Source organism: Pavona decussata, unplaced genomic scaffold (genome assembly GCF_977016875.1).
Source record: "Pavona decussata unplaced genomic scaffold, jaPavDecu1.1 SCAFFOLD_331, whole genome shotgun sequence".
In the NCBI taxonomy this organism is placed as follows: Eukaryota; Metazoa; Cnidaria; class Anthozoa; order Scleractinia; family Agariciidae; genus Pavona; species Pavona decussata.
Genome location: NW_028145719.1, coordinates 1 through 53,598, shown reverse-complemented (window position 1 = coordinate 53,598; position 53,598 = coordinate 1). Strand labels below are relative to the sequence as shown.

The following is a 53,598-nucleotide window of genomic DNA, read 5'->3' as shown; positions in this document are numbered from 1 at the left end:
GAAGATGTTCACTGACAATGCTGTTTTGTGTTGCTGTCCCGGGAATTTTTGGCCAGGATTGTCTGAAAAAGTGGTTTTGCAAAAAACTCGTTATATCTTTAGAAAAGATAAATATTTCATGCGTTTTATTGCTTGTACATGAAGTTAATATTGTTTCAAGTCTCAAGGGTTACATATGGTCGCATTTTTTAGTCGTCATGGAAAAGAGGACTTAGACCGCGCGTTCTTGTTGTAAGGCTTACCGTGCGTATTTGCTAAGTGGAAACATTGGAATGTAAGTTACTGGCGGTCAACCACGTCATATGGCGCGTATTTTTGCTTTGGCCAGTAATCAAGTCAAGGAAGTTACTCTTTTTACCCGTTGGGTAAGCTTTGCGCAAATAGCTTTAGCGTGATCTCACCAAAATGCCAAACTGTGTCCTTATGGCCTTAGCAGGGGATCTCCACAAGCTCATCGGATGTACATTATGTAGACTGCATGGAAAGCAGACTTATCCTCATAAACCGATATTTTGAGGAAGAAATTACAGCTAGAACATTACTAGTGTGGCAAATTGTTGGTATAGAAATTTACGCGGGCGTTTTGAAGTACTTTGGATGATAGTCCTACTGCAGTGATAGATAACATCGCACAGCAGAATAGTAGAATAGAGGGGGAAATGGCTCTAGTTCCATTTTCGTGCTTTCCCTTCAGGACGATAGACCCAACTAGTAGCGTAAGAACCTCAATCAGCACCGTCACATTATTTCTTTAACGTGGTTGTAGCTTTTCATTCAAACGTAAGGGAAAATAACTGCACTTCATTCAAAGACCGCTCCGTTCAAAGCCAGTTAAGCTGTAAGTCACGCACTGCGTGACATTGAACTTGCTATGTTTCAATACGTAACAGTTCTCGTGGTCATTTCTCGCTCATTCAAGTCGTGTTGCAGCGAAGAAAACGGCTTGTTTCCAGGTAAACTTTTCTCCCAATGAAAGAAAGATTGTTTCCTCTTCTATTCTACCCCTTTTGACCACAGCACAAGTTCGTCTTAGTACTTTGGCAACATTTCTCACCCGTGTCGCAATAAAAAATCTAAGCTGATTTTGAATTATTTTTACGTAATGGGGTGAGAAATGTTCGAAAATAGATTTACTTTGTGAAATGCATTTAGGAAAGCATTTCAGCATGGCGATCAAATGATAGAGAAAGCCTTTACACGCTGAAAAAGGTAATAAAGTGTCAACAAACATTGCAAAATGACTTTATAGTGGTGAGAAATGTAGCCGAGAAATGTTCGGACAAATGTTTTGATGACGTATTGTATCTGTTTTGAGTGGTCACGCAATACGCGCGATTTGGCAAAACAGCCACCGCTAGGAATTAAACGTTTCTGTTCTTAAAGTGATATTCGTCTCCAATAGTGGGAAAAGCGCCATCTCGTATTCTTTTAAAAGTTGTGTTCGTGTTGTCAATGGCAGCTGCCTAACACAAAACTAAGTGGGCGTCCGAGGTCGCAAAAAAGATGTTCGTCTTTACATCCAACATCTCGGCTCCTAACCTCTCTCGGAACAGGCAAGTAGACTGCATCTAACTACGGACCATCGCTGATAAGATATACCCTCTCCATTTGGCTACAGTTTTCGAAAGATTTTTATCTCTGTCAGTGCTTCTATGTACATACTTTGCAAAATAACTACGCGCACGCATATCGACGTCTGAAAACAAATATCCGTTCCTCATCTCTTATTCCAATATTCGCGACTGTAACTAACTTTCACTTTTTACGGCGAGGTGATGATAAGGATGGCCATAACACTCTTGACTTTAACAAAAGGAACCTCCAAATTGTCTTCAAAATGATATAATTTGCCAATTTAAAAGCAACGCTAAAATCAGACAATCCTGGCCAAAAATAATGGAACGATTTGCAAAATTAATCACGAACTATTCTCCCGCCCCCCCCGCCCCCAAGCAATGTTGTTACGATGCTGAGTTTATCTACAGTCCGAATGATTCCAGTTGCGCTCAACATTGTTTGAGGGGAGGGGGCTTTCCAAAAATTGCAAAGACAGCTTAATAAAAATGTTGAAGACCGGCTTAAGATATGGAGAATGAAGATGTTCACTGACAATGCTGTTTTGTGTTGCTGTCCCGGGAATTTTTGGCCAGGATTGTCTGAAAAAGTGGTTTTGCAAAAAACTCGTTATATCTTTAGAAAAGATAAATATTTCATGCGTTTTATTGCTTGTACATGAAGTTAATATTGTTTCAAGTCTCAAGGGTTACATATGGTCGCATTTTTTAGTCGTCATGGAAAAGAGGACTTAGACCGCGCGTTCTTGTTGTAAGGCTTACCGTGCGTATTTGCTAAGTGGAAACATTGGAATGTAAGTTACTGGCGGTCAACCACGTCATATGGCGCGTATTTTTGCTTTGGCCAGTAATCAAGTCAAGGAAGTTACTCTTTTTACCCGTTGGGTAAGCTTTGCGCAAATAGCTTTAGCGTGATCTCACCAAAATGCCAAACTGTGTCCTTATGGCCTTAGCAGGGGATCTCCACAAGCTCATCGGATGTACATTATGTAGACTGCATGGAAAGCAGACTTATCCTCATAAACCGATATTTTGAGGAAGAAATTACAGCTAGAACATTACTAGTGTGGCAAATTGTTGGTATAGAAATTTACGCGGGCGTTTTGAAGTACTTTGGATGATAGTCCTACTGCAGTGATAGATAACATCGCACAGCAGAATAGTAGAATAGAGGGGGAAATGGCTCTAGTTCCATTTTCGTGCTTTCCCTTCAGGACGATAGACCCAACTAGTAGCGTAAGAACCTCAATCAGCACCGTCACATTATTTCTTTAACGTGGTTGTAGCTTTTCATTCAAACGTAAGGGAAAATAACTGCACTTCATTCAAAGACCGCTCCGTTCAAAGCCAGTTAAGCTGTAAGTCACGCACTGCGTGACATTGAACTTGCTATGTTTCAATACGTAACAGTTCTCGTGGTCATTTCTCGCTCATTCAAGTCGTGTTGCAGCGAAGAAAACGGCTTGTTTCCAGGTAAACTTTTCTCCCAATGAAAGAAAGATTGTTTCCTCTTCTATTCTACCCCTTTTGACCACAGCACAAGTTCGTCTTAGTACTTTGGCAACATTTCTCACCCGTGTCGCAATAAAAAATCTAAGCTGATTTTGAATTATTTTTACGTAATGGGGTGAGAAATGTTCGAAAATAGATTTACTTTGTGAAATGCATTTAGGAAAGCATTTCAGCATGGCGATCAAATGATAGAGAAAGCCTTTACACGCTGAAAAAGGTAATAAAGTGTCAACAAACATTGCAAAATGACTTTATAGTGGTGAGAAATGTAGCCGAGAAATGTTCGGACAAATGTTTTGATGACGTATTGTATCTGTTTTGAGTGGTCACGCAATACGCGCGATTTGGCAAAACAGCCACCGCTAGGAATTAAACGTTTCTGTTCTTAAAGTGATATTCGTCTCCAATAGTGGGAAAAGCGCCATCTCGTATTCTTTTAAAAGTTGTGTTCGTGTTGTCAATGGCAGCTGCCTAACACAAAACTAAGTGGGCGTCCGAGGTCGCAAAAAAGATGTTCGTCTTTACATCCAACATCTCGGCTCCTAACCTCTCTCGGAACAGGCAAGTAGACTGCATCTAACTACGGACCATCGCTGATAAGATATACCCTCTCCATTTGGCTACAGTTTTCGAAAGATTTTTATCTCTGTCAGTGCTTCTATGTACATACTTTGCAAAATAACTACGCGCACGCATATCGACGTCTGAAAACAAATATCCGTTCCTCATCTCTTATTCCAATATTCGCGACTGTAACTAACTTTCACTTTTTACGGCGAGGTGATGATAAGGATGGCCATAACACTCTTGACTTTAACAAAAGGAACCTCCAAATTGTCTTCAAAATGATATAATTTGCCAATTTAAAAGCAACGCTAAAATCAGACAATCCTGGCCAAAAATAATGGAACGATTTGCAAAATTAATCACGAACTATTCTCCCGCCCCCCCCCCCCCCGCCCCCAAGCAATGTTGTTACGATGCTGAGTTTATCTACAGTCCGAATGATTCCAGTTGCGCTCAACATTGTTTGAGGGGAGGGGGCTTTCCAAAAATTGCAAAGACAGCTTAATAAAAATGTTGAAGACCGGCTTAAGATATGGAGAATGAAGATGTTCACTGACAATGCTGTTTTGTGTTGCTGTCCCGGGAATTTTTGGCCAGGATTGTCTGAAAAAGTGGTTTTGCAAAAAACTCGTTATATCTTTAGAAAAGATAAATATTTCATGCGTTTTATTGCTTGTACATGAAGTTAATATTGTTTCAAGTCTCAAGGGTTACATATGGTCGCATTTTTTAGTCGTCATGGAAAAGAGGACTTAGACCGCGCGTTCTTGTTGTAAGGCTTACCGTGCGTATTTGCTAAGTGGAAACATTGGAATGTAAGTTACTGGCGGTCAACCACGTCATATGGCGCGTATTTTTACTTTGGCCAGTAATCAAGTCAAGGAAGTTACTCTTTTTACCCGTTGGGTAAGCTTTGCGCAAATAGCTTTAGCGTGATCTCACCAAAATGCCAAACTGTGTCCTTATGGCCTTAGCAGGGGATCTCCACAAGCTCATCGGATGTACATTATGTAGACTGCATGGAAAGCAGACTTATCCTCATAAACCGATATTTTGAGGAAGAAATTACAGCTAGAACATTACTAGTGTGGCAAATTGTTGGTATAGAAATTTACGCGGGCGTTTTGAAGTACTTTGGATGATAGTCCTACTGCAGTGATAGATAACATCGCACAGCAGAATAGTAGAATAGAGGGGGAAATGGCTCTAGTTCCATTTTCGTGCTTTCCCTTCAGGACGATAGACCCAACTAGTAGCGTAAGAACCTCAATCAGCACCGTCACATTATTTCTTTAACGTGGTTGTAGCTTTTCATTCAAACGTAAGGGAAAATAACTGCACTTCATTCAAAGACCGCTCCGTTCAAAGCCAGTTAAGCTGTAAGTCACGCACTGCGTGACATTGAACTTGCTATGTTTCAATACGTAACAGTTCTCGTGGTCATTTCTCGCTCATTCAAGTCGTGTTGCAGCGAAGAAAACGGCTTGTTTCCAGGTAAACTTTTCTCCCAATGAAAGAAAGATTGTTTCCTCTTCTATTCTACCCCTTTTGACCACAGCACAAGTTCGTCTTAGTACTTTGGCAACATTTCTCACCCGTGTCGCAATAAAAAATCTAAGCTGATTTTGAATTATTTTTACGTAATGGGGTGAGAAATGTTCGAAAATAGATTTACTTTGTGAAATGCATTTAGGAAAGCATTTCAGCATGGCGATCAAATGATAGAGAAAGCCTTTACACGCTGAAAAAGGTAATAAAGTGTCAACAAACATTGCAAAATGACTTTATAGTGGTGAGAAATGTAGCCGAGAAATGTTCGGACAAATGTTTTGATGACGTATTGTATCTGTTTTGAGTGGTCACGCAATACGCGCGATTTGGCAAAACAGCCACCGCTAGGAATTAAACGTTTCTGTTCTTAAAGTGATATTCGTCTCCAATAGTGGGAAAAGCGCCATCTCGTATTCTTTTAAAAGTTGTGTTCGTGTTGTCAATGGCAGCTGCCTAACACAAAACTAAGTGGGCGTCCGAGGTCGCAAAAAAGATGTTCGTCTTTACATCCAACATCTCGGCTCCTAACCTCTCTCGGAACAGGCAAGTAGACTGCATCTAACTACGGACCATCGCTGATAAGATATACCCTCTCCATTTGGCTACAGTTTTCGAAAGATTTTTATCTCTGTCAGTGCTTCTATGTACATACTTTGCAAAATAACTACGCGCACGCATATCGACGTCTGAAAACAAATATCCGTTCCTCATCTCTTATTCCAATATTCGCGACTGTAACTAACTTTCACTTTTTACGGCGAGGTGATGATAAGGATGGCCATAACACTCTTGACTTTAACAAAAGGAACCTCCAAATTGTCTTCAAAATGATATAATTTGCCAATTTAAAAGCAACGCTAAAATCAGACAATCCTGGCCAAAAATAATGGAACGATTTGCAAAATTAATCACGAACTATTCTCCCGCCCCCCCCGCCCCCAAGCAATGTTGTTACGATGCTGAGTTTATCTACAGTCCGAATGATTCCAGTTGCGCTCAACATTGTGTGGGGGGAGGGGGCTTTCCAAAAATTGCAAAGACAGCTTAATAAAAATGTTGAAGACCGGCTTAAGATATGGAGAATGAAGATGTTCACTGACAATGCTGTTTTGTGTTGCTGTCCCGGGAATTTTTGGCCAGGATTGTCTGAAAAAGTGGTTTTGCAAAAAACTCGTTATATCTTTAGAAAAGATAAATATTTCATGCGTTTTATTGCTTGTACATGAAGTTAATATTGTTTCAAGTCTCAAGGGTTACATATGGTCGCATTTTTTAGTCGTCATGGAAAAGAGGACTTAGACCGCGCGTTCTTGTTGTAAGGCTTACCGTGCGTATTTGCTAAGTGGAAACATTGGAATGTAAGTTACTGGCGGTCAACCACGTCATATGGCGCGTATTTTTGCTTTGGCCAGTAATCAAGTCAAGGAAGTTACTCTTTTTACCCGTTGGGTAAGCTTTGCGCAAATAGCTTTAGCGTGATCTCACCAAAATGCCAAACTGTGTCCTTATGGCCTTAGCAGGGGATCTCCACAAGCTCATCGGATGTACATTATGTAGACTGCATGGAAAGCAGACTTATCCTCATAAACCGATATTTTGAGGAAGAAATTACAGCTAGAACATTACTAGTGTGGCAAATTGTTGGTATAGAAATTTACGCGGGCGTTTTGAAGTACTTTGGATGATAGTCCTACTGCAGTGATAGATAACATCGCACAGCAGAATAGTAGAATAGAGGGGGAAATGGCTCTAGTTCCATTTTCGTGCTTTCCCTTCAGGACGATAGACCCAACTAGTAGCGTAAGAACCTCAATCAGCACCGTCACATTATTTCTTTAACGTGGTTGTAGCTTTTCATTCAAACGTAAGGGAAAATAACTGCACTTCATTCAAAGACCGCTCCGTTCAAAGCCAGTTAAGCTGTAAGTCACGCACTGCGTGACATTGAACTTGCTATGTTTCAATACGTAACAGTTCTCGTGGTCATTTCTCGCTCATTCAAGTCGTGTTGCAGCGAAGAAAACGGCTTGTTTCCAGGTAAACTTTTCTCCCAATGAAAGAAAGATTGTTTCCTCTTCTATTCTACCCCTTTTGACCACAGCACAAGTTCGTCTTAGTACTTTGGCAACATTTCTCACCCGTGTCGCAATAAAAAATCTAAGCTGATTTTGAATTATTTTTACGTAATGGGGTGAGAAATGTTCGAAAATAGATTTACTTTGTGAAATGCATTTAGGAAAGCATTTCAGCATGGCGATCAAATGATAGAGAAAGCCTTTACACGCTGAAAAAGGTAATAAAGTGTCAACAAACATTGCAAAATGACTTTATAGTGGTGAGAAATGTAGCCGAGAAATGTTCGGACAAATGTTTTGATGACGTATTGTATCTGTTTTGAGTGGTCACGCAATACGCGCGATTTGGCAAAACAGCCACCGCTAGGAATTAAACGTTTCTGTTCTTAAAGTGATATTCGTCTCCAATAGTGGGAAAAGCGCCATCTCGTATTCTTTTAAAAGTTGTGTTCGTGTTGTCAATGGCAGCTGCCTAACACAAAACTAAGTGGGCGTCCGAGGTCGCAAAAAAGATGTTCGTCTTTACATCCAACATCTCGGCTCCTAACCTCTCTCGGAACAGGCAAGTAGACTGCATCTAACTACGGACCATCGCTGATAAGATATACCCTCTCCATTTGGCTACAGTTTTCGAAAGATTTTTATCTCTGTCAGTGCTTCTATGTACATACTTTGCAAAATAACTACGCGCACGCATATCGACGTCTGAAAACAAATATCCGTTCCTCATCTCTTATTCCAATATTCGCGACTGTAACTAACTTTCACTTTTTACGGCGAGGTGATGATAAGGATGGCCATAACACTCTTGACTTTAACAAAAGGAACCTCCAAATTGTCTTCAAAATGATATAATTTGCCAATTTAAAAGCAACGCTAAAATCAGACAATCCTGGCCAAAAATAATGGAACGATTTGCAAAATTAATCACGAACTATTCTCCCGCCCCCCCCGCCCCCAAGCAATGTTGTTACGATGCTGAGTTTATCTACAGTCCGAATGATTCCAGTTGCGCTCAACATTGTGTGGGGGGAGGGGGCTTTCCAAAAATTGCAAAGACAGCTTAATAAAAATGTTGAAGACCGGCTTAAGATATGGAGAATGAAGATGTTCACTGACAATGCTGTTTTGTGTTGCTGTCCCGGGAATTTTTGGCCAGGATTGTCTGAAAAAGTGGTTTTGCAAAAAACTCGTTATATCTTTAGAAAAGATAAATATTTCATGCGTTTTATTGCTTGTACATGAAGTTAATATTGTTTCAAGTCTCAAGGGTTACATATGGTCGCATTTTTTAGTCGTCATGGAAAAGAGGACTTAGACCGCGCGTTCTTGTTGTAAGGCTTACCGTGCGTATTTGCTAAGTGGAAACATTGGAATGTAAGTTACTGGCGGTCAACCACGTCATATGGCGCGTATTTTTGCTTTGGCCAGTAATCAAGTCAAGGAAGTTACTCTTTTTACCCGTTGGGTAAGCTTTGCGCAAATAGCTTTAGCGTGATCTCACCAAAATGCCAAACTGTGTCCTTATGGCCTTAGCAGGGGATCTCCACAAGCTCATCGGATGTACATTATGTAGACTGCATGGAAAGCAGACTTATCCTCATAAACCGATATTTTGAGGAAGAAATTACAGCTAGAACATTACTAGTGTGGCAAATTGTTGGTATAGAAATTTACGCGGGCGTTTTGAAGTACTTTGGATGATAGTCCTACTGCAGTGATAGATAACATCGCACAGCAGAATAGTAGAATAGAGGGGGAAATGGCTCTAGTTCCATTTTCGTGCTTTCCCTTCAGGACGATAGACCCAACTAGTAGCGTAAGAACCTCAATCAGCACCGTCACATTATTTCTTTAACGTGGTTGTAGCTTTTCATTCAAACGTAAGGGAAAATAACTGCACTTCATTCAAAGACCGCTCCGTTCAAAGCCAGTTAAGCTGTAAGTCACGCACTGCGTGACATTGAACTTGCTATGTTTCAATACGTAACAGTTCTCGTGGTCATTTCTCGCTCATTCAAGTCGTGTTGCAGCGAAGAAAACGGCTTGTTTCCAGGTAAACTTTTCTCCCAATGAAAGAAAGATTGTTTCCTCTTCTATTCTACCCCTTTTGACCACAGCACAAGTTCGTCTTAGTACTTTGGCAACATTTCTCACCCGTGTCGCAATAAAAAATCTAAGCTGATTTTGAATTATTTTTACGTAATGGGGTGAGAAATGTTCGAAAATAGATTTACTTTGTGAAATGCATTTAGGAAAGCATTTCAGCATGGCGATCAAATGATAGAGAAAGCCTTTACACGCTGAAAAAGGTAATAAAGTGTCAACAAACATTGCAAAATGACTTTATAGTGGTGAGAAATGTAGCCGAGAAATGTTCGGACAAATGTTTTGATGACGTATTGTATCTGTTTTGAGTGGTCACGCAATACGCGCGATTTGGCAAAACAGCCACCGCTAGGAATTAAACGTTTCTGTTCTTAAAGTGATATTCGTCTCCAATAGTGGGAAAAGCGCCATCTCGTATTCTTTTAAAAGTTGTGTTCGTGTTGTCAATGGCAGCTGCCTAACACAAAACTAAGTGGGCGTCCGAGGTCGCAAAAAAGATGTTCGTCTTTACATCCAACATCTCGGCTCCTAACCTCTCTCGGAACAGGCAAGTAGACTGCATCTAACTACGGACCATCGCTGATAAGATATACCCTCTCCATTTGGCTACAGTTTTCGAAAGATTTTTATCTCTGTCAGTGCTTCTATGTACATACTTTGCAAAATAACTACGCGCACGCATATCGACGTCTGAAAACAAATATCCGTTCCTCATCTCTTATTCCAATATTCGCGACTGTAACTAACTTTCACTTTTTACGGCGAGGTGATGATAAGGATGGCCATAACACTCTTGACTTTAACAAAAGGAACCTCCAAATTGTCTTCAAAATGATATAATTTGCCAATTTAAAAGCAACGCTAAAATCAGACAATCCTGGCCAAAAATAATGGAACGATTTGCAAAATTAATCACGAACTATTCTCCCGCCCCCCCCGCCCCCAAGCAATGTTGTTACGATGCTGAGTTTATCTACAGTCCGAATGATTCCAGTTGCGCTCAACATTGTGTGGGGGGAGGGGGCTTTCCAAAAATTGCAAAGACAGCTTAATAAAAATGTTGAAGACCGGCTTAAGATATGGAGAATGAAGATGTTCACTGACAATGCTGTTTTGTGTTGCTGTCCCGGGAATTTTTGGCCAGGATTGTCTGAAAAAGTGGTTTTGCAAAAAACTCGTTATATCTTTAGAAAAGATAAATATTTCATGCGTTTTATTGCTTGTACATGAAGTTAATATTGTTTCAAGTCTCAAGGGTTACATATGGTCGCATTTTTTAGTCGTCATGGAAAAGAGGACTTAGACCGCGCGTTCTTGTTGTAAGGCTTACCGTGCGTATTTGCTAAGTGGAAACATTGGAATGTAAGTTACTGGCGGTCAACCACGTCATATGGCGCGTATTTTTGCTTTGGCCAGTAATCAAGTCAAGGAAGTTACTCTTTTTACCCGTTGGGTAAGCTTTGCGCAAATAGCTTTAGCGTGATCTCACCAAAATGCCAAACTGTGTCCTTATGGCCTTAGCAGGGGATCTCCACAAGCTCATCGGATGTACATTATGTAGACTGCATGGAAAGCAGACTTATCCTCATAAACCGATATTTTGAGGAAGAAATTACAGCTAGAACATTACTAGTGTGGCAAATTGTTGGTATAGAAATTTACGCGGGCGTTTTGAAGTACTTTGGATGATAGTCCTACTGCAGTGATAGATAACATCGCACAGCAGAATAGTAGAATAGAGGGGGAAATGGCTCTAGTTCCATTTTCGTGCTTTCCCTTCAGGACGATAGACCCAACTAGTAGCGTAAGAACCTCAATCAGCACCGTCACATTATTTCTTTAACGTGGTTGTAGCTTTTCATTCAAACGTAAGGGAAAATAACTGCACTTCATTCAAAGACCGCTCCGTTCAAAGCCAGTTAAGCTGTAAGTCACGCACTGCGTGACATTGAACTTGCTATGTTTCAATACGTAACAGTTCTCGTGGTCATTTCTCGCTCATTCAAGTCGTGTTGCAGCGAAGAAAACGGCTTGTTTCCAGGTAAACTTTTCTCCCAATGAAAGAAAGATTGTTTCCTCTTCTATTCTACCCCTTTTGACCACAGCACAAGTTCGTCTTAGTACTTTGGCAACATTTCTCACCCGTGTCGCAATAAAAAATCTAAGCTGATTTTGAATTATTTTTACGTAATGGGGTGAGAAATGTTCGAAAATAGATTTACTTTGTGAAATGCATTTAGGAAAGCATTTCAGCATGGCGATCAAATGATAGAGAAAGCCTTTACACGCTGAAAAAGGTAATAAAGTGTCAACAAACATTGCAAAATGACTTTATAGTGGTGAGAAATGTAGCCGAGAAATGTTCGGACAAATGTTTTGATGACGTATTGTATCTGTTTTGAGTGGTCACGCAATACGCGCGATTTGGCAAAACAGCCACCGCTAGGAATTAAACGTTTCTGTTCTTAAAGTGATATTCGTCTCCAATAGTGGGAAAAGCGCCATCTCGTATTCTTTTAAAAGTTGTGTTCGTGTTGTCAATGGCAGCTGCCTAACACAAAACTAAGTGGGCGTCCGAGGTCGCAAAAAAGATGTTCGTCTTTACATCCAACATCTCGGCTCCTAACCTCTCTCGGAACAGGCAAGTAGACTGCATCTAACTACGGACCATCGCTGATAAGATATACCCTCTCCATTTGGCTACAGTTTTCGAAAGATTTTTATCTCTGTCAGTGCTTCTATGTACATACTTTGCAAAATAACTACGCGCACGCATATCGACGTCTGAAAACAAATATCCGTTCCTCATCTCTTATTCCAATATTCGCGACTGTAACTAACTTTCACTTTTTACGGCGAGGTGATGATAAGGATGGCCATAACACTCTTGACTTTAACAAAAGGAACCTCCAAATTGTCTTCAAAATGATATAATTTGCCAATTTAAAAGCAACGCTAAAATCAGACAATCCTGGCCAAAAATAATGGAACGATTTGCAAAATTAATCACGAACTATTCTCCCGCCCCCCCCGCCCCCAAGCAATGTTGTTACGATGCTGAGTTTATCTACAGTCCGAATGATTCCAGTTGCGCTCAACATTGTGTGGGGGGAGGGGGCTTTCCAAAAATTGCAAAGACAGCTTAATAAAAATGTTGAAGACCGGCTTAAGATATGGAGAATGAAGATGTTCACTGACAATGCTGTTTTGTGTTGCTGTCCCGGGAATTTTTGGCCAGGATTGTCTGAAAAAGTGGTTTTGCAAAAAACTCGTTATATCTTTAGAAAAGATAAATATTTCATGCGTTTTATTGCTTGTACATGAAGTTAATATTGTTTCAAGTCTCAAGGGTTACATATGGTCGCATTTTTTAGTCGTCATGGAAAAGAGGACTTAGACCGCGCGTTCTTGTTGTAAGGCTTACCGTGCGTATTTGCTAAGTGGAAACATTGGAATGTAAGTTACTGGCGGTCAACCACGTCATATGGCGCGTATTTTTGCTTTGGCCAGTAATCAAGTCAAGGAAGTTACTCTTTTTACCCGTTGGGTAAGCTTTGCGCAAATAGCTTTAGCGTGATCTCACCAAAATGCCAAACTGTGTCCTTATGGCCTTAGCAGGGGATCTCCACAAGCTCATCGGATGTACATTATGTAGACTGCATGGAAAGCAGACTTATCCTCATAAACCGATATTTTGAGGAAGAAATTACAGCTAGAACATTACTAGTGTGGCAAATTGTTGGTATAGAAATTTACGCGGGCGTTTTGAAGTACTTTGGATGATAGTCCTACTGCAGTGATAGATAACATCGCACAGCAGAATAGTAGAATAGAGGGGGAAATGGCTCTAGTTCCATTTTCGTGCTTTCCCTTCAGGACGATAGACCCAACTAGTAGCGTAAGAACCTCAATCAGCACCGTCACATTATTTCTTTAACGTGGTTGTAGCTTTTCATTCAAACGTAAGGGAAAATAACTGCACTTCATTCAAAGACCGCTCCGTTCAAAGCCAGTTAAGCTGTAAGTCACGCACTGCGTGACATTGAACTTGCTATGTTTCAATACGTAACAGTTCTCGTGGTCATTTCTCGCTCATTCAAGTCGTGTTGCAGCGAAGAAAACGGCTTGTTTCCAGGTAAACTTTTCTCCCAATGAAAGAAAGATTGTTTCCTCTTCTATTCTACCCCTTTTGACCACAGCACAAGTTCGTCTTAGTACTTTGGCAACATTTCTCACCCGTGTCGCAATAAAAAATCTAAGCTGATTTTGAATTATTTTTACGTAATGGGGTGAGAAATGTTCGAAAATAGATTTACTTTGTGAAATGCATTTAGGAAAGCATTTCAGCATGGCGATCAAATGATAGAGAAAGCCTTTACACGCTGAAAAAGGTAATAAAGTGTCAACAAACATTGCAAAATGACTTTATAGTGGTGAGAAATGTAGCCGAGAAATGTTCGGACAAATGTTTTGATGACGTATTGTATCTGTTTTGAGTGGTCACGCAATACGCGCGATTTGGCAAAACAGCCACCGCTAGGAATTAAACGTTTCTGTTCTTAAAGTGATATTCGTCTCCAATAGTGGGAAAAGCGCCATCTCGTATTCTTTTAAAAGTTGTGTTCGTGTTGTCAATGGCAGCTGCCTAACACAAAACTAAGTGGGCGTCCGAGGTCGCAAAAAAGATGTTCGTCTTTACATCCAACATCTCGGCTCCTAACCTCTCTCGGAACAGGCAAGTAGACTGCATCTAACTACGGACCATCGCTGATAAGATATACCCTCTCCATTTGGCTACAGTTTTCGAAAGATTTTTATCTCTGTCAGTGCTTCTATGTACATACTTTGCAAAATAACTACGCGCACGCATATCGACGTCTGAAAACAAATATCCGTTCCTCATCTCTTATTCCAATATTCGCGACTGTAACTAACTTTCACTTTTTACGGCGAGGTGATGATAAGGATGGCCATAACACTCTTGACTTTAACAAAAGGAACCTCCAAATTGTCTTCAAAATGATATAATTTGCCAATTTAAAAGCAACGCTAAAATCAGACAATCCTGGCCAAAAATAATGGAACGATTTGCAAAATTAATCACGAACTATTCTCCCGCCCCCCCCGCCCCCAAGCAATGTTGTTACGATGCTGAGTTTATCTACAGTCCGAATGATTCCAGTTGCGCTCAACATTGTGTGGGGGGAGGGGGCTTTCCAAAAATTGCAAAGACAGCTTAATAAAAATGTTGAAGACCGGCTTAAGATATGGAGAATGAAGATGTTCACTGACAATGCTGTTTTGTGTTGCTGTCCCGGGAATTTTTGGCCAGGATTGTCTGAAAAAGTGGTTTTGCAAAAAACTCGTTATATCTTTAGAAAAGATAAATATTTCATGCGTTTTATTGCTTGTACATGAAGTTAATATTGTTTCAAGTCTCAAGGGTTACATATGGTCGCATTTTTTAGTCGTCATGGAAAAGAGGACTTAGACCGCGCGTTCTTGTTGTAAGGCTTACCGTGCGTATTTGCTAAGTGGAAACATTGGAATGTAAGTTACTGGCGGTCAACCACGTCATATGGCGCGTATTTTTGCTTTGGCCAGTAATCAAGTCAAGGAAGTTACTCTTTTTACCCGTTGGGTAAGCTTTGCGCAAATAGCTTTAGCGTGATCTCACCAAAATGCCAAACTGTGTCCTTATGGCCTTAGCAGGGGATCTCCACAAGCTCATCGGATGTACATTATGTAGACTGCATGGAAAGCAGACTTATCCTCATAAACCGATATTTTGAGGAAGAAATTACAGCTAGAACATTACTAGTGTGGCAAATTGTTGGTATAGAAATTTACGCGGGCGTTTTGAAGTACTTTGGATGATAGTCCTACTGCAGTGATAGATAACATCGCACAGCAGAATAGTAGAATAGAGGGGGAAATGGCTCTAGTTCCATTTTCGTGCTTTCCCTTCAGGACGATAGACCCAACTAGTAGCGTAAGAACCTCAATCAGCACCGTCACATTATTTCTTTAACGTGGTTGTAGCTTTTCATTCAAACGTAAGGGAAAATAACTGCACTTCATTCAAAGACCGCTCCGTTCAAAGCCAGTTAAGCTGTAAGTCACGCACTGCGTGACATTGAACTTGCTATGTTTCAATACGTAACAGTTCTCGTGGTCATTTCTCGCTCATTCAAGTCGTGTTGCAGCGAAGAAAACGGCTTGTTTCCAGGTAAACTTTTCTCCCAATGAAAGAAAGATTGTTTCCTCTTCTATTCTACCCCTTTTGACCACAGCACAAGTTCGTCTTAGTACTTTGGCAACATTTCTCACCCGTGTCGCAATAAAAAATCTAAGCTGATTTTGAATTATTTTTACGTAATGGGGTGAGAAATGTTCGAAAATAGATTTACTTTGTGAAATGCATTTAGGAAAGCATTTCAGCATGGCGATCAAATGATAGAGAAAGCCTTTACACGCTGAAAAAGGTAATAAAGTGTCAACAAACATTGCAAAATGACTTTATAGTGGTGAGAAATGTAGCCGAGAAATGTTCGGACAAATGTTTTGATGACGTATTGTATCTGTTTTGAGTGGTCACGCAATACGCGCGATTTGGCAAAACAGCCACCGCTAGGAATTAAACGTTTCTGTTCTTAAAGTGATATTCGTCTCCAATAGTGGGAAAAGCGCCATCTCGTATTCTTTTAAAAGTTGTGTTCGTGTTGTCAATGGCAGCTGCCTAACACAAAACTAAGTGGGCGTCCGAGGTCGCAAAAAAGATGTTCGTCTTTACATCCAACATCTCGGCTCCTAACCTCTCTCGGAACAGGCAAGTAGACTGCATCTAACTACGGACCATCGCTGATAAGATATACCCTCTCCATTTGGCTACAGTTTTCGAAAGATTTTTATCTCTGTCAGTGCTTCTATGTACATACTTTGCAAAATAACTACGCGCACGCATATCGACGTCTGAAAACAAATATCCGTTCCTCATCTCTTATTCCAATATTCGCGACTGTAACTAACTTTCACTTTTTACGGCGAGGTGATGATAAGGATGGCCATAACACTCTTGACTTTAACAAAAGGAACCTCCAAATTGTCTTCAAAATGATATAATTTGCCAATTTAAAAGCAACGCTAAAATCAGACAATCCTGGCCAAAAATAATGGAACGATTTGCAAAATTAATCACGAACTATTCTCCCGCCCCCCCCGCCCCCAAGCAATGTTGTTACGATGCTGAGTTTATCTACAGTCCGAATGATTCCAGTTGCGCTCAACATTGTTTGGGGGGAGGGGGCTTTCCAAAAATTGCAAAGACAGCTTAATAAAAATGTTGAAGACCGGCTTAAGATATGGAGAATGAAGATGTTCACTGACAATGCTGTTTTGTGTTGCTGTCCCGGGAATTTTTGGCCAGGATTGTAGCCTGGTCGCAACAACTTGTAATCATATTTCTTAATTTCAACAATGGAATGGATTAATCTTAGAATAGTTACAAAGTTAATTTTCAATGTTGCATATGCAGTAGAAAAATTCCGTTTCCCAGTCTTAATTGCACGAGTGATTTTATTTAATTTTTTTTACGAGGGCTGACGGGAGAAAACGTTAGACGTGCTGCCGTGTCAGTACACTTGAGCAAGGGAATATTTTTGTTTAATAAAGTGTAATAACGATAGAGTTTGCTGTTGAGAACCAATTACTTTTAGAAGTAGTTTAAAGATAACTGGCACCCTTACGGACGAAGAAATTTCACGACTCTGCAATGAACGAAATTCAAACCGATGATCGTGCCAATGGATCTTTCTCATTTTGCTTCCGAGTCTCAAATTTACTTTCTCTAACCAAAAATTTAACCCTCCAAGACTTCTTAACAGAAGTTACCACGTCTATTAAAGAAAAATTCTTATTCAACCTTGTAACAAGACAAAAAAACAAACAAAAAACAAAACAACAACAACAACTCTCCGACGTGAACGTGGTAGACTTTTCTTATTTGTACAAAATTCAAATCCGACTTTATCTGACCTTCTTCCTTTAAGCTTGGCAACACCAGGGTCTTTTAGATTTGAGTGAAGGTCAGACGAGATTGAATACGAGAAGAACTTTTAAATTTCAGACCAGTTAGGTTCCCAAAACTCTTACTTATTCCTGTTGCCTGTTGCTTATTACCAAGAACAGTGATGACGGAATTTAAGGGACCACGGACTAGACATTTGCTTGTCGACAACTATTTGTTATCGACAAATTAAAAACGTAGTGCATGAGATGAGTTTTCGACACACTAAACTCTAAATTTTTAGTTGGTCGATGACTAGGCATCCTCGGCTACCCAGGGGTAGCTAGTTGGGTGGAAGGTATTTTCGTGGGCGAAAGTTTACTGTAAGAAATTGTAGTAAACTTTCGCCCACGAAAAATCCCTTCCACTCGACTAACTGCCCTTGGGTCTCCGAGGATGATAACTAGACAGTTTCCCTTCGTGATAAAGGGAAACTGCTTTAGTGAACTATCACTGAGGACATCAGTCGTGTTACTGAGATGTCTATAAAAGACAAGCCAAGTTTTTCAACTAACTCGTATTCAGCATGTGACAACGAAGCAGGGGGCTTCAAGAAGCAGAATGATGATGCCATGGAGGGGGTCACACCCAAGTCCTACCGTCCACCGTCGGACGCTCCATGCACTGAACTTACCGGGGGACTGGTACAAAGCTAGGTGATTTTTATATTGGGGAGGATCAGTAATGCTGAATGTGCAGTTCCAGAAAATATCCATACTCCCCCACGGAAGGTGTTCGTTTTGCACCCCCTCCCCCAGGAAATTCCAGTTCAGCTTCATACTTTGCTTCTAAAACTTTGGCTTTTAAGACCCCCATCCCCCTAGGAATTTCCAATGATCTTCCTTGGGATGGGTATGGGTTTTTTTCTGGAACTGCACAATCTCAGAAAATGTGCAGCAGGGTTTGGTTTAGTTCCAGCTAAGCTAAAAATATCGCGCACCAACAAGTCAACCAGACTGTATGGTCAAGGTAAATCCATGCCATATTTTTTGTTTATTTTTCGTTTATTTCCTAGTAAGTGCATTCTAACCATCCTGTCCTTCTAAATAGTACGGATTTAATCATTTAAAATCCTTATTTCGTTTGTTTTTTGTAATCTGTTTTCTTGATAGGCTATTGCTGCTAAAAACGTTTTCTTCAAGTCACTCTATCTGTGGTCTTTGTCTCGTGTCGTTTCTTCTAGCTTTTCTTTCATTTTCTATTTCAGTGATACCTAAGGAGAAATTTGAAAAACACAATCTCAAAATTTGTGTTTGACTATTGCTAAAGAATGAAATGGAACTATGTTGGGTCTTACTCTACCAAAACACTATGTATTGCTGTACATAAACAATATGCAGAAACAGCACATTTCCATTATAAAACCTCCTTTAGGAAAGAATTGCTTCACAACTACTTGAATGCTATTTCAAACAAACATTGCCAAGACTTTGTCGATTCCAAGAGCCTGATAAAAAAAAAAAGAGTGATAATCTCTTTTAAAAAACCTAAACCTTAAGTTTAAGGTGTTCTTGGGATATCCCAATCTCGTACCCAGAGTCCTCAGGCTTTTTGGTCAGCGGGTAGGCGCCAGTAGAGACTCTGGGGTACTGAAATTCTATTACCGCAGGTTTTCTGCGTGAAACAATGGAAGCCGTTACGAGCCGTTACGGGACAGCCAATCAAAAAATTTAAATAAAATTCCAATTCTCTAGAGTCTCTTCTGGCGACCACCCGCTGACCAAAAAGCCAGAGAACTATGGGTATAAGATTTGGGATATCCAGGTTGTTGTGTTTTTTTTAATAAATTAATTATTTTTTGAGGGGGGGGGGGGCAGTTGGGGGTGGAGGGGTGGGGAATCTAAAACCTCTTACTAAAGCCATACGATAAAGCCAATTTTTTACATACCTACAACAGTTTAAGAAGATTGTTGGCCAGACTGCAGCTCAGGCCTGTACCATCGGGCTCAACCTGAAGCTGCTTCACTTCTCCATCCTCAATCAGCATAGAGTAACGCTTGGAACGGACGTTCCCCAAGAATGGAGTGGCATCAAGCTCCATGCCGATTGCCTGACAATGGGAAAGACAGGAAAATTCACAATATTAAGCTTTTCTTTCCCATGGTCAAATCTTTAATAAGTTAATGCTGCTCTCAAGTCTGTATGCAGATGAAATCGTCATAAATGCCAATTCAAATGAAAGCTGTTCTGCAGTACTTTCCCGGTTATTGTGCTGTGCTAATACATGTATATGAGGAGGTTGTAACTTCTGAGTATGTGGTACTGTTTATTGTGTCACATAAGGTGGTTCTAACTTTTGAACCTTCCCTGGTGAAAATCTTTGGAGGATCTTTAAAGATCTTCAAAGATCCTCCAAGATCTGCAAAGATCTGCAAAGGTCTTCTAAAGATCCTTGAAGACAAGGATCTTTTAAAGATCCTCACAGATCTTAGAGGATTTCTTGAGGATCCTGTAAAGATCTCTTGAAGATCCTGATGAGGATTCTTTCAAAGATATTCTAAAAGATCCTGCAGGATCCTCAGAGATTTCATTAGGATCCTACAGGATCTTGAAAAAGATCCTTTAAAGGATCCTTTCAAAGATCTTTGTCAGGATCCTTAAGGATCTTCAAGGATATGATGAGGATCTTACAAGGTTCTTGTAAAGAACTGTTCAAGGATCTTCCAAAGATCTTTATCAGGATCCTTAAGGATCCTCAAGGGTCTTACAAGGTTCTTAAAAAGATCTTAGAAGGATCCTATAAAAGATCTTTGTCAGGATCCTTAAGGATCCTCAAGGATATGATGAGGATCTTACAAGGTTCTTGGTAAGAACTGTTCAAGGATCTTTCAAAGATCTTTATCAGGATCCTTAAGGATCCTCAAGGGTCTTACAAGGTTCTTAAAAAGATCTTAGAAGGATCCTATAAAAGATCTTTGTCAGGATCCTTAAGGATCCTCAAGGATATGATGAGGATCTTACAAGGTTCTTGTAAAGAACTGTTCAAGGATCTTCCAAAGATCTTTATCAGGATCCTTAAGGATCCTCAAGGGTCTTACAAGGTTCTTAAAAAGATCTTAGAAGGATCCTATAAAAGATCTTTGTCAGGATCCTCAAGGATATGATGAGGATCTTACAAGGTTCTTGTTAAGAACTGTTCAACGATCTTTCAAAGATCTTTTTCAGGATCCTCAAGGGTCTTAAGAGGATCTTTAGAGGATCCTATAAAAAATTTCTGTCAGGATCCTCAAGGATCTGATGAGGATCTTACAATGATCTTCAAAGGATCCTATCAGGGATCCTTGAAAGATCTTTGTCAGGATCCTTAGGAATCTTCGAAGGTTTGATGAGGATCTTACAAGGATCTTTAAGGGATCTTATTTCATCTCTTTCAAAGAACTTTCCCAAAATTCTTAACAGTCATCATGGATCTGATGTAAATCTTAGAAGGATTTAAAGAAGATCCTTTCAAGGAGACAGAGAGGATCTGAGAAAGATTTTTGAGGATCGTTTCAATTATTTTTGTCAGGATCCTTGAGGCTATAATTATTATAATGATCTTACAAGGATCTTTACACAAACTTGTAATGAGAATCTTATCAGGTTGTTAGAGAACTTTGCAAATCATGGTCTTGTGATTAACCAAAATATAGAATAATAAACAATTCACTAAAAAATAATTGGGGTTGCTTTGAAACCAAACAGGCTAATTGTACCAATTTTGCAGTCGTGGATGAAATCACCTTTCAATCATGCATAAACCATACACAGTCACATGGCAATGCAGTTATAAACCTCACCTCAAAGGCAACAGAACTAAATATTTTTTTTTCTTGCAAAGAAAGTGATCAGCCACATAAAATCTCAACAAAACAAGATTTCCTGGGTCTACAAATATTTTCACAAAATGTGAAGACAAGCAATGACTGAAAATCTCTTTCTTCGACTTTGACAACACAAGAAGCTAAAGGACAAAACTTTACAACATTAGATTGTGATCAGTCGATTAAATATTTTTGTGATTTTTGGAGCTGCAATGGGCCAATACTGTGGAATTTTCAGGTAACAACTGATGGTAGCCATATCAATGCATGAGTTATATTTTATTCCTATTTTACCTGATAGGGAAAAAAAGAGGGAATCTATTTTATTTGTGTTTTATTTTTATTTTAAGCCTATTTTAAAGCAAGATAGAACAAGGTGTTGTATTTTATTACTATTTTCTCATAACAAACTGAAAAATAGCCTGTAAAACAGCCTGTAATCCTATATTACTAGTGCTCAATAACATAGTAATACACTGTTTTATTTATATTTTTTCTACAAATAGGATAGGCAATGGCCAGTTAGATTGTCTGTATCACATGTTGTATGTATATATTTTGTATACACCAAGGGAAACTTCATCTTCCTAATCTGAGGTGAAGTTACTATTTGTATTTATCATTGTTGATGTATACACCGTCAATGTTCAGCCATATAAAAAAGACAAATGCATGATGTATACTTATTGCATGTACACTTTTTTGCTCAATCTAACACTTACATATACCAGGTACTTCTTTGCAATAAACTTATAAACTTTAAGCTTATGTATGCAATAATAACAAATGGTTTGGAAGAAAGAGCAAGGATGTACTTATTTTCTATACCACAAGATTGAGCTGTATTTTTGTTATTTTAATTGGGCAAATAAACACATAAAACCAAGATGAGCAACTGATATTTATTTAGTATTTGTAACTTGCCTGCTTTCCTGGAAAAGCTTTAAGACTTTACATGTAGTACACGTCACTGAAATGCATTTGTGAAAACAATACTACATTCAGACCTTCTTCAATGGATTTCGACTCCATTTGATGCCAAAAAGAACAGCAATGCTTTCAATCATAATTCCTACAACTTTCATGCACAGTGCTTGCTTTTAAAATGAGCAAGAAAACGTGGGGTCACAGCAACACCGGCAGCCATCTTGGATTTCATTCAGACTGGGTAGACTGGGCACGAACAATGCCATTTTGGTCAGCAGATATGGCACTGCAGGCTCGCGGAAAAGACCGTTTCATTTTCGATTTAGGCGGAATATTCAAGAAAACAGGAGACATTTCCTGTGGATTTTTACCTCTATTAAGCTTCAAAATGTTGGGTTCAAGCAAAAAAATGTGGATAACTACTTTTAGTAAGAGGTAAGCTTTGAAATCAATAATTTTGATTAAAAAGACTGCATGAAAATGTATGATTTTATAGATCTTCTATGGGAATTTCGAATGCATGTGCTTCTTAAATCTTATTTGAGCTTAACTGCAAATTCGAGATTGCTAAGGTAAACATCCCCTATTTATTTTTCTCATGCATGTAAAGCCTTTGCAAAATTTTTGACAGAGTAATTTGTAGCCAGGTTGTTATCATGTCTTGGTATAAGCTGAAGACTTAGTGATCTTGGTTTGATTGACGTCGCATGAAGACCTGGAGTTCATGATCAACTTCATGGAGTGTATAAGCTTATATTTTCTTTAGCACCATGAGTTAAAGGTTAGTTTTGCTCAGAAATCAACAAGATTGTTATAGATGAGAAGCTCAGTGAAGCATGTGTCTAAAAGCGTATATTTGGCACTGCCCAGATCCTGCCAGATCACTGTCACAGTGATCACTGAGTGACCACTGATCACTTAGAAGAACTGACTTAAAATGCACTTTTTTCTGTTGTACTGCAGATTTCAGTCCAATAATCTGGTCAAGGCTGATACTCAATCGTGCAGCTTCAGAGTCAAGTCAGCAAATCCTGCTCAATAAGCTAAGTCACTTATGACCGTTGGATCCTATTTTAACTGATTTGATTTTGTTGCAAATCATGACTTCTGCTACTCCTACTGAGAAAGAATAATTATTACCAAATAAACTTTTGTAACTTGCATAATGGAGTATTGGTCATTACTTGATATCATATCAATGTAGTTGAAAACAGCAAGGGTACAATCAATATTTTTTTGTATGAAATATCGAATCATTTTCTTTTTTATTTAGCACTTCCCCTGGACCTTTACATAATTCAAGACAAAGCCATTTTCTGAATGTTTCTTTCCTGAGAAGTTTATTGTGAAATTGTTTTTTGCTGTTACTTGTTTTTAGCTCTGGCTGTGGAATACGGTCTGTGAATGACAAATTTATATAATTTTGTGTGTAATGTATGTAATTAACCATCCAGATATAGTTACAGTGTAGGTGCAGGAATATATCAAGTATTGACCATGAAATCATTTGCAGTGGCAAATGTTACAACTAATTAAAACACACGAACTATGATAATTCTAGGCTTAGAACAAGGATTTAAACCATCATCTATTTTCAACCTACATGTATTTTATAGCTACAGTATTTTATTTCTGGATCTATAAACCAGCAGAGTGCTATTTTAACCCTACTTTAACTTGCATGACATACATTTAATGCCCTATTTTAAATCTGTTTTAAAGGTATTTTTGCACCATTTTCCATTTTTTCCCCATTAAATTATCCCTGTTTTATGTTTATTTTAAGCCTATTTCATTTTCTCATCAAATTATATTCACAAGCTTTTCAATTTCATGATATAAAATCCCATGAGAACCTCTTGAAAATTTGACCTTGAAAATCTCCTGAAAAGCTAAATGGGAATTCCATGTTGTGCCTACTAAAACCAAAGTATTTTTGCAAGCTTTATGACTGTTAGAAAAGCAGATCTTAGCAAGGGCTATTGGAATCCAAAAAGAAAATTGGGGGTAACCACGCATTTTTTTTAGAGATAATTCAGCAACAATTACTCTTTCTTATTCTAAGGCAGCAGTAAAATACAAAGCAATGTATGGTGTTGTACTCTAAATTGAAGCTTTATTATCTCTGAAAAATGCATGGTTACCCCAAATTTTCTTTTTGGATGCAAAGAGCACTTGCTAATTTCTGCTTTCTCCGCACAGTTTTAAACTACGCAAAAATACCCCTGTATTAGTAGGCACCACCCAAAGCAATCTCGAGATGCGCAGAACGTATGTGCAGTAACAAAAGTAGGCACCGTCCTAAAGGGACTTTTCATGAGTTTTTCATAGTCTGATACATGATGCAGGAAATTTCATGGGCCATGCTGTTTTTCACATTATTTTCATGGATTTTTTATGCTCTTTCCATGGCAACATCATGGTTAAAAAATGGTTAGAAAATGATTTTACTCATGACCTTGAAAATCCGTTCAAAAAGTGTTGGAAAAGCTATGGATTTACTATGAAAAAATACTGAAATTTTCATGGGTGTTGGTTTTATAGTGTGCAATGAGAATGCCAATTTTCTGTGCTTTAAAATGGAACTTCACAGAGTGTTACTTTAAAGGAGAATGTGCATGTAAACTTGACATATTTTCAATTTTGTCAAAATTCATATTTATTAGAGTGAATGTCATTTCTTTTAATTTTCAATGTAACAGTTCAAAACCAGATAAGTCTTGATTATGCCTTTGCCTGAGAGTGAGACTTGTAGCTAAAAGACGAGTTTACAAATTTATTGAAGGGTATTATTTTGAGAGCTGACATTGTACTAGGCACTGTAGGCAACATTTTATTTTACCTTTCAACCATGTAATAGTGTTGTTGTGGATGTTACCACCCTGTTGCAAGTTGTGATAACATTGCACATTGAAGTAGACATTAGTTCAACTTTGTACAGCACATTTCTGCAACTTGCAACACCGGTTGCAATACAATAACATGTAGGTATAACAATGTCTTTCAACTTTCAAGTCATAACAACGTTGCGCTACAGCTTGAAAGAAAAAAGAATTAATGCTGTCTGTATTTCTCATCCTTTATTTGTAGTATTTTTTTTCATGTCTTTCTGTATGTAAGTGGCCTCATTTTCATGAAAACAAAGGGCTCACACAAAAGGAAGAAATAAGAAGAAAAAAACAAGTTAGCTTTATGAGACATTTTTACCCTTTTTTTGGATTTTTACATTTTGCATTAACTGTTGTGTTTCGTGGTAAGGGATTGATGATTTTAAACCATGAGATTTCTACAAGTGTAAAACATCAAAGATCTATTTGTAAAAAGATGAGAATAATCTGAGAAATAAAATACATTTGGCATAAAATTTACTGCTTGTTAAATAGGATACTTATTTTGTGCATGAAAATTAAGAGTATTGTGAGAGATGCACAAAAGGATCTTTCTACCATTTTTCCGGAAAATCCCTGAGTAGTTACGATCCTTGAGAATTTGTGCAGAAACCTTGAGAACATCCTTCACGTCCCTTCCTTGCAAAAAGCCTTAAACATCCTTCAGGATCTTTCCAATTTTTTTACTATCCTTGCAAGAACCTGAAGGATCTTAGCAGAACCCTATCACGATCCATCAGGTCCCAGCAAGGCTCCTACAAGGACCATGAAGAATCCTGCAAAGCCCCTGTCAAGATCCTTAAGGTCCCTGCAAAGAGACTTTAAGATCCTTCAGGATCTTTTTAGGTTTTTTCATGATCCTAAGAGAACCTGAACCTAAAGGATCTTAGCAGGACCCTGTAAGGATCCATCAGGTCCCTTTAAGGATCCTACAGCACAAGGACCATGAAGAATCCTGCTAATGCCCTGTTAAGATCCTAAGATCCTTCAGTTCCCAGAAAGATCCTTCAGGTCCCTGCAAAGATCCATTAAGATTCCTGAGGATCTTTAAAGATCCACATAAGGATCTTTTGTGGATCTTTTTGAGGATCTTTAAGGATCTTGATTCATATCCTCAAAGATCTTGCAGGATCTTCTAAGAACCTTGAAGTCCCTGCAAAGATCCGTTAAGATCCTTCAGGATCTTTGTAGATTTTTATAAAGATCCTTACAAGAACCTTAAGGATCTTGGCAGGGCCCTCTGAGGATCCTTAAGGTTCCTGCTACAGGATCCTGCAAGATCTTTGAGGATATGAATCAAGATCCTTAAAGATCCTCAAAAAGATCCTCATGTGGATCTTTAAAGATCCTTTAAGATCCTCAAGGATCTTAAAAAGATTTTCACCAGGGTTAGTAAAAAAAAATTAATTGTGACCATTCATTCTAAATATAAAAGTTATAAATTATATTGAGTGCCAGAGGGGAACTCAGGCTCATAATTCGAACAAAACATCAATTACTTTACCTTCGTAAATTCTCCCTGTGTGTCAGCCAACATACGGATCTGGATAAAAAAATCAGAAATCAAATTCACTTGGGTCTTAACTCCTCTGACAAATGTTTACGGCTGTATGAGAAGCCTGCACTTACTGCACCCCATCCCCCACCCCTGAGAATCCTCCTGCTAACTAAATTAGCAGAAGAAATTTTGTTTTCTTCAGATACTGTACCCACCACTGCTACCAAGCTTCTCGCTTTATGCTAATTTTCTTTCATATCTCACTCTCCTCACTCGTCACCTTCTCCTGTTTACATACAATCCATGCCAAGTCTTACTCCTTATCATTGAAGCCCTTTCCTCTCCTCCCCTCCCCCCCCCCCCCCTTCCCCCTGTCATCCTTATTAGGGACCTCAAGCATACATGACAGCCACAGCAGATACAAACTTCACAAAAATGTAATAACAACTTACATTAATAAGCAAAACAATGACAATGTGCGTGAAGTGCGGTAAAAATATTAATTTCGGTGATTTTTTAGTCCCCGTTCTTTGTGAAACCTTTTCATAATTATATCACTTGACAGGAACCATGCATGAGAGCTTGTGTCTTGTTTAAAAGCTTTGGAAGCCTACTAAAAAGTACAGTCCGGAGAAAAGGGAGATGTACTGATGGATATATTGATGTTTTTACTAGATAAACAAGGACTACTTACACTGAATACCATAAACTGCTGCTTATAAACCCTGGGCTTATACAACTTTGTATGGGGTTTTAGATGGGCTGGATAAAGTGGAGGGGCTTATATCCGAGGGTGCTTATAGCCAGAATGAAAAAAGAAATGGTTTCGAAATGAGCTATAGCAGTGTTGATTTTTAATTGTTTTATTTAAACGAAAATTAAAACTAACAAGATGAACAAAACTAGATGGGGGCTTATATTGGGGGGGGGGGGGGGAGGGGGTGGTATAATCAGATGTATTTTTTGGTTTACAGGTAGATGGGCCTATAACTAGGGGGCTTTTAAGCCGGGGAGAAGGGGGGGGGGGATTATAAGCAGCAGTTTATGGTATTTCACAATACACAAACCTTTCCCTCGCACTTGTTTGCCTCTCCCCAAGCAGCCATCACAAATGGATCATTAACTGAGATACAAGCAACAACATCTACTTTTTCCTACAAAGACATGAAATCATTGTTAAAACATGGGGTGATTTGCAAAACCCAAATGCTGGGGTAACTACTGTAAAAGCTCTATTACTGATTCATATAGCCCTGGGAGCTTAATCATTTTCTGGCCTCAAAACATGGAAGGTGGGAGGGGGGGGGGGGGTAGTGGGGAGGGAGGCTTGTGGCAAACCTAAATACAACTGTAAGTCTTGAACAAACTGTATATAGAAGATGTTTTTCCAAACTTTAAGTGCACAGTTCCCAGAAACATGGCTTATTAGAGAAGGGGCAACTAAAATAGAGCTTTTTATAAGGTATTTGTATATTATGTACCATCATAAAATATTTTATGCAACTTGCCCCCAATTTTAATCCCTACTGCAACCTCCAATTACAGTTACATAGTCTAGTGAAATTTCCTGATCTAGAATATTGATTGCAAAAATTAAAGTTTGTTTAACATAATTTTACGTCTCATTATAAGCTGATCTTTGACAGGGTTCCACTCATCAGAATACATTTCACTGAGCACCAGAGACAATTCCATTTATAAGCCAAGCAATGAAGCCACAGAAATTATCTCCTTTGCAGAAAATGTTTGGAACAACCTTTAACCTTAATGCCAACAAGGAAACACTTGTTAATAATTGGTGTTACATCAAGTTAATCAAGTAGTGATCAAATTTGCCTTAATCTACGAATAGTTCTTGTCTTAAATTAGTATGACATTTAATATTTAAGTAGTATTTGCTTCAGTGTTCGCTTTTGCAAAAAATATGTACCCTGCCTTTCCACTGACTTTGGGTTAGGATTTCAAAGAAGTTCCTTCACAGTTGACTTGATGTAAAATTCCCTGATGTTGAAAAAGAATATGTTTTCCCTGACTTTTCCCTGACTGTTGTAACCCTGTTGTTGTCGATTGTTTCGTCTACAGCATAAATTTACATTATTGCATTCGACGAAGGAAGAAGGCTTCCTAATCTTCTGGGCTGCCTGTGATCGCGTAGGTGCCCTGTGCACGTCACAAAGCATTCTGCCTCGTGCTTCGCTGGAGTTTGTGTACAGCAGCCAGCAGACTGTGTTCGTCTCACAACTCAAGTTTAGAGGTTTTGTTTCTTTTACTCTTCGACGAACAAGGACATATACAGGATCATTTGCGATGAACAATACGGTAGCACAGTTTTTCTCTCTCCGAATTCATGAGGTTTTCAATATCCTATTTAGATCGGAACATTCAAAATTTTTATCGCTTCATAGCGGTTAGCCTCCTTTGCAGACGTTGTTTGTGTCAGTCCCACATAGCAGTGGGATTTTCGCGTAGAGTAAGCTTACATCCGAAATGTTTATTGCTTCATAGCAGCAAAATTTTCGCATAGAGTATCAAAAATATCTTTCTTGTTGCAAGTAAAGAGTAGTAGCAAGTAAAAGCAAATAGTGTACTGTCTCGGTAACAGTTTCATCTCTCTGAATTCTTGAGGTTTCGACAATAGATTTTTATACCTGTGTCTGAGATTAAGACTGTCAATATGCTAATTAGATCCCAACCTGAAAAATGTTTATAATTATTGCTTCCTAGAGGTGGAAATTTCGCGTAAAGTATAAAAAATACCTTTGTAGTAGCTGATAAACAGTAAGATTTAGTAGCAAATGGAAATATATAGTCGATCGCCTGCGGTAGTATTTTTAATTCTGTGTTAGATTTTTATGCTTGTACACGCGCATTTGGTTATCTGAGATCAAGACTTTCAATATGCTAATTAGATCTCCACATTCAAAATGTTTATCGCTTCATAGCAGCAGGATTTTCGCGTAGCGTATTAAGAAATACCTTGAAATCTTGTTGTTAGTAAATAGTAGTAGCAAGTAGAAATAAAAGTATACCGTGTTGTGTTAAAGTATGTTCTTCAATGATTAAAGACGCTACGAAAATATTTTGCAAATGTCATGCAACCTTATAATTTTATAATTTTTGTCTGTCAGATCTGTCACGTACTCGGGTTTGCCCCTAATCTCGTAGCTTCAGGGTGGAAGAGTGATTTAATCCCTCATGCTCCAGATGTTTCTTCACCCTCAAAGTTAAGAGTTTTATTTGCCCATTAACTTTGCTTTATTCAGGCTGGGTAACCAGCAGTAAAACTGTGGTTATTAATTTGGAAAGGAAACTTCAAATATTCTGTGAAGATGATGATTATTGCAATAAAGAAAAGTTGCATAAAGAGTAAAACAAGCGAAATAAGTCAAATTAAAACGAACAGAAAAGCGCCCACCATACTAAGTTTTGTCCTGTGTAAGGAATCAAACGCACTCCAATAATCCGTGATTACTACTAGTTTTATGAAAAGAGCAAGAGTTGGTAATTATTAAAAGATCAGAGGGCCAGGCATGGTTCAAGGCTGCAGGTGGGTTGCTCTTTCAATGTTAACGTTGCTTCCTTGGACAAGAACATAAGTTCACAATGTCTCCCTCTACTTGTTCAGGTCGATAAATAAATTTATTGGTACCAAACAGCAGTATTAGGGAAACCTGGTCATAAAATACTAGGTACAAGCTAGCAGTTGTGGGAGGTTTAACTGCCAATTTATTATACAACTTTCTCATTACGTACCTTGAATTTGTCAAAATCTTCAACATATCCAGGAAGGTGAGTCTGATTAAAAACAACACAAAAGGCAAAAAATCAGTCTGACTAAGATTATTTATATAAAATTACATCATTATGCAACCATCAAAGATCAGCTATTATTTTGAGGTCAAAGTTCTGCACACATAACTTGACAACTTGTCGTATACTTCTTGCTCTTTAATAGCTGCCTGAAAAACACCTATCAGAAAATGATGGTATTTAAAAGATGTTTGAAATGCCATGAACAATATCATAAATTTTCTACAGTCTTTGCCCAATGGTGATATCATTTTATTTTTATCATGGCAGAAAGCACTGTAAAAGTGCATCTTGCGAGTCATATCATTCTGTTAATTAGAGTAATGAGTCAACAAAAAATTAAAAATTAATGTCCCGGGTTTGTGTGTTTCTGTGATCTCCTGGTAGCTATGCTGGCAGATACTACATCTCAGTAATGAAGGACAGATCATAGGAGAAGCCAGACAGGGAAAGGTTCTGGACTCCCCATTAGGGGTTGTGTAGAGTTAACAAGCCTGCCTGTAAAAGGGATTACTAAAGGCCAGTTATTTCCTTCGTTTTACAATGGCCTTGTTAATACAACTCCTTCATTATTACAACCACTTTTTCGCTGCCAGAAGATGGTTGTATTAACAGGATTCTCCTGTTCAATTATTTAGCCCTTGTATGTAATAATTAATTTTAGTGTACTGTTTATTAGTCTAACGTATTATATGATTTTATAGTCAATAAAGTATTCCACGTTTGGCAAGGAGAACATTAACTTCAAGTAAGTCAGTTAGTTACACCATTTATATGCAAACCTTTGAGCATCCTGGTGTAAAAGCTCCAGGCACAGCAAAAAGTACTCCTTTCTTGCCAGCAAATAATTGTGCAACATCAACCTTGTCTTTTGGAGTTTGCTCCATGACTTGAACGGATGGAAGCTTATCACCAACCTGTAAAAATAAAACATAATTTATTCATACAAAAAAAAAATAATGTGAACATTTTTACAAAATTGGATCAATGGGAATCGATCATCTTGGGTATTTTTCAAAGACACAATTTGTTGGCATACATGACATAACTGATAGGTGGCAGGATATCCACCCCTTCCACACCCCCCTCAAACCCTCTTCACTCCTTCAGTATACAGAATTTTAAGGTTTTAGGGTTTTAATCAGTGCTGACTAAAGGCGCGTTTTTTATCCACAATTCTGGAATAAGAATGGTTAGTACAGAATGCTAGGAATAACTCGGATTGCCTGCATAAAAAAACGCCTGGAACGAAGATGTAAGGCATTTCCACCTGTTCTCGCAGTTTACCGCCAATGGAGAGTTTAGCCATTTTTCTTCATGTCATCGGCAATCACTTGCCAAATTGCCCTTTTCTTGTATGAAACATCACCTTGTACTTTTGGTGCAAGGAAATTAGAAGCAATGTTTCATTATGTCCTAAAGTGTAACCTGATTTTTTCTCTGTTAGAGACGTATTTGAATCCGCAGCGCTCATCTCGCCGTCCGCCATCTTAAATTTTCATTCACAACTTTCTGTTTATTCTGCCCCTGGGAGCAGAATGGATGGAATGGCATTCTGCCCATTCCGGAATAGGAATGCGGAATATAAAAACGCGCTTATTTTACATTCTGGCCATTCTCATTCCAGAATTGTGAATAAAAAAACGCGCCCTTAGAGAAAAACAAAATCAGCTGTTTTGATTCAAGAAAACCTAGATTTGATATTTGATATATGGCAAACAAAGCACTGTAAATCCCCTATTAAGCCCCCCCCCCCCCCTCTAACAAGCCCCTCTCTTTAAGAGGAAGAAAGTTGTTAGCATAACCCCACCCAACTCTGCTTTAAAGCCCTGATCCTCCCCTTCTCCCTTTTCTTTCACAACTGTAAATTACTATAGACGACAGATGGCATTACAATAATTACCATAAGGGCAAATTTGTATTTGCTTGAAAGATGAAAACGGGCCTTTGCTTTGAAGACTAGAAATCTCATTCCACACTACTTTTATTTTAGCATAAGTATAGTCTATTAACTCCTTTTTTTTCTTGGTAATGTGTTTTGCTAGATCATATAAGCCCCCATCTTCTGCATTTAAAGCCCTCCCCCCGGCTCCCCCCCCCCCCCCCAAAAAAAAAAGCCCACTGGGGAACTAAATAGATAGGATTTAGGGTAGTTTTGTCACTGAGAGTAATATTTAATATGTAGTCCAATACAGAGTCAAGTGGAGACTGTGACAATATATCCATTCAATAAATGACCACAAGATGTCATGTATCCACACATTAGGGCCAAATGAACCTCAATCTCAACACACAATTTAAAAATTGACATCATTGTCCTTGGCAGTCTCTCATTTCGGGTAGTGTCATGACTGATGAACTGCATGTATCAAGTAGTGATATAAGACGCTGGTTATTGGAGTTTGCGAGGTTATAAACATGATATTTCCGAAACAAATCCGATGTTTTAGGAATCGATAACATGTATAAGTCCAACATTTCTCTGCAGACGGTATGTCGTGGTAGTTATAGCGCTCTACATGTAGCTTTAATATTCAGCTCCAATGCGGAAAAAGAAAGTGCTTAGTCATCCCATATGAGCTTTCATTTGTGGTATCAAAGCTCAATTTCAACGAACTGTCTTATTCTGCAAATATACTTCTAGTACCCTGGGAAATCACGGTCTAAACCAATACTACTTTGCAAAGAATAAACTGCAACAACAAAATAATAATAAAAACACCCAAAAGTTAGAAAAAATTTCCTGTGAAAAGGCCACATTGCCGTGATCAATATTTCAAGTGAGCTGCGGAGTAACTTGTTTCCTTGTGCAACGTCTGTCTCGCTATAAATTAAACTCACGTGCTATAAACTTCTGAATTTGTCCCTGGAAACTGGGCGGAAATATTAAAGCGAGAAGAAGAGAGGAAAATTCAAAAGATCCTACCTTGATCGACATAGCTACTGACGCAGTAGAGCGAAATCCACGAGTAAACACGGAAGCAATCCCTCTCAATCGAGTTACTGAATGTTGCATGACTAAGGTAATCCTCCCAAGCAGGAACACTCTTCGTTCGTTCGGAATCCGTCACAAAATCTTCGGAACGTGTTCGGAAGGTGAAATGAATTGAGCCCGCGATTCATGAACGGCTGCCAGAAATCTAATATGGCGGACAATATGACGGACATTACGGAACAGACAACTTTTGACGAACTGTGTGCAAACTGCGAACAGATGGAATTGGATGTAAGCAAGAGAGACAGTGTTTTGAAGAGATTATCACATCGTGTCTTCAATTTTCTAAATTTCGCTTTTGAAAACCATTTGCTTGCTTGAACAATCATTGTCTCCGTGTCTCGGATTTCTGCAGCAGCCTTGCTGTTTGGTTCATGATCAATCTTATTTTTTTTGTGTGTGTGTCCGTTTTATTTCAGGGTAATGCATCAGGAGAAGTTTATACGCAGCTTTTAGCAGTTTATCTTTTTCAAAATGATACGTAAGTTTCAGCTTCAGCCAAGTTCGAGTTACCAATTGAAACTGTTTAGTTTTAAAAGTCACTTTTCCTTTGCAGATGCAACGCCAAGTTTTTATGGAAAAGGACACCCGAGGAAATAAAAGTTGTGAGTGTAATGCATGGCTTAACTAGGGAATACCCTGCCACCCCAAAAGTAATCCTGAAAAGAGTGGTTACGTGGCTACGCAGCTACGTGGCTACGAAGCTACGCGTACGAGCCGAAACAAACGCTCTACACATGAATATACTTTGTTCTTTAATCCACGAGCCGAAACAAGCGCTTTAATCAACAAGCCGAAACCACGTAGCTACGTAGCCACGTAGCCACGTAGCTGCGTAGCCACGTAGCCACGTAGCCACGTAGCCGCGTAGCTGCGTAGCCGCGTAGCTGCGTAGCTGCGTAGCTGCGTAGCCACGTAGCCGCGTAGCCACGTAGCTGTGTAGCCGCATAGCTGCATAGCCATGAAGCTACGTGAGGGAGCGGGGGTGGTATTTACCACTGTTTCTGCGCAGCCGCGTAACCACTTGTTTCAGGGTCACTTTTGGAGTGGTGGGGTATTCCCTAGTTACTCCTAATTCATCTATATCATACACTTTATTAAACACTGTCTAGGCATCAGCTAAACCCAGATCCTGGGTCTAAGAATAGGTATGAATTTTGGAGGCTAGGTGTCAAGAAAAGGGTTAAAGAAAATTACATGTTTTGATCTGAAGTATGGTCAGGTTTGGAAAACCGAGCCGTACACCCCCACCAAAAATTCCGACGAGTTCCCTGCACCCTGCCCCCAGAATCCAGATCCTCTGAAGTCCATTTTGCAGAGCACAGAAGATATAAAATTGCTAACCGGATTCCATTTACCAATTCAGTGTTAGCCAAGGGCTGCTTTCAAATTTTCACTTTCAAAGTAATTAGTGTCAACTTGTTTAGGTTTATGTAGAGAGGTTAAGTTGACTCTAGGCTTGGTAATATCCCAGTATTTTCAACATGGATTCACCCTTATAATGTTCAATTATCTATGATTTGTACCATTGATGGAAACCAAGAAAGTCCTGGAATTTGTGTTGTGTACTTCCTATTGTCATTTCCTGAGAACTTTATTGATTACATGCTGTAGGTTGTGGAAATTCTTCATTGACAACAGTCCTTGGTAGTGTGCAAAAATAGACCTTACCACGGTTTTGGAAGCCGCAGGGGTTTCATTAAGTTTTGAAGTAGGGGGGCACCTATAGGAGAGTAGCTGGGCAGAAAATTACACTTGAAGTGAATTTCTTTATGTTCAGTTTGAAAGTAGGCAGGTACTGACTCTTGTGTATCCTGGTACTGGTACCCAGGTCCCGCCTTCTAATGAGAACCCTGAAGCCATTTTGATGGGTAGGCAAATGCGTCTTGGAATAACAGTGTTTGTATGGAAATCTGATGTCAAATAATTCTCATAAAACATTGCTTCTGAAAAATTCATGAATTAGAAACTTTTGGCACTAGGAAAAGGATTTTTAGAAAAAAAAATTGGAGGGATGTAACTGTGCTAGAAAGCGTCCAGTCGTGTTTTGAACTTTCCATACATTTTCCCTGAATTTTTTTTCTGCGGACTATATTTAACAGTTGTTCATGGCTGGTTCGCTATATAGACAAATGTTTGGAAATGTCAAAATGCAACTAGATGCTTTCTAGCACAGCTACATGTACATTCCTCAGTTATTTTCTGTAAAATCCTTTCCATAGTGCCTAAAGTTTCCAGTTCATGAATTTTTCAGAAGCGATGTTTTATAAAAATGTTTTTGACATTGGATTTCCATACAAACACTGTTATTTCAAGATGTGTTTGCCTACCCATCAAGATGGCTTCCAAAACCATGATAAGGTCTATTGGCCTCTTCTAATTTCCTCCACTCTGTATAATCCCTCACAATTCCTTTCTCAATATAGTTAGTCCAGCATATATTTCTCACATCAATGACTTATGAATACATGTATGCAGTCAGGACTCTGTAAAATGGTGATTAATGGACAGGTGGATCCAGATGGCAGATAGTGGATGGCGGGATAATTTTTTGGGGGGTTTAAAAAAAAATAGGATGTTGATACTGTTTAATACATTTATTTGTTAATTGTCACCTTCCATGAAATATTTTGGCTAATTGTGAATCCAGTTACATTTACAGTACTTAGAATCCTACAAACTCAAACTGGGTAAACTCAAACTCAAGTTCAAGTTAGCAAGGTTCTACTGCTTAGTAGTAATTTCTTGTTATCTTTGCAGAATGAAGCCTACGTGGATGAATGATAAAATATTTTTGAAGTAGAGCATATGGAACCCTGAAATAAATGAACCACATTCCTGCAAAGAGTTCTTGAAACAAATATGTGTGGAAATATATATTGAAACATATAAAATAATAATGTATTGCATTGTTTTGTTTGTGTGGGAACTAATTAATTTTATCCATGCTTACTTTTCTAGTCAACACCTGAGCTAGCAAAACTCTGGAATGTGGGATGCCATATGTGGAAAAGAGACTTCCCGTCAATTTATAGCACCCTGAAGGAAGAATGGTCACCAGCCGTACAACCAATAATTGCAGCACTGCAAGGTGAGATTTTACGAGTACACGACCGGTAAATACAGCTGTACCTCTTACTAACCTCATTTTCTCGGTTAGTAAGATATTTATTGTATCTCTGAGGTTAATTGAGTGCATGGGAAAGGAAACTACATGTAGTTGAAATCAAGGGAAATTTAGTGGGCCGTGCAGTGAAATACGTCCCGCAAAATTGACCAATTATTACACCGCACATATTAGCTGAGAGATATAATAATAACAAATGGTAATGGTAATGGTATTTATATACCTTTTTTTCTATATGCATATATTAAAATGCGGTTTTACATTACTACTAATCATGAAATAGCACAAAGACCAGACCAGCACACTGGGAACTCCATGCCTTACTCTTTGCGATTAGTGTGTGGGTTCTTTAACGTCCCACAGGGTTATGAACATTGAAGTGTTGTGAGACAGGGCCTACGGTTTATCGTCCTTATCCGAGAAGACTAGAAAGTCTAGTAACCATTTGCAGATATCATTACAAAGGCAGCACTTTCTCCTCAGTTGTTTTAAAGACCCTGAGTGTTGGTCCGGCCGGGGTTTGAACCCACGACCTCCCGCACGGTAGCCCGATGCTCAACCAATTGAGCCAACCGGAAACAATTTAATAATTGAATGGTTTGCTGCAGGAAAGGTGTAAATCACCTTCATTGCTAAGAAGTCAGAAAATGTTCGAAACTTGCCCACTGTGTTACTTTTACTTGAGAACACTTCACACTTACCTGGTACATGTACGGTGTACTTGCTGAACAGGATGTAATGACTGAACACTCAGATCACAGTGCATGTACATGTATCTTTAATAGGTTCATTTTTCTGGTTTGTCAAGGAATGCAGTGAGTTTCTTGTACATATAATACTTCTTGGGCCTAGTTTATAGGTCGCGCTACAGTCGAAATTAATTCAGACGAACTTAATTCAAGGTCCCACAAGCAATTAGACTCGATGATAGTGTGACATCTAAAACAAATTAAATTCGACTGGTAAATTAAATTCGTCCTAGACGTTTTATCCCTCTTGGTAGATGGATAAAATATCGATAACGCTTCTTCAGTTTAAACGTTGCACTAGCGTCACGTCGCATACATTTTTCAAATGTATTTCAAACTTATTTTAACAAGCTCGCAGCGATCCGTGGCGACCAGAGACACTTCATTTGGGAAGTGAATTAAATTCGACCATATTGATTTCAACGCATAAAACCACGCTACGATTAATGTCGACGGAACAACAAATTTAATGGAATTAAATTTGGCTGTAGCGCCACGTATAAACTAGGCCTTAGTTTTCCTTTGTCTTCTTTTATTATTTAATTTATTTTTCTTTTGAATTTTGAATTTGTGTTTTAGAGAAACTTCAAAAGAGGGCGTTTGATCTTGTTTCTAATGCTTACACCTCAATTAGAGCAGATGATCTGGCTTTGCTCATGGGTGTTACCACAGAAGCTGCTATCAGTGGTGAGTAGCTACAGGCAATGTTACTTAATGTTCATTGGTTTTCATAGAGGTTGCTGTGTCTTTAAATTTGCTGAGTTGCTAGTCTGTAACCAGATGTTGAAAGACTGGATAACTTTGGTCAGTGAATAAGTCTTTACCCAGTGGATAAAGCATACTTAAAATAAAAATAAAATAATAATAAAAAAAGTGATATGCAAGGTTTCCATACAATATCATACTTAGCTACATAGCCTTTGTTACATTGTACATCTTCTGCTTATTCATGCCAACACAAGCTAGTACAGGCATTTTTTCAATAATGATTTAATCTGTCTGTTAGAAATTTATGCTGTGGTAAGGTGCTGTGAATATTTAAGTTAACTACCCTTTAAAGGGGAAGTGTCATAGGGATTTTTACCTCTTTTGTTAAAAAAGGTGAGATAAGACCTTCACTTTGCTACAAAATATTTCTAGAGGAGAGAAATCAACTCAATTCTTGACAGGAACAACTTGTACTCTGTTCTAGCGTATTTTGGAAACAAATATACGAAAACTTGAAAAACATTAGCCAAGCATTTCTTCAAGTTTCAATCCATTCCGACCTACTCTGTCTCTGGCCAGGGGCACTAATCAACAATTTTATTGCACTAGGGTGATAATTGATAACAAAATTAGACAATTAGTTTTTTGTTTCTGTTGTCAGACAAACATTTTTAGGTTTTGAAATGACGTCAAATTTTCGTGATACTTCCCCTTTAAACAACCAACCCCTGATGTTAATAAACAAACTAATAAATGGTTAGCTGAAAAACAGACAGAAGTAATAATTTGGCCTTACAATCCAAATCTCTCCATACAGACTAGTTCTCATTTCAGAAAAGTATTTAACGTTGTGATTCAAGGCTTCGAATTTGGTATATAAGCCTAAACACTAAAGCTACATGTTGTAAACGATGCATGAATGATTTATTTTGTTCTTGGTTTAAAGCCAAACAAAACCCAGGTGGAAATCTTATTAAGATCTTAGTAAGATCTTATTAAGTTTCTTATCAAGATTCTTATTAAGAATCTTGTTTAAGAATCTTACAAGATCTTGTCACAAGATTCTTACAAGATCTTGTAAGATCTTATAAGATTCTAACAAGATCTTAAAACATTCTTACTTAGATCTTACAAGATTTTATAAGATTCTTACCAAGATCTTACAAGATTTCATAAGATTCTTACCAAGATCTTATAAGATGTCATAAGATTCTTGCCAAGATCTTACAAGATTTCATAAGATTCTTACCAAGATCTTACAAGATTTCATAAGATTCTTACAAGACTTTATAAGATTCTTACCAAGATCTTACAAGATTTCATAAGATTCTTACCAAGATCTTACAAGATTTCATAAGATTCTTACAAGACTTTATAAGATTCTTACCAAGATCTTACAAGATTTCATAAGATTCTTACCAAGATCTTACAAGATTCTTTCCAATATCTTACAAGATTTTGACAAGATCTCTTCAAATGTTTTTCTAAGATATTGTCAGAATCTTACCCATTAAAAATGTAGAAAGTCTTGGGAGATCCATAACCAGGATAAATTGAAGGGCCAAGATTTGATTTTGCTTTTCAAGCAAGCTGCAAAATAGGGAAAAACCTGAAGTGTATACTTAAATTTTCTTTTGGATTGCCCTGACATTTCTGGCAATGACCTACACTAGTTCATTCAAAATTAAACTAGAATCATGTGTTCCTGAGAGTTTGATCACAGCTTGCTTACAATACAAAATCTATATGTACCTAGAAACTGACTTGAGGTGGATATGCTCATAGCACTTAGATTCAAAGGATGGGCCATTGTTAACCCATAACCAACAAGAAAAATCATGTGTGATAACCTTTTTATTGCTAAATCTTGGCTATTGTGAAATAAATTTATCACAACAATCTTCACAAGTTAACATGATGGAAACTTTCATTGACTACAATGCTATATACAGCTGTTTTACAAGGCATATATTCAAGTTCTTGTGATGCATGCTCACAAGATCAACAGCACTATAATTATTATTGTAATCCACAAGAGTGACAGAAACAAATCTTTACCAACAAAATGTCTCTAGACTAGGATAAAGTTCTACATGTAACTTTTTCTTCTATTTGCATCAATTAATGAAGCACTAATAATAATCTATTTGACTTAATTAATCTGGCAGCTTTAAAGCCTTTCTAAACAATCCAGAGAATTATTATTTGCCAGTAATATTTTCCCAAGAAAGAAGCAACCTTAAAAACACTTGTACATATGAATAAGAGCTTGGTTTCCACTGGTACAACAATGTTCTTTAGTATTAAAAAATAAATAAATAAATAAAAAATAAACATAAAACAAAAAAACCCCAATAAGTCCTTCAGTTGCATGTTAAAAGCAAGAAAACATGGAAGCTTGAAATTATCCTGTATGGCCCCTGTGGAGAAAAAAAGAAAAATAATTAAAAACAAAAGAACAAGATATCATTTTCAATGCTATTTTCCTAATTTTTTTGCTAATTTCCTTGCTAAAAAAGCTACCAATTAGAACAATAATTATGTCTCCATTGTTCAAATCATCATGTACTGTTTGCCTCTGAGCAAATGCTGACAGCAGCCCTCTATTGGCGTCAAAATGTTGAAACACTGTTTGTTAGAAGTGTCTCCCTCCCTCCTCCTCCCAAGTAAAGTACAATGGAAGCAATGATGACCTGCACAACAAATTTGCCCAAACAACATTGACCAAGAGGAAAGGGGAGCAGCGTTTCAACAACTATTGAGAGTTTATACTGTTTGCGAGCAGAGCCTTTCAACTTTTCAGCCAAAAGAATGGCACCAATATACAAGAGATACTCAGTGAAGCAACTAAAAACAATAATTATTTGTTTTACAAATGTTGGGATGGAATACTAGCTGGATTAAGCCACAACCCACTGAAGAGCAGGATTACATCATCATTGTGTGAACCGCACGAGAATGCCACTTTTCAGTTATTTTGTGAGAATTTCTCTAAGCCAATTGCCCATTTACACTTCTTTTATGCTTACAAACTCCAGAGTTTAGGCTAAACCATTTACAATGTGCTAAATATTACTATTCCTAATGCAGGTTTGACGAGTTCATAAAAGCCTAATTTATAAGAAAAAATGATTGCATTGATCAAAAGGATTGTTACTTAGTGTTCCCTTTATAATTTATTGCTTGCTGTTTTCAACTATGATATCAAGTACTGATCAAATACTGCCATTATGTAAGTTACAAAATTTTATTTAGTATTATTGTTCCTGAGTAGAATTAGCAGAAGTCACAATTCACAACAAAATTAAATCAGTTAAAATAGATTCCAGCAGTCATAATTATAAGTGACTTTATTGAGCAGGATTTGTTGACTTGACTCTGAAGTTGCAGTCTTGAGTCTCAACCTTGACAACAAAATGGAGATAGGAGTTGAAAATCTACAGTAAAACAGAAAATTGTGCACTTTAAATCAGTTTTTCTAAGTGATCACAGTGACCACTAAGCTGCCATTAACTTTAATTTAGACAATGTTGCAGTGAGCTTCTCTGACCCATAACAATCTTGTTAGTTCAATTCCTGATGTGAGCAAAATGAGTCATACACTCCACGAAGATCATAAACTGATCTTCACGCCAAATCAAGATCGATCACTCAAGTCTTTAGCTTATACCAACTCTGTCATGATATCAACCCAGCTACAAATTACTCCGTAAAAACATTTGCAAAGGCTTCATAATAAAAACTAAATAGGGAATGACCACCTCAACAATCTTCGAGAAGCAGCATGCTTATGTAAATGTCTGTAATTCGCATGGACGATCACACATTTTCAAGCAGTCTTTCACAAAATAATTGGTAATGAAACTTACCTCTTTCTAAAAAGTGGTTGTCCACAGTTTGCTGCTTGAAGCATCATTTTTTTAGCTAACAGAGGCAAAATCCAGAGGAAATGTGTGCTGTATACTTGAATCCCGCCTAAAATCTAACATGAAACGGTCTTTTCTCCGAGCCTGCAGTGGCATATCTGCTGACCAAAATGGTGCCCAGTCTTCCCAGTCTGAATGAAATCCAAGATGGCTGCCGGTGTTGCTGTTATTCCACGTTTTTCCACGTTTTCTTGCTCATTTTAAAAGCTAGCATTGTGCATGAAAATCGTAGAAATTATGATTTAAAGCATTTTTGTTCTTTCTGGCATTAAATGGTGTTGAGATTCATTAATGCAGGTTTGTAAGTAATAATGTTTTCACAAATGAGTTTCAGTGTAGGACTGAGCATTTAGTTTTTTTTTTATGCAAATACAATCTGTAAACTGCAAACTTCAAGTCTTAACAGTCATATATTTTAAGCCTTTGTTTAGAAACACACATGCCTACATAGCGTTTATCAACTTAGAACACTGAAGAAAACAGTATTAAGATGTACAAGATGTCACAACAAACGACTGAATTTCAAAGAAAGTAAAGAGATTATCACAGTCAGTGTGAGAGTCTTGCTGGCATGTTTATTCTTAGATCCTGTCAAGATTCTTGTAAGATATTATGTGATCTTAATAAAAAATTGAACCAAAGAAGAAGTTTTTGTTTTTGTTTTACAAGATCTTCATAAGAACTGTTTTCAAAAAATCTTATTCTTTATTTATGCTAAGATCTTACAAAGATAATTGTAAGGTGGTAAGATCTTAATCAGAGTGGTTGTAAGATCTTGGTACAAATTTCAATTAAGATCTTATTAAGAAAACATTAGGAAATAGGTAAGATCTTATCAAAATATGTTTAAGATCTTATTTTTAATTTATAGTAAGATCTTAACAAGATTCTTGTAAGTTAATTCTTAGGATCTTAACAAGATTGCTAATAAGATCTTGTCACAAATTTTGATAAGATCTTAATAAGAAAATATTAAGAAATGGATAAGATCTTATTAATAGCTTTTTAAGATCTTATTGATTGTTAGGTTGAGGATTTTATCAAGATTCTTACAAGTATCTTACAAGAATTTAGTAAGATCTTGTAAGATCTTATAAGATCTTAAAATGCTGAAGATTGTATAGTTTGTATTAAGATTTTATTAAGAAGTGTTGTAAGATCTTATTAAGATATGAAATCTTAACAAGATCTTATTAAGATCTTAGTGTTATTTTCATTCTTACAAGATTCTTACAAGATCTTGTAAGATCTTACAAGATCTTAATAAGATTTCCACCTGGGAAGTGAATCAACCGTGCTTCTGGTCTGCTTTTGTTTTATTTGTTTCCTGACTTTTTAGCTTATGTTTTAAGGTAATCCTTTGGGTCACAGAATAAAATAACGAAGAACTACAAAAATATTATGTGATAACCAGTCTGTAGGCCAATAAATTAAACTTTAAAAAAATAAGGAAAAAATATGATGATGATGATGATGATGATGGTGATGATGATGATGATAATGATTAAGTACACTGTTGCTGTGAAAATTGATAATAATTTCTTTGGTTTTCTTTGCCTTTTCAGCTGCTGTTTCTGGTGGATGGATTAATGATCCAGTTACAGGAATGATCACACCTAAAGTAACAGGTAATGACTGTAGTACTAACACATAATTATTTTATTAAACAATATTGTTCTGTTCCCTTTTGTCAAAAATCCCTTAAACAAGAAACTCCGCTATAAAAGGACAAGCCCCTCCTTCATTTCACACCATAGTTGGTGCGATATGCAAATTTAGTTGTGGCAAGTTGTTGACTCAAGTGTCCTCTCAAAAAATATGCCTCAAAATTTTGTAATTTATTACCACCACAGTATAAGATATCAAGTTCTACTTTGTTTAACAACGTTTATTCTGACAACTAAGCCAATTTTACTGGTATTAAGGCCATAGAAAAATACACACGTTGTTTGTCAGTTGTTTACGCTCTGATGGTTGATTGACAACTGAAGGTGAGAATGGCCTGGCCAGGCCCCTTTTATACCGGAACTTCCGCCCTAACAGTGATCAGCATCAAACTTCTCTTTATCAAATCAATGCTTATTCAACCCCTTAGGTCATACAAATTAAGGATATGATCACCAAAGGAGATTTTTGTCATGCTATAATTAATAATTTCTCCCCAGTAATTTTTTAAAAAAAAAGTATGGGGACAAGATGGGAGAATTATTTTGTTCTTTGATATTAACCCAGTTAAAGTGTTAGACAAGTACTGTATGAACTTAATGATCATAGTTGTAACCCTGAAATTACATGTACAGTGTACTACTAAACTCACTACTGAGAACTCTGTACAGTACACACGGTATCATTCATTGATAATCAGAAGACTTGTTTTTATTTTTATTTGATTTTTTGGTGTCCAAAAGGGCATTGTTAATCAAGCTTCATGTAGGTTCCTGGTCCCCATGTTTTACATCAAGCTTGCTCCACATTACCAATAATTTTTTACTGTATTGTCTCAATTTTAGAACATCCCCAGTGTTAAGTTGATTGTGACATTTATTTTAGGGCCAGCTTTTATTAATTTTTTTTCATTTCAAAACAATGACACAAGTTTTGAGTTTAGAAGACATTTTCATTTTTCAGCACTTCTGATCAGTATCCATTTTCTCATCAAGGATGTAGTCTACTTTACGAAAACTGAGTAATTATTTTTAGGGTATTTTCATTATTTCTGACAACCTCATTTTTGTCATTTTGTTGTCCAAGTCCAATCAAACCATTTTGAAATGCAAAAATTGCCCAAATAATATTCTCCCCCTACCCCTTAAGAAAATTAGAAAATTAAATTGTTCTTGAAAACTATTTCAAAATGATTATAATCGCACTGCCTAATTTCAGGTGGATGAAAGCCATTCCTTTTAGGGAAGTGGTCAAAACTATTATGCTTAGATAGGGCCCACCAAACATCAAAACAGATGGTGGTCTGCCTGCACCCCCCCCCCCCCCTCCCGCTCCCTTTCCTCAACCTCTGAACATGTGTCTTTATGGCGTAGCCACATAGCATAGCAAAAAATGACAAAGATATTCAAATCTCAACTTTCTTGTTTATTAAGCAATGCTGACTCTTGCTAGCTGAATCTTTGTGTCAACTCAAATTTTGAGGGCAAGAAAATTTTGTTTGTTAATGTTCATGAGATAGGTGGTGTCTTTGATACCCCCTCCCCCGCCCCAGAGAAGGTGGGTCCTCTTTGAACAAACCTGATATCACCAATTCCCTTAGTCTGTTACATTAATTTTCTTTGTTGCTTTTCAGAAGTTCCAAAGAAGGAGATTCCCCTTACAAGTGAACAAGAGCTTGCCTTATTGACAGACTATGTTTCATTTCTAGAAAATTAACCAGAAACTTAAAGAAAGCAGTTGTATTGGAAAGTTGTTTCTTTCATAAACAGAGAAGCTTAAGTTGTATTAAAAAAGTGTTTAGAAATTGGGTTTACCTTGGTGTGAGAACCTGACAGGTTTTTACTTAGCATTATAGGTTGTTTTCTTTCCCTGTAGTGTTTTGACATTGTTTCCTTTGTTTCATGTCAGCTGTGATTTTCACAGGTTCTTACACCGAGGTCGAGCCAAAAAATCTGTAAAAACTTGTTTAATAGGTTAATACACAGACATGGTGTATTTGCAAACATTAAGATGTTAGTACCCTTGAAGTTGTGGCTCTCTTTAGTTATTACTGTTGAGTAACTTTTATTTCATAAAGAACCCCTTGTATACAGTCTTTCCAGGGCAATTATGTAAAAAAATTAATTACATTCTACTAATAACTATTACGTCTGAAAGAAGACTACAAACATTCCCCAATTTTTCTTTGGGATAGAAAAGCGATCAAATCATGCAAGTGCATGCAAAAAGTGCCTCATGTCTACTTGTGGAAGGCAATTTTTGCGTGTGCTCAAATGGTTCGCTTATAATACTATCCCTAACGAAAATTAGGGACCACTCCTAGTCTAGCCTGAAAGTATTGATCAATCATTCTAGTTTTTGTAACAAGAGAAGCAAAATTTGCAATTTTTTTTTTTTTTTGGGGGGGGGGGGGGGGGAGGATGGATGTGACGCAGATTCAGGAACCAGCTGCTCTAGAAAATTTGCTGTAAGAGTAACTAAGTACTTATCCAGAGAGCTTACGTTGGATCAACTTGCCCGCATAAACACACAGCAGAGATGGACTAATTTACAGGGCTAACACAAGTACAAGTTATATCTGCTATGTCATTACCTAAAAAGAGCTTGTCTGACATAACAAGTGAGCAATAAATTGAACAGCTACAACTTAGTGAAGACTTAGTTAGGTGGTGAGCTAAAATGGAAACAAATTTAAAGGCTTTCGAAAATCATAATATTACTGCAAGCTGCATTAGTAACAAGATGCCTATGCTGGCATTTACGCGAGATGCATTTATTCCAACTGTATGCTTCGCAGATTTATAAAACTATCCTTGCTAATGGAATAGTTTGAGTAACGAAGATCGCGTTACGTTGTTTCCCTTGTGTTACGCTACTCAGGGGGTTCACCGGAAATTTCGGAAATTCCATTACGATAACGTAAGCATCTCAATGACCTCTTTTCAGTTTCCCATCGTGGTCTAAGACTGTCAAACAAAGCACGATTCCTTCGCCAAGAACTCTCCAATTTCCACCGTTTTAAATGTCGAGTGCTTCTTAGAGGTTATTCTTTCGATTTACCTTTTCAAAATGGTGAAATTTCCGTTTGAAAACGGCACACTTGAGTCCACAACATGTTAAAAATGTGGTGCCACAAATTTAATCCAAGATTAATGAATAAATGAAATGATGCTTTGACGTCACACAGGTAGGGGTGAGTGGGTCTCCTCCCTCACGATATAAGCGACAACAATGGATTTTGATTGGCCTGCTTTTGTTGAAGACAATCAGAACAATACATCCCGAGTAGGAGAGGGGAGAGTTTAATTAATAAATTAATATACGGATTTGTGGCTACAACAAAGAAAAAGAAATCAACCTGTTCTTAGACACGGTATGCCCCTCAGGGCATCCCGCGTAAAAATTATCATAAACAAACATCACAAAAAATACTAAGTTTTAAACTGGTTACTAACAGGCTCAGCGCTATCCACTACACCCATTATTTAAGATAAAGTATTTCAAATGCTCATATTGGTTTGAAGAAAAATTGAAATTGACCAGTGGTAACATTTGTTTCATTTTCTGTTGACTTGAAGTCCTCAAAATGAAATGTCACACCATGGCATTCAACAGTGTCAGCACCATCAGTCCCAAAGCAAGTTGGCCTACCCCACGACCAAGTTTTTACAGCATAAATGTTGCCCTTTCTTAAAACAAATGGTTCAAACATTACATCAAAACCATGTAACATCTCCCCTCTGTGACGCAGAGGAATAGATTCAAACAACATTCTATCCACATCAAATAACAGCTCCAGATTTTGCCAATCTATTATTTCTATAGATACGGCGTAGTCAGCCTTTTTACTGCCAAACAAGCGAATACCATGAAGCACAACATCTTTGTCTACCCAAAACTGGATGGCATCTAAGAATGGCCCATCATCATCATCATCATCATCATTGTCATCATCATCATCATTATAAAAAGTTGCAAATCTACAGCATGATTGACAGATGCCAACTCTTTTCTTTTCTGGAAAACCTAATGATGTACTCAACGTTCCATTAATGTTCTTAATCAATTCGGTCACTTCTACTTTGGTTAGGATTTTAGAGTCCTTAACAACACTCACAAACTCCTTCTCTTCCATTGCTGGGAATCGTATTCCTTTCACAATTTCTTCTCCAAGGATCTTTCTTTTCATTTGGCCATCTACAGCTAGTCCCTGTCTTTCACATTCCTTTGCAGCCCACAGATCAACAGCTTTAAACAACTCGACTTCACTTATGTTTAACGAGTCTCTCTTGATTACGGCTTCAAGTAAGGGCCTCTCAATGGTCGCGAAATCTTCAGATTTCACAAGTTCCTCAGTTTCCCTGTCGATCAACTCCCAGCATTGTTCAGCAAGACTTTTCTCGTCATATTGTTGAGCATGTGATAAGATACAAAACACGTTGGCCAAATCCACGTTCCTGTGCAGAAAGTTGACACATTCGTCAGCAAGCGAGGGTAGGATGTATTTTTTGGCGACATACAACACTTGCATCACGTTACTTTCCTTCAATTCAACCTCCCCGCTGTACATGTACCGCAACATTTCCAGCACTCCCTCGTATTCACAGTCTGGCAGGTCAATAGAGTCAGATTTTTCAGCCATTTCCCCGCAAAACATGGCGAAAAACACAGGACTACAAATTGATAGCATAAACTTGTGTGCTGAAATCGCCATCTTGCTTTTCTTGGCCTCCCTTTCATCTCCTGACGATCGAACAACAAGGTTTACATCACTAAGCACATCGTTACTTAACATGAACCTGCTCCTTTCTTTAATAGTCATCCTTTCTTTTCGCCACTTATTCTCAAACACTGCCATTTTTTAAGTATTTCTTGATTTGTTTTTCTGATCAAAAGTTGCGGGAAATGTCGCGGGAAATTACAAACGAATATACGATATTTCAGTCAGCGGCCTTATGAAACGCTGTAAGTAAAGTTCCCAAAATGTCCCCACACAATTATGAGTAGTTCCAGTGTTCTACGTAATGGTCCGTAATATATCAAACACTAAAAAGCGTTTAAAACTAGTAGTAATCAAAGATTATAGTGCGTCGCCTTAGGCACCTAGCTGGGTTGCATAAATCATGTTAAGATTACATGAACCTGTAAGTATAGTTACAAAACATTAGGTTATTGTCTAAGAACAATTGTTAACATCCGTGTTATCATAAAAACGTTTTATGCAGCCAGTCCCAGGTGTTTACAGGGCATCCTACCGGGGTTCTGTAGTTCCAGTTACTTCTTCGATTTCCCAGTGCAGGTTATTACCCATGCAGGTGTGTTTTTTTGTTCTTTATTTTTGTGTTTGATACAACCGTTTTCAAGTCGGACCTTTCTTTTTAAAACCATTTTTGACACTGTTTGATATTTATTTTTTTTATATCAATCCTATCCGATACACAACGTCTTTTCTCGATTTCTCGCACTTAGGAACATGCATGTCTACAGAGGTAGGAACAAGGTAGGAAACGTGGTTTTCTCCACACTGAAGAAGGGTTATACACCCGAAACGTCAGTGTTTTTTTTTTTTTCAAAACCATTTTTGCGCTTTTTGATATTTATTTTTGATATCAATCCTATCGGATATACGACCTTTTTTCTCAATTTCTTGCGCTTAGGATCATGTACTGGGTACGAAACGCGCTGGGCGTGATGACCGTCATAATGCTATTGTGACGTTGCAATATGGCACCGACATACAACCTATTTTCTCGATTTCTCGCGCTAAGGAACGCGAGCGCTGGGCATGATGGACAGTATTGGCACGACGACTCGATTAGGAAGCGTCTCCTTCGTCCACGCAACAACCTACTTCTCAGCATTTGGATATCTGGGGAAAAACACGTTCGAGTGTTTGATATGACTTCCCAAATTTTGCCAACCTTTAGTCTTGCAAACATAGGAAAACATATCCAAACCACGGTCACAGTAGTGATTTTCTTTGATTTCTCTTGATGAATTATTAAAACTATTAATGAATTTGAGAAGTGTTCGTAAATTATTAGTTTAAGAACAAAACAAAAAAGGTTCATTATGGATTTCTAAACAGCTTTACAGTAACTTTTAATTGTTCTTTTTTTATTTTTATTGATATTTTATTTATTATTTTTTACTTTTTCAGTAGACTGTAGATTTCATGCCTATGTTTTGACGTGCCTGGTGGGCCCTTTCCTTTTCAACTGCTTTCATTTTTCCTACAATAATTGTTAATCTCCTATTTCAACTCCATCTTCCTCCTTCTTCCCTTAACTACTGAGCAAATCAAAGATTAAAGACGTGGTCGACACTTCAACATTTTATAAACTAATGAGTTATCAGTGAAACCTTTCTTGTTCTTTTCACTGATTGGACTTACACTGATATGCTTTACTTTGTTGCTACTGACAGGGCCCTAGCCAGAAAAAATTAACGACTGAGGCATTGGGGCGGAAGGGGGGGGGGGGGGAGAGGGGGGGAGGGGAGCTATTTAAATGCTACTTTAGGGGCTCTGTGTTCTTGTATGTGACTTTTTAATGTGTTTGTTGGTGGTTTGTTTCTATATGAAGGCCTTAGAAAACAACGACCTAAACAAGGTTCGGCTGACCAGCGGTTTCGTGAAAAGGAGGGTTTGTTGGGGGTGCTCAGTCTCGCAGGCTCATAAAACCTGGTCTCGGACGTTCTTATTTGAGGATTTTCGTTTCTAAAAGGCAACGAATTAAGCTGTTAAATGCCAGCGTGATTCGACTGTGCCCACTAGCATCCCATCGCTGTAGAACCTCGAGCGGGTCCACAGGGATTTCGCTCTGGACATGGGCTAATGCAAGGCCATTCAGCCTGTAATAAAATACTGAATGTGACTGGGCTGAAAGCCTGGCCTTAGCAGTTACGCCCGACATTAAATTTTATGCAACTCACTCCAGGTCTTCAACTTGCGGAGAGCGCTAAAGCTGCGCTCGCACGAACAGCTTCCTGTACTTAGTCGCGCTGTCGCCTGTCCGCTTTCGGCCTCTACAGACTCTACAACTGCTTTCCCACCATCTCCGGTGGCTTCTTCACTGACATCACTATCTTTACTAGATGGACTGAAAGTCAAAGTTGCTTAGCTTATTGAGAAGAACTGAAAGCATGTTATGAGAGTATCTACTTACCGCTTTCTTTGAAAATAGCTGTTGATTAGATAGAACGTTCCCTGCTAGCAGAGGTCTCTGACGGCAGAGACCTCTGCTAGCAAGGAAATAGAACGCTGCATTTTGATGGATTTTCCTCATTCAGATCAGAGAAGACAGAATGGCGTCAAAACACATGAAAACGAGGCATTTTCTTTATGAAGTCGCTGCCTGGTTAGCATGAATTTTTGCTTAATTTTTCTCATCTGTAATTCAGGCCACTGCCTGATTCGCGTTATCATTAAATATAATACCATGTTGCGTTAACATTTTTTTTATATTTGTGTAACTGTTTGTGAATTTATTTGCTGGTAGTGCCTTTCTTTCTCCTTCAAAAAAAATCTTACTTTCCCCGAAAAAAAAAAAAAAAAACAATGACTGAGGCAAGTGCCTCGGTTTGCCTCATACTGGCTACGGCCCTGACAGAATTCGTCATCTTTACGGAATATTGGAAGTTTCTTCTCTAAATTAATAACTGCAGTCAGTGCGCAATACTGTCAAATTGTGCGTTGCTGCGAATAAAAAAAAACTGCTCACCACGCTCTTGTGTGAAAATGGCAGATCACTTCCCTGAGCTGTCAGAGAGTGATTTGATCTTTAGTTGATCAAATTATGAAAAAACAAACTCGGCGATCGAATGATAAAACAATATTATTGAACTCAGTTATCGCAAAATATCGTGATTTGTCAGTGTCTCCCAATGGCAAATAATGATCTTCCCACTACTGACAAATCACAATATTTTGCTCAACCTAGCTCGTCCAATAATTGTTAATTATAAAGCATATAGGGTCTATTGAAGTCTCTATTTGAATGTTAATGTGCAATAATAATGTTTAATGCTTATATTACGCCTTTTACATCCAAATATGATCAAAAGCGCAGCACAGTAATAAAATTATACACAATAATCTAATAATAATAAATAAATAACGACTATATAAGAATTAAGGCCCTAACAATATTACAATCATTGTTTGATATCCATCTTATACAGCTATTTCAATTAACGTTGTCGGATTAAAATCAAGCTAAAAGACAAGACCACAATGTTTTGTGGGATTATTTTTTATGAATAATTTCATCAAAATCATCCCTGCACGTGTAGGTCATTGTACTTCTAATTACAACCTATTGTTTTCTCCAGGCATGACTGATTTTGATGAATTTATTCATACGAATCCCACGTAAACTTTCCGTCTTGTCTTTTAGCTTCATGCTTTGAACTGACAACGTTAGTTGAAATGACTGTAAATACTTGTAAAGAAAGGTAAAAGCTAGTAACCAAACTTCTATAACATACTACTGAACGCCTCTCTAAAATAATAAGTCTGGTTTTGAAGGTGTTGAAGTCAGTCTGACTTCTAATGTTTGCAGGGCATTCCAAGTCATAGAGATAGACGCTGAAAAAACCCTATCCCCTTATGTACACTTAAATCTTAATGAAAAATCCTGCAGCAATACTCCTAAATGCATTGAGAGTAATGAATAGCGTTCATTTTGTCTAACTTGTATGAGATTACGCAAATATGCTGGTGTAAAAAAAATGAATTACCTTTAAAGTTGATACAGTCGAACCTCCACTAACGGCCACCTCCCCACAACGGCCACCTCTCCACAACAGCCACTTATTTTTGTCCCAGCGGACAGCCCATACATTAGCTCTTGTTTAAACCTCTCTACAACGGCAACGGCCACTAAAAACGCGTCCCCAACTGCCTAAATAACCTCTCGACAAAGGCCAGTTTTTTCACGGCGACTGACGAAAAAGTCAAGAACGGTCATTAAATTTGATCCGTAAAATGGCGTGTCGATAATTAATCCCGGCAAGTCTTTCAATTCATTCAAGATTAAATGTAAATACAGTACTTTTTTGTAAGAACCCTTTTTTAGAACATATACTTTGATTGTAAATGGTTTGAACCCAGGAGTCATGTCATAAGTACGTAAATTATGATCATCCGGGTGAGTGTAGTCCTGAGAAGGACTGTTTGTGGTGACTTTGACTGACGTTTCGACAACCTGAGCGGAAGTCATCTTCAGAGTCAAGTGAATTGTGGAACGTCAGTAGGTGGTATATACGTCTCTGGTTGTTAACCTGATTGGTCAACGAAGTCCAGATGTTATTGGTCGTTTGTCAGTAAGCCGTGATGTTATTGGCTGTGAAGACTGTAAAAAGTGATTAGTGCGTTTCGATCCGTCTTTTGTTAGTCAAAAAGTCCGTGGGTCTATTGTTAGTAAAATGTCTATTGTTTGTCTGTTTCGTTGTTTTTGTCAATAAGTCGTTTGTATGGTGCAGGTAGTTGTAGGCAACGGTTGAGTGGCGTTTGTTCTAAGTTAGTAAACCAGCTTTCCAGAGTGAGTCGTTGATAGTAATTTGTACAGTAGGTAATGCACTTGGCAGAGTCCCAGTCGATTCTGTGGTTCGTTTGTAAATGGTGCTCAGCAATGTGATTGTTGATATCACCATTTCTAGTTGCTCGTTTGTGTTCAGTCAGTCGTACGTTTAAATTTCTGCCGGTCTCACCAATATAAGTGGCCTGGCAGTCGCAGCATTTGATCTTGTAAACTGCTCCCTGTCTGCGGTTCGGTTCGTCTTTGTCCTTTACTTTCGTCAGTAGTTGTCGTAAAGTGGTTATAGGTTTGTGAGCTACACGGATATTGTAGGGTTGTAGAATCCGTGCGATAGTCTCAGAAGTGCCCCTTACGTAAGGTATAGTTACAGTAGTTACGGGAGTCGCGTAGTTGTTTGTGACGTTAGGTTCAGTGTTCTTGTAAGTGTTACGTCTAACAAAGTCCTTGTTGTAGTTGTTCTTGTTGAAAACGTTGTCTAAGTAGTTGTTTTCGTCTGCGAGTCTGTCAGGT

The 53,598-nt window shown here is 38.1% G+C and overlaps 3 protein-coding genes and 1 long non-coding RNA gene across 4 annotated transcripts; 1 reads left to right on the top strand and 3 right to left on the bottom strand.

Moving 5' to 3' along the window:
• Positions 1-18,417: 18,417 nt before the first annotated feature.
• On the bottom strand, positions 18,418-33,465 carry LOC146453396 (peroxiredoxin-5, mitochondrial-like). The gene is made up of 7 exons (XM_085096683.1): positions 33,306-33,465; positions 31,162-31,296; positions 30,323-30,364; positions 27,637-27,723; positions 26,576-26,614; positions 19,342-19,503; positions 18,418-18,666 (listed from the first exon to the last, which is right to left on the bottom strand). Exons 1-6 carry the CDS (start codon positions 33,393-33,395, stop codon positions 19,342-19,344), a joined length of 555 nt encoding a protein of 184 aa, XP_084952809.1. The 5' UTR covers positions 33,396-33,465; the 3' UTR covers positions 18,418-18,666.
• LOC146453397 (uncharacterized) lies at positions 21,915-22,144 on the bottom strand. Its single transcript, XR_014859507.1, has 2 exons — positions 22,041-22,144; positions 21,915-21,973 (listed from the first exon to the last, which is right to left on the bottom strand). It is a non-coding gene; the product is annotated as an uncharacterized LOC146453397 (long non-coding RNA).
• Positions 33,466-33,477: 12 nt separating the features above from the next.
• LOC146453395 (COP9 signalosome complex subunit 8-like) lies at positions 33,478-45,576 on the top strand. Its single transcript, XM_085096682.1, has 7 exons — positions 33,478-33,605; positions 33,794-33,855; positions 33,931-33,979; positions 36,336-36,465; positions 37,830-37,937; positions 43,450-43,512; positions 45,183-45,576. The coding sequence occupies exons 1-7, from the start codon at positions 33,501-33,503 to the stop codon at positions 45,263-45,265; spliced, it is 600 nt and encodes a 199-aa protein (XP_084952808.1). The 5' UTR covers positions 33,478-33,500; the 3' UTR covers positions 45,266-45,576.
• Positions 45,577-45,726: 150 nt separating this feature from the next.
• Positions 45,727-48,453, bottom strand: LOC146453394 (BTB/POZ domain-containing protein 6-like). Its single transcript, XM_085096681.1, has one exon. It carries the CDS (start codon positions 48,405-48,407, stop codon positions 47,058-47,060), a length of 1,350 nt encoding a protein of 449 aa, XP_084952807.1. The 5' UTR covers positions 48,408-48,453; the 3' UTR covers positions 45,727-47,057.
• Between the last annotated feature and the right edge of the window lie 5,145 nt (positions 48,454-53,598).

Coding starts and splice junctions, on each gene's coding strand:
- LOC146453394 (XM_085096681.1), bottom strand. CDS start 48,407: ATGGCAGTGTTTGAGAATAAGTGGCGAAAAGAAAGGATGACTATTAAA.
- LOC146453396 (XM_085096683.1), bottom strand. CDS start 33,395: ATGCAACATTCAGTAACTCGATTGAGAGGGATTGCTTCCGTGTTTACT. Junction 26,615..27,636: donor CAAACAAGTGCGAGGGAAAG/GTTTGTGTATTG, acceptor TTTTTTATCCAG/ATCCGTATGTTGGCTGACAC. Junction 19,504..26,575: donor CACAGGGAGAATTTACGAAG/GTAAAGTAATTG, acceptor TCCCATTGTCAG/GCAATCGGCATGGAGCTTGA.
- LOC146453395 (XM_085096682.1), top strand. CDS start 33,501: ATGAACGGCTGCCAGAAATCTAATATGGCGGACAATATGACGGACATT. Junction 33,606..33,793: donor GCGAACAGATGGAATTGGAT/GTAAGCAAGAGA, acceptor GTTTTATTTCAG/GGTAATGCATCAGGAGAAGT. Junction 33,856..33,930: donor TATCTTTTTCAAAATGATAC/GTAAGTTTCAGC, acceptor TTTCCTTTGCAG/ATGCAACGCCAAGTTTTTAT.